Consider the following 62,692-nt stretch of genomic DNA (forward strand, 5'->3'; position numbering starts at 1 on the left):
GGGAAATAGCAGTGAAGACGAGCTATTTTTGCCAGAACACTACACACAGAAGGAGATATAGGACACAAGGAATAAGAACACTTTTGGTTGGAACGAACCTGTAAGGATGAGGATGGTGTAGAGCAATGGCAAACTGAACAAGAGATTAAATCAGAAATTGTGGCAGTTGACAAAATTCATTAATTTGGCACAAGTGCAGGACGAGTTTCCTGACGTGCCGTGGAAAGAGGTGATACGCAGGTGGTGGACACCAAAGACACTTGCACTAGTGTTGGAGCGGTTGTGCAATAACCCTAGTGCTACTGTAGCCATACCTTTAGGTCCAGCATTGGACTGCCCGCAGGGTATGGTATACCAGGGCGCAATAGAGTGACCTCAAATCCACGACTGAGCTTCACAATAGTCCCTAGGAGAGTTAACTGGGAAACAGGCAAATTTGGGTGTTTACAAAAACACCAGCAGGAGACGGAACGGATAGATTAGAATACAATCCCACAAGGGAAAGGAAATATAAGCAGGAGTTACAGTAGATAAGATATGGTAACATAAAACTAAAGACACAGACGAGGAACCAGAGATACGTAGAACAGCACATAGTGTAAGACAGGGCTATATGGGGGCAGGAATGGTGAAGGAACAAGGGAACGCAACTCCAATGGGAGTGGTGATAAACAATCACCAGATCAAAAAGAATTTATTGAAAAATGCATGAAAAAGTGGCATGGGAGAACAAAAGGAAAACTAAAGTGGCCTTTACAAGGCACCTTCATGGAAGCATACTGTGATGAAGTGGCAACAAATATAAAACACCATAAGTCCAGAGACACAAGTGAGAAAAGAGAAGGAAAGCGTGCAAGGGAAAGAGAGTGTTAGGTTGGTTTAAATTTGAAGGGTATCGACACATGCATAAAGATCACCCCCAAACCTCCACCAGCAATTAAGAAAGTAATGATAGAACAGGAAGTGAAAACAAACCAGGGACAGCAGAAGGCCACTGCACCTGAGTGGTCAGCCAAACCACCACCGCCTTATGCCCCAGATAGTCGCACACCTAGGACAGGTATTTATCCAGTACTAGAGACACTTGAAGAGGAGAGACAAGAAGTAGAGGGAGCTGCAGGGAAAGTTTACATGACCCTGACCAAGCAGACTCACAACAAAGAAAAAGACAGAGGATGGACTGCTAATGCTGAAGAAGATCAACAAGAGAGAATGACAGCAGAAGAGATGGAGAATGAAGAGGGAGGAGAGATGGACTGGTGCCAAAGAGAGCGCACGCCTAACCCTGCAACGCTTCATCTATTGGGCAAGGATCCCGAGGAACAAAACCTCAAGTTTCTCTGAGCATGAGCGGAGATTCACAAGGAAGAAGACAGAGAAAACTACTACCAAGAGGTGAGAAGAGAATTCAAGCCTGAAGTAATGAACAGAGTGGATTACTGGCTAAAGGAAGTAAGTGCTCAGACATCACCAAAGAAAGAAAGATGGGAACCAGATGACAGCAGCAGAAGACACACCAGCAGAGATACAGCTGGAGGAGAAGAATACACCCCACTCAAGCTGTCAGATTTGCCAATCACAACAAAGCAACAACAACAGGAAAGGCTGAAAAAACAAGAATGGGAACAGGCCAGCCCCAAGACACGAGAAGAACGCATGAAGGAAATGAAACACTGGATGAGACCATCCGTAGAGAGGAGGAGGAGCTACGCAGGCTGGAAGCAGAAGAAAAGAGGCTGCTAGCACAGTGGGACAAAATCCGCAAAGATTCAGACAGAGTACTAACAAGCACTCCACACACTGTGAGAATGGAGCTGAGTGGCATCATGACAACCGAGAGTCCGACACATGCAGAAGCACAAAAAGTGTTGGAGAACGTGGAAACCAGAGTGCATGAAATGACCAATCGACAACTGCAACAGATTAATGGCACTAATGATTATGTAAAAGTGCTAAGGAATGGAAGAAGAATTGTACCCACAGTTCCCAAGAAGAAGCGATCACGTGCTACACATATTCCTCTGCTAGAAGAAGAAGAGGAGGAAGAAGAATATGAGGAGGAAGAGGAGCATCATCGTGGACTCATGTGCCCACTGATAACAAAGGCTCAAGGACAAACGGCATATGTAGCCTGGGGATTCGCTGACATGGTGGGATTAGCCAGCAGACTGCCAGATCTAACTGAAGGTGCCAATAAGTGGATCACAGCACTGGAAGAGAGTACAGCAGGAGTGACACTGGCTTTGGAGACATCAAAGCCCTATTGATGCATATCGTGGGGAAACACGCCACGGAAGACATCATGATCGCAGCAAACTACCTTTGGTAGTGAAAGGAAACATGGCAGATGGCATAGGCTTTAGTGGACATCGGACTAGAGTGTGGGCTGAGCTGAGAAGACTGTATCCGGAGAAAATGGATCCATCCAAACTGGATGGTGAAAGGCTGAAGGACGATGAATGTCCAACTAAGTTCCTGATAAACTTCCAGAAGAAGTGGAGAGATGAAACCGGGAGTGCTTGGAACATCAATGACACCACGAAAAGCCTGTTTAAGATGATAAAGAAAACCATGCCTCCAGAGGTCCGGAAGCGACTGGACAATGTGGTTGGACTCATGAAGATGGAATGGCCATTGTTCTCTGAACACATTGTACATCATGTGGAGAATTGGAGAAAAGAAAAACAAAGAGAAGAAGAAGCTAACAAAAACTTGGCCACCAAATTGACCCAATTACAACTGAATGAATTAACTAAAGCAAAAAGGAGAAGAGCAAGACACAAGCTCCAGTGGTGACCGCAGAGTTATCTCAGCCAACTCCTCCTGTAGTTGTGGCACCGCAGGCACCTGCAACGACGCAACCAATGGCACTAGCACAGCCACCACAGGTACCCCCAATGATGACACAAGGAGGTGTGCACCCTGTGCCACCTCAACAAGGGTACACACCACAACAAGGCTACCCACAGCAGGGTTACCCACAACAGAGCTACCAGCAGCGAGGAAACTACCAGCCACAAGGAGGCTATCCACCCAAGGAAGCAGGAGGATACAACCGATACCAGACACAGCAGAGACCCAGAGGTGGCCCAAATAGACGTGGAGGATGGAGAGGCCCAATGGGACCATCACCAATGCGTCGCACACAATCCAATCCACAGCTGAACCAACCACAAGGGGCGTTGAACACTTGCTGGGGATGTGGAGAATCTGGACACCAGCGACGAGACTGCGAAACCCATCCTTGGGAAGGGCCGACGTATGGATGGCAATAGGGGAGCCCAGAGGAGCCTGAGGGGGAATTAATAGGAATAGCCATCTCATCACGACCACAAGAAGAGCCTACCATGACAGTTACGATTTATGATGAAGATCACCAATTTATGGTAGACTCTGGAGCCACATACTCTTGTATTGGAAAATCCGGCTCAAACCTCCCCCTCAGAGTCATCAGTAAAAACAGTAGGCTTCTCTGGGAAAACACAAATAATACCTTTAACACAGCCGGTACCAATGAAGATTGCAGGAAAAACTATTGTGTCACCATTATTATACTCCGACAACACTCCAATGTGCCTGATGGGACGAGATTTACTCTGTCAATTAAAGGCTCAAATAATGTGCACCCCAACTGGATTGCACATAGAGTTTCCAGAAGATCACACAACCTGCAGAGTGGCAGAACACACTGCAGGGATGATGCCCCTAACCAAATTACCAGAAGAACCACACCAAGAAGAAGTAAAAGAAAAATACAGAGTCATGCCCAAGGTATATTGGATTAAACTTCAGCTGCGTTCCCGGCTGCAGCAACTATGGGAAACACAGACGACAAAAGCACACCTAGGAGAAATTGGCAGAAAGCCCCAGCTGCCACTGCATTGCACCCTCCATTATGATGAAAGACAGCAACACCAAGATTATGAAACCTTATGGGATGAAGTGATCAACAAGACTCTGCACTATCTGACAGTCCAGAATGTGTACATAGGACCTCAAGGAGCAGCGGCAGCTGTCATCCTCCCACCAGAACTGCAAGATTGGTTCGCGGTTTCGGGCTCTGTCCCACATGTGACCTTGCTTGTGTCAGAAGGTTATGAGTCCCATGATTTAGGACCTATGGTTAAGGGAGCATTACAGATACCAAATTGGACACAAACACATGATGCAAACATACACATTTCCTCAGATAGACAATGCATGAGAATAACACTGACAGCAGTCGATGAGGGAATAGCAGAAAAAGTGATAGTTGATAGGGGACCACAGGATAAGAAACTGCCTCTATTAATGATGGTAACAGACAGGCACAGAGCATTATTGGATCAAGTACCTCAGGAACTGTGGTCAAAACACAAAACAGATGTAGGACTAGTCAAGTCAGCACAGCCAGTAAAAATAAAACTTAGAAAAGACATCACATTGCCATACCAAAGACAATATCCACTGAAACAGCATGCTTTGGAAGGAATCAGACCTACAATTGAGGGTCTGATGAAGGCAGGGGTCCTGGTCAAAACACAGAGTCCCTGTAACACGCCGATCTTCCCAATTAAAAAGCCACATTCAAATGATTACCGATTGGTTCATGACCTAAGACAAATAAATGCCATTGTAGATGCAGAAGTACCTGTCGTTCCGGACCCACATACCTTGCTCTCTAACATCCCACCAAACACACAATGGTACTCAGTGATAGATTTGTGCTCAGCATTTTCAGTGTGCCACTACACCCAGAGTCACAGTACTTGTTTGCTTTCACATTTGACGGTCACCAGATAACTTATAGCCGCCTACCACAGGGTTTTGTTTCGAGTCCGTCAATCTTCAACAGAGTACTGGCACAAGATTTACAACATCTAGAGGTAGAAAGCACTGTGATTCAATACGTGGACGACATTCTCATATGTAGTTCATCAGAACAACAATGTGAGGAGGATACCATGACGATATTGTCAGCATTGGCCAAAGGAGGGCACAAAGTTAGCAAGGACAAACTTCAATTCTGTCAGACGGAAGTAGAGTATTTAGGTAGAAAACTGAGTGGAGACAAGAGACTGATAGCCAACTCACAATAGAGGCTATAGCTAAGATACCAAAACCACAAACAGTAGGACAAATGCTCTCATTTCTAGGCATGGCAGGGTATAGTCGCTCGTGGATTTGCGATTACGCAATAAAAACAGCTCCATTACGAGCTATGATAAGAGCAGCAGGTCAGGCAGTCAAATCAGCCCAGTTATACTGGACTGAGGAAGCCGAAGGAGCCTTCCAAGCACTAAAACAGGATTTGCGTTCTGCTCCAGCACTGGGCAATCCAGACTATTCTAAACCATTCCATCTGTATGTAGCTGAGAGATCAGGGTTTGCGAGTGCCGTGCTAATGCAAGACACACCAACAGGTAAACAACCACTGGCATATTACAGTACAAAACTGGATAACATTGAGATGGGACTGCCACCGTGTTATCAGGGATTGGCAGCAGCAGTTTTTGCATTCCAAAAAGCTTCTTCCTTGACAATGGGACATCCAGTGATTTTGTATACGTCTCATCAATTGCATGCTCTGCTCACCAGTCCTCGATTTGTTCTAACCCAAGCTAGGAAAACAGGATACGAAGTCATCCTGTCTGCACCAGAACTCACTATCCAACGGTGCAACATAGTGAATCCAGCAACACGTATGGTGCTGCCAGTAGATGGAACACCACATGACTGCATACAGGTAACAGACACGTTCATGAGAATACGCGAGGATTTGCATAATCAACCAATCCCAGCTGATTTGACATTCTTTGTTGATGGCTCTTGTTTCAGAGACGCCACAGGTAATCATGCAGGATATGCAGTGGTACAGCTAAACAAAGATAATACCTTTACAGACGTTCAAACCACCAGTGTGCCTCAACCATGTTCAGCACAGTTAGCAGAAATCAAGGCTCTAACAGCAGCCTGTAAGCTGGCAAAGGGAAAGCGTTTGAATGTATACACAGACTCAGCTTATGCATATGGAGTGTGTCATGTACATGGCAACACTTGGAAACAGAGAGGGTTCTGCAGAGCAGATGGAACTCCGGTAATACATGGAGAAGCCGTCTCTGCATTATTAGAAGCAATCCATGAACCAACCGCAGTAGCAATTATAAAGTGTCCAGCACATCAAAAAACAGACACTCTGATAGCTCGAGGTAACAACCAGCAGATGAAGCTGCTAAACGAGCCGCAGTAGGAGAAGTTATGGGTCCAATGGTAGCAGTTGAGGATTGTGAACCACTTACAAATTTGTCATCTCTCATTGCAGCACAAGAAGCAGCTGACGTGTATGAGAAGTCCATGTGGCTAAAGAAAGGGGCCAGACAAGTAACTGAGGATGGACCCCAGAAAGGATTATGGAGGGGTCCACATGGCCATTTTGTGCTGCCTATTTGTTTAACACGCTTTGCTATAAGGAACGCTCACGGACCAGATCATTGTTCCAGGGGACAGGTACTTAGGCGCATACAGGCAGTATGGTGGTCACCTATCTGGCAGCCACCGTAGATAGGACATTGAACGAATGTCAGGGTTGCGCTCTTTTCAACACAAGAAAGTCATTCTCAGCCCCTCTGGCTCACATACCAGCGCCAGATGGTCCGTTTAGACATCTTATAATAGACTATGTAGACATGACAGAGAGGGTAACAGAATGAGGTATATCCTAGTAGTAGTTGACAGATTCAGTAGATGGATTGAAGCAACACCAACCGCCAGCCCGGACTATAAGTCAGTGGCAAAGTTCTTATGCAGGGAAGTTTTTCCACGATTCGGCTTACCAGACAAGATCAGTTCAGACAACGGACCACACTTTGTAGCACAGGTCATAAAGACAATGCTCCAAATGTTGGGCATTAAACAAAGATTTGGGTGTGTATATCATCCACAATCACAAGGGACAGTGGAACGAGCTAACGGAACTTTGAAAGCAAAACTAGCTAAGATAATAGAGGACAGCAGAGGTAAGTTAAAATGGGTAGATGCTCTTCCGCTAGCACTAATGGCAATGAGATCGCAAACTAACAGAATAACGCATCTAACACCGCATGAAATGTGCACTGGGAGGCCAATGCCTGTCCCATACTTGAGAGGTCCATATGAAGGGCCATCTCTTGAACAGTTAGAAAATGAGTTTTCAAGTTATGTCCAGCATTTAACTAGAATCCACAGAACTATCTTCCAACAGGTCAAAGGAGCCACTGAGGAAAGAGACGCTGCCATACCAGAGCGCCAACAAACAATACGCCCTGGTGAGTGGGTGTACGTCAAGGTGTTCAAAAGAAAGTGGAACCAACCCAGACGAGAAGGCCCATTTAAAGTTGTCCTTGCCACACCATCAGCCTTAAAAGTAGAAGGTAAGAACGTTTGGTTCCATCTAAACCACTGCTGCAGAGCAAATGAGCCAGAAGGAGCAACTGAGGCAGTCAGAGGAGGAAGGCACACGGGATCCGATGGGGACGGTGACACCGCCCCGCAGGGAGATAGACGATCCCAGAGCCCAGAGGGAGACAGACAAAGGAGCGGTGAGCCCGCCCTGCAGGGGGAGAGACGATCCGACAGACTGGCCGCCAGACGGACCAGCATTAGACGAACCAGTGACAGCGCAACCAGTAGTGGATCCTTACCTCCAAGAGAAGATGTCACAGATGCAGATAGTACACCCCTTGATTCAGCAGGACAGTCAGGATCAGATAGAGATATCCATGAATCAGAAGAATCAGGTGACTCAGGTTCAGAAGGAGATAGAGCAGAACAAGGAACTGCAGAAACCCAGCCAAGCTTACTACCAAGTCCCTACGCAGACACAATCCCAAGACCAACACCAAGCCCAATCACAGAGTCAGGACCAGGGTCAGATTCAGGTTCCAGTACAAGAGCAACCCCAAGGTCATGTACAGGTTCGGGTACATACGCAAGTCCGACAGAAAGCGGCCCAGAAGCAGGACATGAAACAGGATCAGAAGGAGAATCAGGTTCAGAGCGAGACAGTCCCTATGCGAGATCAGAAACAGAACCCGAAGAAACAGACCCAGAAGAGGGACAGACAGAAACTCCAGGACAGACAGCTGGTGATGTGGATAGCAGTGACAGCAGTCCTAGTACTACTAGCATGTCAGATTCCAGATATGATTCCTCAGAAAGAGAACGGTCCCCCGAGACAGGGACAGATGATTGAATGTGCACTAGCAGTAGCAACAGTAGCGGTGCAGGAAGGTAAATGGCCAAAAAGTGACAAACTAAATTTGACTTATGTAAGAACAACCACGCTAAAAAAGATTCTGACTCAAGGACCAGGAGGTCACATATTAGAAAACCAGCCAGCTGACAAACAATGCGAAGCTGAAGGAGTGGTGGCAATAACGGCAAGCTGTAGTTCCAACAGGTGTACAGATGAAGTACAGGAACAACTGTAGATAGGCAACTAGCCCGAAAGCTGATTAAGTCCCAGCCACGCCAGCAACGAAGGGGACTGACAGATGATCAGCCAAAAGCAACGTTGAGGCCTAACAGACGACAACCCAGGGTATTACAGAAGACCAAGTCCAGTATACAACAGACTAGAACCACACCGAGAGTAAAACCCATGATACAGGGAGAAAATATGTTTCGTCAATGGCTACAATATTCTGCTCAGCAGGTTAGCTCTCAGTCCTGCATAGCCTGTTACAATGGCAGGAGAGTCCCTCAAATATTGCCCATAAGTTTTGATGCGTGCCAACACCGCAATGATTGTTTTGCTTATTGCATGCTAAGAATGATGGCAAAGAAACTTGACGGATGGTCACAGAATAGAACTAATTGTCCATCCTACATGGACCCTTTATTGGAACATTGGGTACCACAGACGGCCGTCAGAAATGAAAGCACAGTATTCCCATTTTGCATAGTAGATACTAAGACTATGATGGTTAATGGACCAGACGCAAAGTACAATGTCACCGCAAGCGAAAAGTAGAGAATGGCAGATCAGTACTTGCACACGATAAATGCGATACAACTGCTAAAGCTAAGTTTCAATGCCAACAGGTGGTGACAGATTACGCTCCATTTAGAGTTCGCGAAATCAGAGTGATACCGACATCCCCATACCGTTCCTAGGTGGAGGCACGTATGCAATGGCAGACGTTTTCTGGTTATGTGATGACAGCGATCGCTTGAAAGTAAAGCTGCCACCACATTGGACTGGGATATGTGCTCCAGTCATGGTAACAGGACAGATAACAGTGCTCAGTCAAGAAAACATAGCAGAATCAAAACGTATAGCTAGGAGCTTGAAGCTTGAAAAAGAAGACAAGGTGTATATAGCTTGGAATCAGGAACCACGTGGTGTGCCGTCAGACCATCGAGCGATAGGAGAAGATTGGATTGTATCAGGACAAATAGCAGGGTCAGTTCCCCTACTTGGCCAAGCCATAAATGCACAATACATAGCGCGAAACAGTCGTTGGATATCCTATCTTTGGTGGAATCATCAAAGATACGTGAATTGGACAATCTCAGCCATAGAAACTGTCCGCGAGCAACTACATACTACATCACTGATGGCGATACAGAACAGGTTGTACTAGATACAATGTTAGCAGAAGAACAGGGTGTATGTAAATACTTTGGAGATGAGTGCTGCACAGTAATATCCATGAACACAGGACAAGAAGGGAATCTTACTAAGCTTTTGGAATCACTAAAACAAATGAGGGATGAACAGGTTAAACACTCAAATTGGAACACGAAACAGACATCCATATGGGAGTGGTTTCAGAACATGTCCTGGATCAAAATTCTCCAAACAATAGGAATGGTAGTTGGCTCATTGATTTTGATAGCTATGGTGATCATGTGCTGTGTATTCCCTTTGATCAGGATCATGATAGGCAGAATGATGTCATTAGTTGTAGGACAATATCCGCTCCACATCTACAATGATGTGGATGTAGGGATAGAGATGGGGCCCATAAAAGTCGGGAGGGAAGTTTCATCAGCATACGAAACCCGGCAATTCCATCCGCACCACCTAAACCACCTTTGAGTGAGAATGAGTACATCATCATGGATCAGGACATTTGGCAAATTCAGGAATAAATTGAATCAAAATGGCAGAAACCAAAAACCAAAACGAAGTAGAAATAGACCAGGTAGGAGAAACAGAGGGAAAGCCCAACAATATAATGAAAACTACAACCCCTTTTAGACATGTTACCATATGGACCGGTAACACTAGCAAACTCCAAAACAAAATTACAACACTATTACACGTCAGTTCAATCTAAAGATTACCCCTTGTTGCCTCCACCCTACAGATTTTGTTTAACTGCTGTTTGTTGTGAAAGATGGACAACAAGAGTATATCAGGAAGCTACAGGATTAGTTGTAAGATGTAGCAAGCTAAAGCTGTCATATACCTACGAGCTAGTAAATAAGACCTATTGCATGCCCCTAGTTACCACAACAGAGAAGGAAGTAATTAGCATTCAGGCAGGTACCACAACTTTGTTTACAACCTACCCAGCATTGACAAGACAGGGCAGTGATCATTTCAGGCAATTGTCAGAAAAATGTGAGTCAATGCATAGACGACACTTATGTCTACGCCTCCTACACACAGGAAAGAAACCCACTACTAAGTACCGAGCCTGCCCAAAACATAACGTTGTGCCAGTAGAGGACTAACTGTCTGTTATTCTTTTAATAGATACAAACATGGCTGAAGGACAAGGAAATGCCGGAGCAGGCAACCAACCGAATTATTCCCCTCAGTTAGGGCAGAGTCAGGAAAGTTGGGAGTACTGGAGAAGCCAGAATTATACACTAGGGCCACAACCTCAACCCAGGCCACCATTGCTCAGCAATTATCAGATTACTCTGGCCAGCACAGGATTCACCACACAGTCAGTGCAAGAGGAGCGTCCACCGCCACCTCCATACTCATGGTCTACCATGGAACCTAACAGTGCGCTGCCATCAACGTCAGGGTCATGGCCGCCAGTTATGCCGACCCAAGGAGGGTTTGGGCTGCAACCACCCCCAGGATCCATGCTAAGGCAACTACTCACTCAACCAACGCCACACTCTTCAGACCAGATGTGGACAGCGCCAGTTCCACCACACTCACAACCACCAAACCCACCGGTTAACTGGAATCAAGTTGCACCTCCACGTCGCATTGATGAACCAGGGGACGTGACATCCCAACCATGTCGTCATGTCAGAGAATGGCTTGCACAGCAGGAAGCTCATCAGAATCTCTTTATGACCTCAGAGGGATCACTTCAGCTCCTTGATGCACAAGAAACTCCACCCCCTGATTGGCATGCAATACCACGTTCTCTACCCAGTCTACAGCGTTTCGTGAAGTTTAGATGCCGAGACAGAGAGGGGGAAGATGCACCAAGTCAAGTTGCGGATCCATACAATCCATTGGTACCACTAGCCGACCTGGCAGCAGGACAAGCTGCAATGGGGATCACAGAGCAACAAGGGCCTCACGCCTCTACTGACGTACGTCCACGCTCAACCTCCCCACACACCTCAGACATGAGCTTCACTGATGGATATTCTACGGACTCCATACATCAATATAGTCCAACCACGCCGGATCCAAGACCACAGGCTCCAATGCCACTGCCATGGGAATCTCCCACAGTTCATTCTCCTCAACAGCCAAGCGATGACGACGCACCACGCGATGAGCAACACAACTTCCCGGAGGAGATACGACCCCTTAGACGAAGTGCACGAATTCTGGCCTATTCCCTTGCCACATCTACAACCCAACAAACACCTGAAGATTCCACATCTACAACACAACAAGCACCGGATGATTCTACATCTACAACACAACACACACCTAATGATTCTGCATCTCCAACACAACAAGCACCAGATGATTCCACTCCAGGGAACGTTTCCCCAGCCACCACTGATGGGGATCCTGATTATTGGGGTAAGATGCCTCTGCAAGAGTTCAACCAACTCCTGAGTGAGATGCAGCCTGCTCAAATCGCCGCCCGCAGGAAAGACAGACGCCGAGCTTTGGGCCGCATAGCAACAAGACTCCGTCAGCAGACGGGACAACTTCGCAGAGCACCCGCCAAGCAACATGACCTTCAACTCTTGAGAGAATGTTGTAACACCCTACAAAACCGCTGTGAGCAACTGGAGAAACGCTGTGAGCAACTGGAAACAGCAATGTACATCGTCCAAATTAAGTAACTGTTCCTCTAGGGATGGACATTTTTAGTCTCATCACTGGAAGTTTTTATATATATTTGTTTGTTATATGTAGTCAATTTATGCTTGCACAACATATTATAGCAAAAAAACAGCTCACGCACATAATCATTTCATGCACAGAAGTTTTGAGCTTGCTTAAACTTATGATAGCCAAAAAACAGCACACGCCAAAGTAACTAGTATGGATCCTTGTGCACACATGTACACATGTTGAACCGCTGAGTCTCGGGCGGTAGGCACTCTAATGTCAATGATTCCCCTTGACCAGAACGGACATATTTATTTACATTTTCCTTATTTCTCGTATTAAGATACAAGTGCTGTTTGGATCCGGATGCAGACATGTGTTGAACCAAAGATCATGGGTGGTACTTTTATTGTCACCTAATCCACACTTAACATGGCCTTGAAACTTAAGTTTCAGTGACACCCCATGATTCAAAAGCACTACTTCACTTAGTACATTGCCAAAATGCTGCACAACACAAGTCAAGTTGGAGGATCCACGTATTCAGCTCATTAGTGTGCTATCTACGTGTTGAACCAGTAATCACGGGATAGTAGGTCCCATTTATCTGTGCATTACAGTGTAGGTGATTGAATGTGCGGCCTCACAGCCGCAAAGGAGGGAAGTGTCGAATAAGGCCTAAAGATCATGTAGGCCTAAAGCCTAGATTGATTGCATAAGGCCTAAATCCTAGATTGATTGTTAGGTTCTTTTTCTATATTTATACACCTTATCAATGGTTTGCAATATGTTATAACTGCTGAGTGTTTAAACTACTGAGTGCTTACTACTGAGTGTATACCTACTGAGTGTTTAAAGAGTGAGTTCAAACTCATATTTTATTCTTATATTCTGTGTGTTTATCATACATTATTCCTATACTCTGTGTATTCATGAACGTGTGCTTTTTAATGAGCAGAGGAGCTGCTCAGGCCGCGCAGGCAAAACCTAGCCAACCGTAACCCGCTCATTAGAAGCAAGGCACATGCAGTAAGTCACGTACGCCAGGGCTGAGATCATCGCGAACTGAAGCCAAGAATGAGATCATGACATGTTGTGATTTATGGCGCCTGGTACGGCTAGGTACTGCATGCAACCAAGCTCTGCGCTGCTGAAAGTTAACTTGTATGAGACAAAGCACCCTCATGGTTGGCATTGCTAAATCATGTAATTGTTCATTGAATCACGTTATACATGTATGAAATATGTTATTCCTTATTAATTCTTTTAAAAATACGATTGTAAGTGTTTAAGTTTTAATGGTGTCAAACTATGCCTGTATAACTTTTAAAAAAATACAGTGGGACTGAAGTTGAAACATATTGGTGGATTTCTAAATCCAGTAGTGTAAAAAATATAAAGAGAGATAAATGGTAACAATAATTACACATAATAATAGTTAAAAAGTGGAAATTGTAACATTAATAAAAGGGTTAATTTTGTAAAACAGTACAAGAAAAAGGCCACTAGATGGCAGTAGAGGATAAGAAATCCACCAAAGGGGAGGAATGGTCAGCGAACACCATAGGTGGAGTTAAGGAGTAACGCCCACCTAGAAGGAGGAGATAAGGAGGAGTTAAGATGTAACGCCCACCTGAAGGGAGGGACAAGGTGGAGCTTAAGGTGAATATAAGGCGATGTTCGCTGACCACCAACTCGGTTCCATCCTGAGACCTGCAGGGATGTTGCTCGGGTTTATCTGTCCTTTATTGGAATAAACTCTTTTGCACCGACTCTTGACCGTCTCCAGTGAAGTTTTTGACTACGCCGTCTTTTGACTAAAGAAGAAATCTAATAGAGTAATTTTATTGAGTTTATTACGTTGGTTAGGGTAGGGACCAGGTCTTTTACTGGCCCGGCCGGTCCTTATTTCCGACCCGACAATTATTCCAGCTCTTGTGGCTATGCTGTGTGTGTGTGTGTGACTGTTTCTTGTTTTCATTTTTCTCTTAGTTGTTTTACTGCGTCAGCTGTTTATTGCTGCTGTTCATCTTTTACTATTATTATTATTTTTATTGTTTGTTTTTGTTTGTGTATGTTTGTTGTCATTTTTCTCCTCCCCAAGCCCCCTCTCTGTTCTATTGCAGCTTTTGTTGCTTTGTGTAATTGGTGTTTCCCTCTGCTATTCCCTGTTGTCCCCACCTTCCATCCCCCTTCTTTTGCAGGTGTTGTCCTTTGTCTGTGCTGTCTGTTTATGCCCCCCCATCCCCATGTCTGCCCCCCTGTCCGGTCTGGTAACAAATCAGTACATAATTAAATAAATAATAAAACAGACAAAGGAGTATATTAATACTCTCTTGTAAAAGTAAAATCTGTCTGGCACAATATGGTATCCAGCTCATCATACCAGGCTGCTGGGCACGACAGGTTTAAAAAAAAAAAAAAACGATGTGCGAGAAGCTAAAGGACTGTACTTCATCAATTCTCTGCAAATGACGCCATTTCTGTGTGGAGGGGGTTCAGACAGATCACTAACTACAAGATCCCCACTCCATCAACGACTCTCACTTGGCAAATGAGCTGAACCAGTACTACTGCCGCTTCGAGAGACAATCAGACACCATCCCCCGTGACTCTGCTCAGCTGTAGCCCCAGTCCACCATCTCATCCGCTCCCTCTTCAGAGATAGATGTCAGCAGACTATTTAGGAGACAGAAACCCCTCAAAGCACCTGGTCCGGACTCTGTCTCCCCATCCACCCTGAAGCACTGCGCCGATCAGCTGTCTTCGGTGTTCAAAGACATCACCTCACTGGAGACATGCCATGTGCCAGCCTGCTTCAAAGCCTCCTCCATCATCCCTGTCCCCAAAAAGGACCACAGGACTTAATGACTACAGACCTATCGCCCTGACCTCTGTGGTTATGAAGTCCTTTGAACGACTTGTGTTGTCCCACCTTAAATCCATCATAGACCCACTCCTGAACCTCCTACAGAGCCAACAGGACTGTAGATGATGCTGTAAACATGGCCCTTCACTTCATCCTTCAGCACCTGGACTCCCCAGGAACCTATGCCAGGATCCTGTTTGTGGATTTCAGCTCTGCTTTCAACACCATCATCCCAGCCCTGCTGCAAGACAAGCTCTCCCAGCTGAACGTGCCTGACTCCACCTGCAGGCGGATCAGACTTCCTGAAGGGACAGGAAGCAGCATGTGAAGAGGGGAAAACATGTCTCTGACTCCAGGACCATCAGCACCAGTTCACCTCAAGGCGGCATTCTTTCCCCTCTGCTCTCCTCCCAGTACACCAACAGCTGCACCTCCAGTCACCAGTCTGTCAAGCTCCTGAAGTTTGCGGACGACACTGCCCTCAGTGGGCTCATCTCTGGTGGGGATGAGTCCGCCTACAGGTGGGAGATCGACCATCTGGTGACCTGGTACAGCCAGAACCACCTGGAGCTCAACGCTCTAAAGACAGAGGCATTGGAAAGAGCCCAGCCCCGACCTCCCCCATCATCCTCTGTGACTCCCCAGTCACCACTGTGGACTCCTTCCGCTTCCTGGGCACCATCATCTCCCAGGACCTCAAGCAGGAGCTGAACATCACCTCCATCATCAAGAAGGCCAAGCAGAGGATGTAATTCCTGCAGCAGCTGAAGAAGTTGCCAAAGACAATGATGTTGCACTTCTACACCGCCATCATTGAGTCCATCCTCACCTCCTCCATCACCATCTGGTAAGCTGCTGCCACTGCCAGGGACAAGGGCAGGCTGCAGTGTATCATTCGTTCTGCAGGGTGATAGGCTGCAATCTTCCTTCTCTTCAGGACCTGTACGCCAGGACTCTGAGGCAAACAGGAAAGACTGAAGCTGACACCTCCCATCCTGGACACAAACTGTTTCCGACTCTCCCCTCTGGCAGGAGGCTGCAATACGTCTGCAAATAGAGGACACTTCCCATAACTATTTATTAATTTTTTTAACACAACTCTGACTTCCTTACAGATTTATTTTAATTCCCTTAAACTCACGCAATTATTTAATACTCAACATTTTTCTACAAAATAATCAGTTCACAGAGAGACCATGGTTTCTTCTGTATTTCTAGGTTTGTCACAGGAGCAGGCAACAGCAAAGGAAACTAGACTGCTGGCTGTTGAAGGCTGGCTATTGAAGACTGACGCTAAACTGGATTGCTAACCTTAAATCATTTTGAATGATTCAAAGTTTTCAAAATAAATTTCTGGGTTATAGCCCCAGAATGCAAGCTCTCATTTCAGCCTCTGTCTGAAACGAGCTGTAGATGCTCCTGTCTCTTCAAGACCCCCCACCCCTCCAAAAGCCCACTGTGTTCTGATCGACCAAGATCCTGAAGCAGGATGGTTATGCTGCCGAGTGGTACAGACAGACTGAGTGTAGGAGTTGCCAGGCTGAAAACGGTGCTGTCGTCAAGCTAAGCAACTAAACGCTATAGCTAGCGACCTAGTGTAGAGTGTTTGTTGGATACGTTGGTGCTCCACCTTGCAATTGACAACTCATTCTACTGAAATGTCGGATAATGGGGAGACAATGGAAGTGGAAGGTACGGTTGACAATCTTAAACGTGTGCATGACTATGCCAAACGACATCAGGCGGACCTGGAAGAAGGTCCAATGAAAACGGCGCAAGGAGCAGTCATGTTGGCCGCAATTAACAAGATTTCTGAGAAACTGGAAACCATAGAAAAGACAGTTTTCCAAAACTTGGAGAATATTCAAGCACTATCGATTTCTGTGAAAGCTACAGAGAAAACGGTTGGAGAGCTTTCATCAAGAGTGGACCCCCTGGAGCTCCAGCTTAATACTTTGACGGCTGAAAATAAGAAGTTGCTGGATAAAGTGAATGAGATGGATGCGTACTCTAGACACTGGAACATCTTCTCGTGTTTCTCCTGCTCTTGCTGACTTCCTGCAGAAGTCTATGGACATTGCTCACAGGCTGGGCCCACGCTCAAGGAAAGAAGGACCTCCACGCCGTATCATCGTCCGTTTCTCTCTCAGAGCATACAGGGATCAAGTCTGGGCAGACGCCAAAAACTGTGAGCATCTCAGGAGAATAAAAATATCGGAGGACTTGACGCAGCAGGTGAAGGATGCCAGAGCCAAGCTGTGGCCGCTGGTGGAGGAGGCTAGGAAGCAAAACAAGAGAGCAGGCTTTAGTGGTCATTGCTGGTAAGATGATCTCTGTAGAGGATCTCGCTTGAATTAACTGAGCAGAAGCACCTGTAATGGCAAAGTATGTAAGCTGTTTAATGAGCAAAATATGTTCATGTTGCCCTGGTATTATTCTTATGTGGAAAGAAAGATGTAGGGATATTTGTTTTGGGTTTTTTTTCCATTTCATAGAGGGATATCCTCGAGTCTTTAAGTATATTCATATTTCCTTATAAGCAGGTACTGTTTACATTACTACCATTAGGCTATTTATACTTGCATCACCATCCCTACTGATGAAAAGGTGAATCTATGGATATTCCTCATTGGTTACATTTGTTGACCTGTTACTTCTGGGTCAGTTCTTTAATGTTCACTTAGCGTAAAGGTTGGCCTTTTGAATTCAGGTCTTGCACATCTCTCTCAACCTAGTTCAAATCTAAAACTACTGTTCAAGTAGTATTACTCATATTTGTGTTGTTCTTTTGTGTGTTCATGTCTAGTCTTAATTTTTCTTGTTTTTCTCTTAATGTACAGGAAGTAAGAGACTTAACTAAAAGAAAGGCTTTATTCTTATTTCTCAGTTATCAAAATAAGGATGTCTAATTTTTACAAGAAACTCATTCTTCTTCAAAAGATGAATGTTTTCTGCATTGTGTCTGTCAGTGTATTAGTGTTTGTGCGTGTGTGTGCTGTGTCTGTCAGTGTATTAGTGTGTGTGCGTGTGTGTGCTGTGTCTGTCAGTGTATTAATGTGTGTGCTGTGTCTGTCAGTGTATTAATGTGTGTGCTGTGTCTGTCAGTGTATTAATGTGTGTGCTGTGTCTGTCAGTGTATTAGTGTGTGTGCGTGTGTGTGCTGTGTCTGTCAGTGTATTAGTGTGTGTGCGTGTGTACTGTGTCTGTCAGTGTATTAGTGTGTGTGCGTGTGTGCTGTGTTGTTGTGAATTATTTTGGAGCATTTTAGGCTAAATTGTTATCATTTATTACTAGAGCAATGGTGGTCTACATTGTCATCATTTAAAGTGTTATTTTATAGTGTAAAGTTAGGATCACAGTGTTAAACACAGACACATTATGATAATAAAGGAAATTTAGTTCAGAATAACAGGCTGAAGACACTTTTTGGTTGAGGAGAAGGAACAAAACTAGAAAAATGATGACATCTGATAAAGTTTGCAAATTTATTGAAACAATGAAGTACAGATTGATAAGCAGCAATGTGAGGTGTTATCTAGGAAGGATTTAAGTTAGAGAAGGGATTGAGAGCCATCAATTTTGTATTAGATGCGAGAAAATCAATTTGATATTTTAATAGTTGTTAGTTTCACTGAAGTTAGTTATTTTTAGTAAACTCTGCGTTGATGATTTTTCAGTTGAATAGCTCTTTGATATAAAAAGAAGGGGAGCTGCCTGAGTTTCTTTCAATGAATTGTTTCATTCTAGTTTCTTGGTTGTGTGGCTTGACAATTAACTGTCTTTTTCTTTTTCGAGGCATGAATGCCGTCCAAATTCCAAAGTTTCCAGAGAGTAAGTGTTTGCTCGCAGTGAGTGTGCGATGGCTGTCCTGGGAGGCAAACATCAGGTGAAATTAAATGGTAGTAGTAAGTAGTGTGGTGTCCGAACGATAATGCTGCGATGATGTGTTGAGAAGAAATCCGCTTGACACTGTTCTTGATTATAAAAGTTTATTACATCAAAGAATTCAGCATCAATTACAAGCTCTGCAGCAGCTTGGAGAGTGACCCAGCCCGATGGCCACTCTGTCTCTCTGTACATCGAACACAGCTTATATAGGACATGTTTAGGTCTCTGCTAAAAACCATATAAGGGCACAGTCCCTTCATACACACTAATCTCTACTCCCCCTACCACTGGGTCAGAGGTCAAATTCCATAGAAGGGTTCACTCTTTGCACACCCATCAATCATTACTTCCCCATAAGGGTTCACTGTTCCTCTCACCAGCTGCAGAGCATTATGTTAAACTGTAATGGTCAAATGCACATATGTTATACACCACAGTAGTTAAAGATAAAATAAAAGACGTCAGATAAGAGATAGAGAAAGCTCAGAATGAAGGGAAAATAGGGAGAAAAAACTGCAACATCTGCTGAAAAAGAACTGTTTGAAGACTGACCTCACAAGAGTTTGGGAGTAGGAGTGTTGATAATTTGTAGGAGAAGAACAGAATAAGGTTAGCTCAGGATCTATAAAATAGCAAGATATGTCATTAATAATTGATTCATTAACACAAATATACTGAGTTAATAACTTTGGTGTCCTGCTCTCCTCCAGCAGCCACCTGTTACTAAATTTCAGCAAAAAGGGATCAGAACATCAGGCATTCCTTGTGTTTTTAAACAGAGTTTTAGAAAAAGGGAATCTAGTGGGATTATTTTTATATTATAACTGTTAGAGATCACTGTCTGCTCTGGATTTGTGCAGAGGAACAGCCAGCGCAGAGCTCCTCGATGTAGCAAATACAATGACAGGCAACCTTTCAGGCTTGATTTTAAAGAGGCCGAAAGGAGAAGCCTCATTGAAGCCTTTATAAAGCAATTTCAGCAGCACATTGCTACTGCATGCTTAAATTGATGATTGTGAGTATCAAATCATGACTGACCGTTGTCATGTATTCCACAGGAACAACCAAGCAACTGTAATGATAACCTGAGACACATGTGTGATGCTGAAAACCTGAGTTAATGTATGTTTTCTTTCTGTTTTTGTTGAACATCTGTGTTAATCTATGTTTTCTTTCTGTTTTTGTAGGTATTATTAGTAAACTAATTTGAAGTATGGAAGAATTGTAGTGCACTAATGAATAATGGAGTGTTTCAAGATTTACTATTTGTACGTCCAATAGCAATGTAATTCAATACACAGATATACAGGATGTTAGAGGGGTTAAATTGCAAGCAAATATAATATCTAGGAAGCAAACTCATGTTGAAAAAGATTGATATTTTACTCACAGATAGAAACAATAGTTAAAGTCTCCAAACTACAAACAGTAGGATAAAGCTCACTTATTGGTAATAGTAACAAGTACAGTTGCAAGAAAGCTTAATAATCCTTCACAGCCAGTCAAAGACCAGAGGAGGCCACTCTCCTATGAGGCCTCGTGAGGCAGACACAGCAGCAGGCAAGATCAAGCGCGACCTGCACCACCACAGAGGCAACTTTGACTATCACCAGCTATGAGTCCAAGTGAACCAGCAAAAGGAAGAACAAGACTGAAACTACAAACGACTGAGCGCCCTCAAATTGGTACCCAGTCTGTTCCCCAAGAAACCTGAGTGCCAAAAAAGAGTTCCACAGTACCATGGACTAAACTTTCAAAATGGACATCATACATGTTTATTGGACATTTTGCACCATTCTGAAGTGTCACATGAATGATTGTTGAAACACTGTTATGTCTGGAAAGTTCACTATGTACCATGTGATTGTTTTGATGATGTGTGCCTTTCAACACATTAGGTGTTGTTATAATTGTTAGCTTGCTAAAGTATATAAGAAAAGAACAGCTCACTGCATAAGATATTATTTGTTTCACGAGTGTAAACCATTTACAAGGTATATCTCACTATATTATAGCACGTATAGGTAGTTTAATATGTTAAGCTCATTTAAAGGGAAACTCATTTAAAGGGTAATAAGGAGAGAGGAGTAATGGAAATCCTTGTCATTATAACTTGCTCAAATGTGTTAGAAACAGGAACATCCCACCGCATGATTATTGATTATTTCACAATGTGTAAACACTAATTTGGGTATTTTCTTGAAGGTCTACAAGTCTGAGAAATAGGTTTCATATGCCAAATGCAATAGGCCGCCTATTTTCAGTGGTCACAGTGTTGGTGTATGAAGTGTGAGGCTTTACAGCCTCAGAGGAGGGAGTGTTGTGAATTAATTTGGAGCATTATAGCCTAAATTGTTATCATTAATTACTAGAGCAATGGTGGTCTACATTGTCATCATGTAAAGTGTTATTTTATAGTGTAAAGTTAGGATCACAGTGTGAAAACTCTACAACTCTGAGTGTGTGTGCTCCTTTCTGTACTGCCCAGGCACACGTTTGTGTGAGCAAGCTCATGTGCTTTGGGAGAAAAGGGAGGGAGCACAGTGAGGCAGCATCAAAAGCCTGCAAAGGAAAATATAGAAGCAGATTTTGTGCAAATTGTATTACAAAACATACATCAATATAGTCCATCACAGTAAGAATGTCCTGTTTCTAGCACGGAGCACAAACAACACCAGTTTATTCCACAAAAGTCAGGTTATGGATGAAATGGCATGATCAAGTGCATGCAAAAGACACAGAGAGGAGGAGCAGGCAGTCAGGGACTTTCCAAGACTCAGGTGCAGTAGGAAAGAGAGCCAAGAGATGATGTGAAGCCAAGAAACAGAGCTATAAAAGGAGGTCCAAAAGGAGGTTAAAGTCAGTCGTTACATGGTTTTCATGTCGACTCGGGTCTCTGTTCTGGTAACAGAATGGGGCTCTATTTTGCACAGATCTCTGACACACTCCGGTGGAACTTTTGTATTCTAATTGGTGTCTGTTTTTGTTGATAATAAAAATGTTGGTAAAGGTTCAAGCTTTCTTATCTGGCCAAGTCTTGAATTTTTACACGACATTAGTGTCTGTCAGTGTATTAGTGTGTGTGCGTGTGTGCTGTTTCTGTCAGTGTATTAGTGTGTGTGTGTGTGTGCATCTGCATTGTGTCTGTCAGTGTATTAGTGTGTTTGCGTGTGTGTGCTGTGTCTGTCAGTGTATTAGTGTGTGTGTGTGTGTGCGTCTGCATTGTGTCTGTCGGTGTATTAGTGTGTGTGCATGTGTGTGCTGTGTCTGTCAGTGTATTAGTGTGTGTGCGTGTGTGTGCTGTGTCTGTCGGTGTATTAGTGTGTGTGTGTGTGTGCGTCTGCATTGTGTCTGTCGGTGTATTAGTGTGTGTGCGTGTGTGTGCTGTGTCTGTCAGTGTATTAGTGTGTGTGTGTGTGTCTGTCAGTGTATTAGTGTGTGTGTGTGTCTGTCAGTGTATTAGTGTGTGTGTGTGTGCGTCTGCATTGTGTCTGTCAGTGTATTAGTGTGTGTGCGTGTGTGTGCTGTGTCTGTCAGTGTATTAGTGTGTGTGTGTCTGTCAGTGTATTAGTGTGTGTGTGTGTCTGCATTGTGTCTGTCAGTGTATTAGTGTGTGTGTGTGCGTCTGCATTGTGTCTGTCAGTGTATTAGTGTGTGTGCGTGTGTGTGCTGTGTCTGTCAGTGTATTAGTGTGTGTGTGTGCGTCTGCATTGTGTCTGTCAGTGTATTAGTGTGTGTGCGTGTGTGTGCTGTGTCTGTCAGTGTATTAGTGTGTGTGTGTGTGTGTGTGTGCGTGTGCTTTGTGTCTGTCAGTGTGTTCATGTGTGTGCGTGTGTTCAGTGAAGAGGACACAGACAAGGTGTTCAGAAAATAGCTTAACTTCCGTCCACCAATCAGAACAGAGGACCCAGTCCTTTGTTCTTTAATCATCTACGTCACCAAGGTAACCAGCTCTACAATAGAGACAGATAGGAAAACTTTCTGTCAAACAAACCTCACCAGAGATTAAACTATAGGTTGTATCGGCAAAATGACCTGACCAGCAGCAACAGAAGGCATTTGTGAACGATGTGATATATTTTTTGTGTGGATAAAGTAAAAAACAAAAGTGAGCTCTTCTGCGAGTTAAAAAACTGGTATGTTCTGCTCAGCTCCAGACATTTTGACACAAATTTATAATACATAACACAATATTAAAAAAATCTTCACATTAAACTAAGATTCTAAAGTTTCTAAGTTTCTAAAGAGTTGTGCACAGAAGGAGTCATGTGCATTGTGTTAGTTTCCTTTGCTGTACAAGGCAGGAGACTTTTTCATATTGTGGCCAACATGGACGTCGTTAACATGGTCCTAAGCCCCCCCAAATTATAATAACAAAATAATTATTAGATTTAGATTTAGATTTTTTCTGAGGGAGGCTGCCTTTCATCGCTGCTCTGCGGAGCTGCCAAGCAATGTTACTACACAGAGAGAGAGACACAACAACACACGGACATGGTTAAGGACGATTCAATGTGGTGAGTGATACAGAGTGAAACTGTAAGTTGCTGTAATGACTGTTACTTGCTGAACTTAAGATACGTTTACTTGAGATAAAAGAAAGGGTATAATTTAGTTGGCTATGGAAAACACTAGCTAGTGTGAAGCCATTAATATTAACTATCTGTAGTAGCCTATTTCAAAAAGTAGACTTGGAGCCAGAGCGTTCAGCTATCAAGCTCCTCTCCTGTGGAACCAGGTTCCAGTTTGGGTTCAGGGGGCAGACACCATCTCCACATTTAAGAGTAGGCTTAAGACTTTCCTCTTTGATAAAGCTTATAGTTAGGGCTGGCTCAGGTGAGTCCTGAACCATCCCTTAGTTATGCTGCTATAGGCCTAGACTGCCGGGGGATTTCCCATGATGCACTGAGCTCCTCTCTCCTCTACTTTCTCTCCCTCTGTATGCAACCTCATCCCATTATTGCATGTTACTAACACAACTTCTCCCCTTTCCGGTAGTCTTGTGCTTTCTCGTCCCTCTCCTCTCTCCTATCACTTCCTGCAGGTGTTTCTGGCTCTGGAGCTGTGGAGTCTGGATCTGTGGTTGCGGGTCACCTGCTGCCCCCGTGTTCCTGCTCGACACCCTCTGCTACAACAACTATTGTTACTAGTCCTATTATTATTATTGTTATTATAATCATTAACATTACTATAAATATCTCTACCATTTTTCATTCAGTCTATAGCAACATTGAATTGAAAAAAATCTCCTTTCCTAACCACCTTTCCTTGACCTCGATGGAAAACGCCATGAGGTCAAGGAAAGATGTGAAGGAGAATGTTGCGGTGGCAGCCCGGCTGACGGTGAGTGCCCTGTGCTCTTTTGTTCCTTTTTTACTTCGTCTCGCATTTCTGTTTTCTCCCCCGTGTCTCCTCGCCTCTCCCTCTGTGTGTGCTCTCTCCCTCTCCGCCCTGGAGCCTGGCTGATGACCCGCACCTGTGTCTCATCAACCTCCACCTCCGCCCGCCACACCTGCCTGCCATCAGCCTCATCTTCAACAGTATTTCTACCCCGGTTCTCCACTCCATCTTCGCTTGATCGTCGTCGCTCCAGTCCTGGTGCCACTTCTATGTTCCAAGCTCTCAGATACCTTGTTCCCTAACTTGTTGTCTCCCGAGACTAACCCTGTCTTTTCTTTCTCCCTGCCAGGTCCACTCACCTCCGCCATCCAGTTAGTCAGCCGGGCTTGCCTACCTGCCTTCTCCCCTCGCCTCGGCCTCCAGCCCCCTCTCAGTCGCCTTGCTCGAGCCTTGCCAGCCCCGCCTGCTCCTCGGCCCTCTGTGCCCACGTCTGCCGGCGTCCTGTTCACCTCATCTCACCTCCCGACTCCCCTTTTTCCCTCAATAAACCTCTTTTGTAAACTGACAAGCGTTGTGTTTGGGTCTGTTCTGTCCGCAACCATAACAGAGAATCCGTAAAGGTCTAAGAGAATCCGACTTTTCTCTTTTCTAAGCGACGTAATTAGGCGACGGCGGATTTTACTTACGTGACCTGCCGTGATGAAACAAAAATGATCTGAAAATGGACTACAAAAAGCGCATCTTTGACACTGCGCCCCATGTTGTTGTAATGCAGGCCATCTAAAGGTGGACAACACGGTGAAATATATTACTTAATAACCAAGATAGCAAAAAGGCAGATAAGGTAGCCTACTAGTCACTAAATAAAGGACAGAGTTGTCACATTGAGAATGCTTGCTCACACTAATCCTCCTGCCCACCCATAGTCGTATTTATCAACATGAATCCCAACTGCCACAGAATGACAGCGTAACTGTGCCGAGAGAGAGAGAGAGAGAGAGAGAGAGAGAGAGAGAGAGAGGGAGGGAGCGACGGAGCGAGAGGAGATACTGAGAGAATATGGGCTGTGCAGCGCTCTGTCATCAAATACAATTTTACCCATTTTAAATAGTAACAAAGTCAATCGAAAATCAGTGTTGATAATGTGGCAGGCCGCCACAAATAAATCAGTGTGTGAGAAACGCCTACTGTAGAGGTTATCCAGCTTGATTTTTGCCTTTATGAAGGCGAGTGTGTCAGCATCTGTGACTGAAGTAAAATTAATTTGCTGAAGGCTGCAGTACATAACGTGAGGCTACACGCTGCAACATTATCCTGACTTTGATCAGGTTACAAGACCAGTAACAGCTCGCATGGGTCTCAGTTACTGTTGACAGTTTAAGATATATGCATATTAGCAAGTTATGGCATAAGAGAGAAAAGGCTTAATAGCCAATGGTAACTTACATGGTGATCAGCCTCCTTTATCCATCATGGTTGGTGAATTATTTTTTTTTATTGTAGAAAACACTTAATGGCTTATTTCAACAACCCAAAACATAAAACGGTGTTGAAACAGTATCAGATTACAAAAAAAGCCAAAAGAAAGAAGGTAAGTGTGAGTCTTATTAAAGTATCATCATGTGCATCTGTATTGCAAGGATCTTGCTAAATGTGGTTGATGGATTTTATCATTTGAGTTTGAGAACGTGCACCGCTTTAAATGTTGCCGCCGCAAGGAATTGTGGGACGGCATTCTCTCCTTTCCTTTCGTAAAGGATGGTCAGGTTTACCCTATGCTAAAGGAGATATGAAAGGAAGCATTGAGGCACCTTTCCTTAGCTGTTAGAGAATTCAAACAGCTCTTATCATGGCTGCCACTGAAATACTTCTGGTTCACTTCACTCAATTAGGAACCTTCCTAAGCAAAAAAGACTTTTCGAACGCAGCCGAAATGGGCCCGGTGGCGCTGTGTGTCCGTAGTCGGCTATTGTAGAAATGACACAATACTGCGACGTCCATAGAAGGGGGTGCCCGCGGTTATGTAGATATAAATGGCTCATTCTAAGGTAATAAAAACTTTATTATTATTACACACCACTGAAAACATAGTTATGGATATTATATTGCATTTCTGTCAATATCCAACAAAGGTTGAGGTTAAGGGCAACTGGACTTGGTGGAAGAAAAACTAGAATACGTTTTGTCCCTCATCCAAGAGACTTCTTCAGTTCTGACTGACTGGTATGGAAACTCAGCTATTTAAGCTCTGTGGGATCGTTTGCTAGGATCGACCTGGTTTGTTAGTGTTCCTGGCTGTGGTAACAACAGTCGTCATGGTCATTAGAACCACAAACAATGAATGACCATTGTTGGTATCTTCACCTGAGGCCAAGACAAAGTGCTTGTTCAATTTCCTGGGAAGTGATGAAAACATTGTAAGTGGGTGATAAGTGGTGGCGTGGTGTAAATGGCTTACTTGACACCTCATTCAAACCATCCATCTTCTCTGTCTAAAATGTGCACCTGGTGGTCCTCAAACGAGTGTCCTTTATCCTTCAGATGTAAGTAAACTTCTGAGTCTTGACCTGAGGAGTTAGCCCTTCTGTGTTGAGCCATGCGTTTGTGTAGTGGTTGTTTAGTTTCCCCAATGTACAGTTCTGTGCATTCCTCACTGCATTGGATCACATATACTAGATTCCTTTTCTTGTGTTTGGGTGTGCAGTCTTTGGGGTGTATCAGTATCTGTCTTAGTGTGTTCTTGGGTTTAAAAAAAACAGAGATGTGGCGTTTGTTGAAAATCCTCCCTGAGTTTCTCTGATACTCCAGACACGTATGGAATCACAATATTCTTGCATTTGACCTTCTTGTCCTCATCCCCTGTAGTCTTGGTCTTCTTCCTGGATTTGGCTGTTTTCACAAAGGTCCATTTAAGGTATCCACAGGCTGTAAGTGCCCGCTTCAGGTGGTTCTGTTCCTTCTCTCTGGCTTCTGCATTTGTTGGTATGTGGTCCTCTCTATGTTGCAGGGTTCTGATGACTAGCTTGTGTTCCAGTGGGTGGTGGGAATCAAAAAGCAAGTATTGGTCCGTGTGTGTGGGTTTCCTGTAAAACCCAATTTGCAGGCTCCTGTCCTCTTCAATGTGTACAGCACAGTCCAGGAATGCCATACTGTTGTTGTGGACATCTCGTGTGAACTTGATGTTACTATCCACGGAGTTGCACTTCCTGGGTTTTAATTTTGACCCAAGTGTCATCCACATATCTGTACCAGTGGCTCGGTGCTGTACCTTTGAAGCAGTTGAGGGCTTTTCCCTTCACATCTTTCATGTAGATGTTAGCCACAATGGGTGACGCTGGTGAGCCCATGGCACAGCATACTTTTGTCTGTAGAATCCTCCATTGTACTGGAAATAGGTGTTGGTCGGGTAATTTATAGATCTGGTCAGGGCTGACACTGGTTCTGCTGTCCAGGGTGTTGTCTTTTAGTAGGATTCTACTGCCTCCATGGCGGGGATGCACAGGTGAACAAAGAGGTCACATTATAGGACACCATGATTTATCTGGGTCCAGTTTCAGTCCTCGAACTTTGTTTACAAAGTCAATGGAGTTTTGGATATGGTGGGGCGTGTTACCAACCAAAGGGGCTAAGATGGTAGAATGTGTTTGGCAATGTTGTAGGTGACCGAGTTGATGCTGCTGATAATCGGCCTGAGTGGGGCTCCTTCTTTGTGTATTTTGGGTAGTCCATATATGCAAGGATTGGCTTCTCCAGGATGCAAATGGTAATACTGTACCTGGGTGATGGAGTTTTCTTTCTGAAGTTAGGTAAGATGGTGATGTTTTGATCCTTGCTCAGTGATGATACGGCTTTTCTTTCTTGTATGGTGAGGTTTGAAGGGGGGCCTTTGCATTAGAAAGGGCTGCCGATACCTTTAGCCTGAGCTGTTCTGCTTCTGTTTCGGTTAATTTGTTTTTCCTAATGGCCGATTCTGTAGCTGTGATGAGGTCCACTATAGGTAGTTGCTGTGGTGTGATGGCAAAGTTTAATCCTTTGGCTAAAACTTCTTACTCTGGTTTGGTGAGTTCCCTATCTGACAAGTTTTTCACCCATCTGTTATCTGTTTCCCATGTTGTAGGGTAGTCATCCTTATCCTCCAAGACAATTCTCCTGTTTTGTTTGCATTTGCATTGCTGACTCTTGCCTGTAGGTTTTGGAATTTTTGGGTCTGTCTTTTCTTGCTCGTGTTGTGTTGAGATAACTGTGCTTTCTTGAAGAAATGCATGGCCTTTTCCAGTACTGTACTGGGCGGATGTGTTTCAAGTTTTTGGTGTAAGTTGCCTGATTCCTTGTTCAGGGCTTCAATGGTGAAATGGATCTGTCTCACTCTCTCTTTCAGTAGCTGGTGTTGCCTTCTCTAAGATTATATCTGCTCTCTGTCCTTTCACCGTGGAGCTTAAGTGTAAGCTGTTGGGTAGGATTTTGTATTGTCGGCATCTCAGGTTAAATCTTAGGTGGTTTCTGTTGTTTGAATTTCCCCTGGCTATCCTTTCCTGGCTAGCTATTTACACTTGGGGTGAGAAGCTGTCGCTGAACAGAGAAGGAGGTCTACGCCACCACTTATCACCCACTTACAATGTTGTCCTTTCATCACTTCCCAGGAAACTGAACAAGCATTTCCTCTTTGCCTCAGGTGAAGATGCCAACGATGGTTGTTCAGACTTGGCCACGGGTGGTTCTAATGACCATGACAACTGTTGTTACCACAGCCAGGAGCACTAACAAACCAGCAGTATCGATGATCCTAGCTAACAATCCCACAGAGGTTAAATAGCTGAGTTTCCCTACCAGTCAGTCAGAACTGAAGAAGTCTCTTGGATGAGGGACGAAACATCTTCTAGTTTTTCTTCAACCAAGTCCAGTTGTCCTTGACCTCAACCTTCGTTGGATAACTATGACCTGGATGACAGAGAACCTTCACAGACATTTCTGTCAATAAATCCTCAGAAATATAACACACTGAACCTTTAAAGCTATTCCAATGTTTGGGTGTGTGTGTGTGTGTGTGTGTGTATTGTTCTATTTTTTTGCAGTTTATGACATGTAAACAGGCTGGTTGTCCATGGACTGCGCAAAAAAAAAGACCAAACAGCTGGCAAAGTACTATTCCATTTCAGCAGTCACATGGAGCAGGGGCCAATTGGTCATCGAGCATTTCTGGCACATGTCAGATTATAGTAACATCAGTGTTTCTAACACATAGGCTTTACTTGGGCGGGCCAATCAGGTACAAAACGGCCGGCCAAGTTTATTTGGCAACCCCTTTATGCACTTTGCAGAGAAACACAATAGATGCTATGTATTAGCCCTACGTCATAAGATGCAGACACGGTGGATATTTCCCAAGCACGGGAATTTTGATTTAACTGGGTTTCAGTTTCGATAGGCTTCCTTATTAACAACAAGCCTCCTCTGCACACCTGTAGCTGAAAACGGTATCACAGGTGGAAATCGCAAGTGCTGTGTCATTTCATCCACTTTATAAAACAGCCCACTGAAGATTGGAAAAGTCAACAGGGCCGACACATACTGGGAGAGAGAAAGAAAGAGGTAGGGCAAGCTGCTGTGTTTATAGCACAGGTGTGTTGTGTGGGAATATTAAAAGGCAAAGAGAGCAGATTCAAGTAGGCTAGTGAGTAAACCCTAAAATAAAGGTGGAGAATTAAGTACAATTAAAGCTGCAAGCAGCGTTGGGCGGGCCCTCGCACTTGTAGCGCGTCCGGGTGCGACTGTGAATTTGCTACACGGTTCAGACGCCGCATGTACTTGTTATATGTCACTTCCTGTGTCCCCTATGTGGAGCTACATAGCACTTGCCGCTATGTATATAAATGGGTATTAGTGTGTAGATGTCTGCGGGGTGGGAGATTTATCAAGCACGTAAAGTTTGGTTCAGATGTGAGCATGTACATGTAAGTTACAACAACTTCCTGTGTCATGGCGAAGAGTTGATCTTTGACGCCACGCCACGGACACAGCCATTGACAAAAACTCACAGATAGCACAACTTTTCATCTTCAATGCCTTTAGAAGGCACAGCACAAATTTGAAGTCGGTCGGACTAAATCCCTAGGAGGAGTTCGTTAAAGTACGAAGTGTGTAAATCATCCAAAATTTGACGTAAAATTCAAAATGGCCGACTTCCTGTTGGTTTTAGGGCATCACTCCAAGAGGCTTTTTTGTGCGTCTGGACAAGATACACGTACTACAGAAAATTCGTGCACGTACGGCGGGGGCTGCTTCGTTAAAAGTCAATTCCTGTTGCCAGCAGGTGGCGCTATGACTGTGGGTGAATGTCAGCATGTACATGTGTTCAGGGCGGGACTCTCATCCTACATGTACAGTTTGGTGCAGATGTGAGCATATACACTGAAGTTACAACAACTTCCTGTGTCATGGCGAAGAGTTGAGCTATAGTATAGAGTATGTTGTCTCGTATACTGTAGTAATATGTAATATGTGTCTTGTCCTGTAAGTTGATTATTGTAATCTTGTATTGAGCACCATGGGCCTTGAGAAACAGCAATTTGTTCATTTGTGTACTCGATATGTGGATGAATGACAACAAACTAACTTTACAGCAGCCAAATATCCTGCTCAGCTTCCAGACCGCAGTCTGAAGATGAGATGTTTGCTATCACTAACTGCCTTTCTAGCAGTTGGAAAACAACAGACAGACTTTAATTAATGGACACACTGTGACCTACACTGTACATTTACAGCCAGGCTGAAACGTAGCGCTCATGTTTTCCTCCTCATTTTCACCGTCTCCTACTGCTGCCTGTCACGTAGCTGTCATTTGAAGAATGACCAGAGGACGCTCGCTAAGCGCTACCGTGCTTCACAGTGTGCGGATGAAAATTATTAATGTGAGTTATTTGATTAATTTTATTCATCATGTGAAATTTTAGTAGCAGCTGTCACTCAATCAACAACTGCCTGTCATTGGCTAAACAGGAAGAACCACACGTCTCCGTTGTGTGCACCGCACAGACGGTCCGGAGCTGCACTTCCGCTGAGTTCCGCCTTTTTGTTCTGTCAATATTATGTTATCAATTAACCTCTAGATAATCAATTATTGACATTTGTGAATCGATTCATAATCGTTCAAGTCCGCATCGCAATGCATCTAAAAATCAATTATTTTCCACACCCTTAATGTTTTTCCATCTATTGTCAACCGCTTATCCTGTGTACAGGGTCGCTGGAGGACTGGAGCCTATCCCAGCTGACATTGGGCGAAAAGCGGGGTACACCCCGGACAGGTCGCCAGTCCATTGCAGGGCCACACATAGACAGACAACCACTCACACTCACACCTAAGGACAATTTAGAGACACCAATTAACCTAGCTTGCATGTCTTTTGGATGGTGGGAGGAAGCCGGAGCACCTGGAGAGAACCCACGTGGACACAGGGAGAACATGCAAACTCCACAAAGAAAGGCCGGGGCAACCAGGGTTTGAACCCACGACATTCTTGCTGTGAGGCGACAGTGCTAACCACTGCACCACCGCGCCGCCCCCCCAAATGTTTTTAAGGAAGAGAATTGCTTTCTTTTCCCTTGAAAACTGTACACCCATGATGAAGTGTGATCAGCTTGAATATGCTGGACTGTTTCGATTCCTGATGAAATTTGACTGTATTGTGGAATCAAATAAAATGTGTGTGTGTGTGTGTGTGTGTGTGTCTGTGTGACTCACCCACAGGCATTAGCTCCACCACTAGTTTAGGGTAGGCGATGTTGGAGCAACCAACTGAAGCTCCACACACACTCTGGCACTCTGCTGGAGCCACACAACCTACCTCATCTACAAACACACACAACCACAAAGAAGAGAATAAAACATGTAAAACCTTAGGGGCATATAAAGGGGCAATCACTAAGACTTTTCTCTGTCAAAATACACAACAACCAGAATTTATCTTCATTTCACCCACAGGCATTAGCTTCACCACTACTTAAGGGTAAGCAATGTTGGAGCAATCAACTGAAGCTCCACACACTCTGCTTCAGCCACACAACCTATATCATCTGTACATACTGTACAAGACCAGGGTTGGGGAGTAACAGATTACATGTAACGGCGTTATGTAATCAGGATACAAAAATAAAGTAACTGTATTCCGTTACATTACAGTAAATAAAGACGTAATCAGATTACAGGTACATTTTGTAAAAACAGGGACTACTCACAGGGATTACTTTAAGCAGAAAGTTTCCATGAAACAGAAAACGGAGTGCTATTTGCTATTTCCATGTATGTTTCCTGTAAAAACACAAAGCTAGGGAGGGATTTGTTGCAGTGTGTGCGGACTGGTTCCAGTTCCCAGTGAGTGAAAACAGCCTGAGACCGTACACAGGCTCCGAGACCGACGGAGGCCAGTCTGACCACTGGGAATGCAGTACGAAGGTGGTTTTCTTGCCGGTTTGTCTCTTGTCATCTCAGGGCTGAGTCAACTAATGAGACTGTGTTTGGTCCTGTTCATGCCGTGTTCACTTGGAGGCTGCTGAGCGCAGTTTCGTTGCCCAGCAATCATTCCAAACCTCCAGTGCTTGAATAAAGGTGTAAACCTAAACACACACTCCAGTGTTCTGAGCTCCCAGTACAGGCAGAGTAAGCTAATTTGACCTGTAGCTGCAGGTAAACTGAGCTAATTACATAATGGCAGCTAGTTAACTGACTTGCTACACCAACAAGTAAAGCTATCTGTCCATCAGGGGAGACAGTAAATCACAGGGTTGAGGCAGAGCAGCCGGGAAACATCTGGAAAAACCAGAAAATATTTTCCATCAAATATGATCCAGTTTCAGTAAAATCTGTGAATAAAGTTGTGCTTTTGTTCAGTAATCAGTGATGCCCATCCCAGAAACACTATTTTTCCCCAATGCAGGTTGATCATACTTTTCATGTTCATACTTTTCACTTGGCCAACATTTCTAAAAATCCTTTTTTTGTATTGGTCTTAAGTAATATTCTAATTATCCGAGATACTGATTTTGGGGTTTTCATTAGTTGTCAGTTACAATCATCAAAATTAAAAGGAATGAACACTTGAAATATATCAGTCTGTGTGGAATGAGTGTATACATTATACAAGTTTCACTTTTTGAATGGAATTACTGAAATAAATCAACTTTTTGATGATATTCTAATATATGACCAGCACCTGTATATTGTCATTAAGAATACCTACAAAACAACAGGGGGCCAGATCCTGCCATATGACGTAGAAGAAGAAGAAGAAGAAGAAGAAGAAGACATACTTTATTAATCCCACAAGGGGAAATTCAATGTTCTCACTCTGGTGTTATTATTGTTATTAGTATACACACAGGTCTGAAATACTCACACATACACATGCAACAACACACAGAGAGATGTCAGAGTGACGGGTCTGCTACTGGGGTGCGCAGTGCCCAGGAGGTGAACTGTCACCTCTCCAGCTACCACGCCACGCTCCAGAACTCTGGTCCGAGCTGGACTCGAATATGGCCTAATCCTTACGGACTGAGCTACTGTCGCCCCAAAAGGGAGGGGGAAGGGGATATTTGTTCTCTGCATTTAACCCCTTAACGCCTGAATTTTTTTATGATCAAAAAATAAAAAAAATTATTTGTGTTTTCATTTGCTTTCAAGCTGATGTTAAATTAAGTGAAGATTATTAATTTGTCTTCAGAACATAGAAAAGATATAAATTCAGGTATGTGTAGGTATGATGCAAATTAGTGACAACAGGCATAAATGAGAAACCAGAGCTTGCAAAAGGTTCCTAGGTTCATATTCTTTGATGGTGTGCACTGTTATAGTCACCCGAAATGAGCATATAGCTGACGACAGGGAGGAGAGGGTTGAGTGTGCTATGCTGGTGATGACTTGAAACTGACAATTAGGGGTATTAGGGTAGGAGAGAGGGGAGGGGCAGACCAACAAAAGATCCACACAGAAATACAACAATAAAAATATTGGCGGTAGCGGTACAGACAGAAAACTATAAGCTTTATCAAAGAGGAAAGTCTTAAGCCTACTCTTAAATGTAGAGATGGTGTCTGCCTCCTGAACCCAAACTGGAACCTGGTTCCACAGGAGAGGAGCTTGATAGCTGAATGCTCTGGCTCCTAGTCTACTTTTGGAGACTCTAGGAACCACAAGTAACCCTGCTGTGCAACGAGGAGCTCTGCTTTTTAAGAAGAGATGTAATTACAGCTACTTTAAAGGATAACCTGTTAATGAAGACAGATTGTTCATACAATCTGTCTTTATTAAGAGGCTATGTCGGTGGTGAAGCGTGGGCTTATGCTTAGGGCTATTCCTCTTTCAGACAGTCACTCAGCCAACAGAAGCTACTTGGTCCGCACTGTCTATTGGCAGCTGGCTAATGACTAACAACAAATGTTACATGAACCATTATCACAAAAGAGAAAGAGGCAGAGAGAATAACTAAACATTTGAGAAACAGAGCAACAGAAAACAGGAGAATGAGAGGGAGAGAATGAAGCCATCGCTAGATACTAAGCTAAAGTACGATAGCTAGCAAAACTGAATAGTGTGAAAACAACTGTGAGATTAAGTGAGAGTTGCTAAAAGAATGATAAGTGCTTGAACAGAACTACTGAAGATTAAATGTATAGCGGATAATTAGCTATAATGAAGAATCTAACACATTTCATATGCCAAGTCAAATATGCCAGAGTATCCTCATCGAACTGCTGAAGACGGGCTGTGGCTTTTGAAGGCAACGAAGGATGTTGTTTCGGTAGAAACCACTGAATCCATATTCAGAATGATGTCCATATAATTGTTCATTACCTGCCAGCAGGTGGGAAGTTGTGAATGGAGAGAAAGCATATACAAACTCTGTGGGAGTAAGCTCTCTGGAATGGGTGGATGTTCTCCCTTTGAGGTGAAAGAGTTCGAAAGACAAATGGGAGGATTAGCTGTGGACGAGGGGGATGTTGGCTGGAATGAGTTGAGAGGTAAGACTGGAGTTAATCCGGAAAGAACTTGCTGCTGCAAGGCTGTGGAGGAAAGCTGAGAGCCAGCATCCTAGTGCAGAAGGTTCAAACTGACATGAGTTGCTTGGACTAGTAAAGATTAGTGTGCTGAAGATGCTGAAGATTCTGACATCCCAGTGCCAGCCTGGAGATGGGCTGCAGGGGGTGCTGGTACCCTGGTGCCTAAAGCACCGACTGAAGCAGGCTGCTGTGGTTGCTGGAAGTGGACTGCTGGGAGTGCGCCATCACAGTGCTTTTCATAAAAGAGCAGGTCTAGACCATACTTTATGATGCTATTTACAGAAGCCCAACAGTTCCCACCAAGAGCAGCACTAGGAGACAGAGGCAAGGAAAAACTTCCTTTTAAGAGGCAGAAACCTCGAGCAGAACCATGGCTCAGGGTGGGCGGCCATCGGCCTCGACCGGTTGGGGTGAAGGAGAGAGAGGGAGAGAGAGAGAGAGAGAGGGCAGGAGAGGAACAAAAAAAATAGAGAGGGATGGAAGGAGAGAGAGGGGAGGGAGGCAGCCTACACAATATACACACAGAGGTACAGACTAAATGAAAAATGGTACAGATATTTATAGTAGTGTTAATGATAACAATTGTAAAGATAATGATTATAATAACAATAATAACAATAGGACACATGCTGGGATTGGCATGATTGAGGTGTGGTCATGCTCCTGAGAACTGCTTCAGTATATTTTGGTAAATGAAAATCTTTTGGCTGGTGTAAGGGTAATGATCAAATATGCACAACCTTTCAACATTTGACATGATAATCCAACAGACAAAGGAAGACAGACTGACCTGGGAATAGTGCTCGGCTGATCATGCCTGGCATGACAATGAAGAACATGGGCAGCAGTTTGAGGTAGCCTCCCAACACACTGCCTGCTTTGGCATGAGACAAAGACTTGGCTGACAGAGACCTCTGGACTATAACCTGCACACACACACACACACACACACACACACACACACACATTTTTGTCACTGACCAAATGCATTACTTAGACCCTACCCCTAACCATCACAATTTAATACCTAAGAGATGAGTTTTCAAGACCCTCTCTAACTTCAAGAAGCCCTTGAAAACTCATCTCTTCCGAGAACACTTCCTCTTATAACACCTCTAACTCCTAACCTCTAACATGCACTTCCTGTGCTCTTCTTCTTCTATCCCCTACAATGATCTTGTATAGATTGCACTTTTTGTTTTGATTGCACTCTTACTTCCTTCCCTAGGTATCTACCCCATTGATGTGATATGTACTGTGAGCTCTTACTAGTATTTATTGCTGCTCTTACTAGTATGTATTGTCAGTTGTAGATCTGTAGTTGATGCTCTGTTGATGCTTGTATGTTGTTCCTCAAATGTAAGTCGCTTTGGATAAAAGCGTCTGCCAAATGAGTAAATGTAAATGTAATCCCAACCCTACCCCTAATGTAAAACTAGTCAGTGATTGTAAGCAATATCATTTTATTATTATCATTATTGCATTGCAGACTTTTGTACTTCTATAATCAGCAGAATATATTTTTTACTTTAATGTGGTACAGAACTACTGAAGATTAAAGTATTGGTAAAATGATTTGTTGGGCGGGGATTGGGGATTTAATTATTACTAAGCCGTTTAGCTGTATCAGCTACTAACAGGCTACTTACACTGAATGTCAAACAAAAGATACAGGGCTTAATCTTGCGTCGCTAATTGTGCACAAAGATCACAGTTGGATCGAATTAATCTAGAATGACATCCCCACAGAAACTAAACCAAAATGCTAACTTTTAACTTCTAACTAATCAACTGGCTCAGCACCCCCCTGGCTGCGTGGGCTGTCCCTCTCTCTCTGCTCCTGAGCCAAGGTGACAGTCCACACCTACACCTCATCAGTCACCTCCTCTGCCTTCTACACCTGCCAGCAATCAACTCCTGCCCAATCTCCTCTGCTCCACCTGTTCTTTGGTCCTCTGGGCCTGCGTCCACCTCTCCCTCAACAGCACTCCCTCAGCCCCTTTTCCCTAATAATAAGCATTTATCATGCTGTCGCCTCTCAGGGAGCATTGCTCGGCCAGTACGCTTATCCGATCTGTGTCGGACACGCTTTGTTCCCTGACTGAAGAGGTGCAGCGCTTGGTGCGCGTTCCCCGACCCCTGCAACGTGAAACCTTTGTCTCCGTCTCATTCTCTACCATGCTCTCTGTCGGCTGACGTCGCCCCGTTTCTCATCGCTTCCGCACTTTCCCCTCAGGAGTCTCAGCGTTCTGGGAACTTGCAACGGCGTATTGGTACAGTATACAGTCATTCGCTGAGCCCAGCCCACCAACCCTGACCCTAGCACTGTTCCCCAGAACCGCCTCTATGTCCCATCAAGTGTCCGCAACCAGGTCCTCTAATGGGTGCACGCCTCCAGGTTCAGCTGACACCCCGGGATGTCTCGCACCCTCTTCCTGCTGCGCCAACGGTTCTGGTGGCCCTTTATGGACAAGGACTGTCGGGCCTTCATGGCGGCCTGCGAGATGTGCGCCCACACCAAATCTTCCTATAAACCGCCCGCTGGTCTGCTCCGCCCGCTTCCAGTGCCCAGTTGTCCCTGGTCCCATATCACCCTGGACTCCCCTGCTCAGACAGTCATCCTTACCATCATTGACCGCTTTTCTAAATCTGCCCACTTCATCCCCTTGCCAAAACTGCCCCCAAACTGCAGATGGGCAGTTTCCCTCTGTAAACTGATCATCAATCATCAATCATGTCTTTCGCCTCCATGGAATCCCTTTTGACATTGTTTCTGACCAGGGACCCCAGTTCACATCTCAGGTCTGGAAAGCATTCTGCCGCACCTTCGGTACCACTGCCAGTCTCTCCTCCGGTTATCAATCCCAGACCAACGGGCAGACCGAGCTGGCCAACCAGGACCTGGGGGCGGCACTCAGGTGTGTGGCCTACCGTAGACCCTCCTCTTGGAGCTCCCACATCCCCTGGATAGAGTACGCACACAACTCCCAGGTCAGTGCTGCCACTGGTAAGTCTCCGTTCATGTGTGCTATGCCTTCCTTAATCCCGTCACCTCCTGGACGTGCGACGTAGAGGTCGGGGCTTCTGGTACCTGGTGGACTGGGCCGGTTATGGCCCGGAGGAGCGATCCTGGATCCCCGCCAGCCAGATACTCGACAAATCCCTCCTAACGGACCCATCTTGACAAGACAGGAGGTCCGCCTGGAGGCGTCCGTTGAGGGGGGGGGGCCTGTTGTGGTGGCAGTGGTTTCCTCTGTGTATTGCCTGCCTCTCTGTCCCCATGTAGTCCACATGTAGGGGCGGCTGTCTGCTCCTCCAGTCTGCATGGCGTTGCCCAAGTGTCCATGGGCAAGATACTTAATCCTGAATTGTCCTTGATAGCTGTTCCACCAGTGTATGAATGTGTGTGAATGTTAGTTTCTGTTTGAGCACTTTGGGTGGTCGGAAGATTAGAAAGGCACTATACAAATACAGAGCATGTATTAGTGTAGGTCACCTGATCTGTGCACCAGACCCATGTGGCCAGGACAGTGAGCCCAAACACCAGGCCGGGCCACGGTAAATCCCTAGACAAGGGGTCTCTAAACAAGTGGAAGGCGTCATTACGAGGTAGGTGGCAGGTGGTGTTAGGGACTGTCACCAAGGGAACAGCTGACATATAGCGGTCCACAAGGCCCTCATACCAGCCAACTTTGGAGAATGCTGGAAAATGTACAAACAGACAAACACACTTTACTGTGACACAGGAAAATGGGCAGAATCAATTAATAGTTATTTTCTGTGAGATATTTGATATGAAAATGTTTATTCAACAGTATCTATTATTATTAAATATCGGTAATCATAGGCCAATTTGTAGTTTTAATTTCTAACTAAAAGTCCACACAGAGGACTGAAAATCCTTCAATAGGGTGGTGTGCATCCTACCTATGAACATTAGTGCAAAGGCTCCCCCGACCATGATGAAAGTCTGAAATGCATCAGTGTAGATCACTGCTGCTAAACCACCTACACAAACAGACACACAAACACATACATTTATATTGTTGTGCATATTGTGTGTGAGTATTACGACAATCACACACACACACAGACTTTCATACACTGTAAAATTATCTAGGTGGTTCAACTTAAAAACTTAAGTTCAATTGCTGCCTTAAAAATGTGAGTAAACTTAACTTTAAGAAAAGCTTTGTTTCAACGCATGATGTTACGTTAGACAATTTATTGTTTGAACTTAATACTGTGAGTTAAAACTACTATCTGTATTACATTGTCCATTCACGGAAATTTGCTTTCTCTTGTCAAACAAACATACAATTCTCTACCCTTTCAACTCACATTTTAAGTTCAGATAACTAAATATAAGACATTTCAAGTTAGTTTAACTTGGAAATGCAAGTTAACTTTAAATTCTAAACTCCAAATTTTTGTCAGTTTACATCTATAAAGGGCTTTGAAGACAGACCACGACAACAGCGCTATTATCTTCAGTGACTTGTGACAGGGCAGGGCAGTTTGTTGGTGCGCCTGTGCATGCTGCAGTCAAAGTCAAAACAGTCAAAACAGCATGAGATATCTCCTCCTTTCTGAAAGGGCCTTAAGGCCGTTGTCAGGAACCCTTTCCACCGGTGGCACTAGTCTTGTTTACCACAGAAGTGTCTATATTTTGATTGGAATTTCAATACATGACTTATCTGCAGTGTATAATTTGCAGGGGTGAGCAAGATCTCTATCTGTATCTGTTAAACAAATTAAATTTTCTGTGCTCAGAATGGGTGGGGCTTAATCTTTAAGTGGGCATGATTAACTCTTTGTTTTATTATTTTTCTTTATGGGGCGGCTGTGGCTCAGGAGGTAGAGCGGGTTGGCCGTTAATCGGAAGGTCGGCGGTTCAATCCCTGGCTCCCCCTGGTTGCGTGTCGAAGTGTCCTTGGGCAAGATACTGAACCCCGAATTGCCTGGCGGCTATTCCGCCAGTGTATGAGTGAGTGTGAATGTTAGTTTCCGTTTGAGCACTTAGGCTCAGTGTATGAATGTGTGTGACTGGTGAATGCAGATGTAGTGTAAAAGCGCTTTGAGTGGTCGAAAAGACTAGAAAGGCGCTATACAAGTAATGATTAGTCATTCACGTAAGTCATGTGTGGACCGCACCACATGCTGTATGTGAGCAGCTAACATTTCTGACATTCCCCGTTTGTTTGGGTGAAGTCCGTCTGTCTTAAAAAGAGACATTCTTTGCCAGAAAATATTAAAATTATCCACATAACACACGGTCCAGTTTTAATCCACTCTTTTTCATTACATTTTTTATATCCTTTTTATTTAACTTAAGTTTTTAACTTAAGGCTTGGATGGGGCTGCCTCTCCTCCGCACATCGGCCTCTCCAACCGCTATGCAGCCTTGTCTGACGACACTCTGGTCCATCCAGCGGATGCACCTGTGGCTTCAAGTCTCCCTGATACGGATCTCTTTCGGCGGACAGTGCCTGCCGACATTGTTGCATCTCCTTCACCGGCTACAACTCCCACACTGGGCCGCTGGTCTGCCGCTGGGCCTGATCGGCGGCCTTCATCCTGGTCAAAAACCTTCGCTTCCCGACGTAGGATCCTGAAGGAGGCTGTGCTCAGACGCTCCGGAGGCCGTCTCTACCCTGCACCGTCAGGTAGCCCTTCTCTCAGGTATGTTACTGCTACTCCAACACAACACTCGGCAGCTCACACACTCCATCCTCAGTCCGCACGCAGTGTTGAAGCAGATTCTGCTCAGTCCTGCTCTGGAACCCCACAACCGGCATCTCCTCGTCCCCTTTTCTCCCCAACCACACTAATAATTGGTGACTCCATAACCAGAAACATCCGTTTCTTTAACGCTACCACTCACTGCTTCCCCGGTGCCACCACGGCTGACATTTAAAAAAAACTCCAGGACCTAATGCCATCGCTCCCGTCCTCCATCACAAGAGTGATAGTCCATGTCGAAACAAATGACACAGCTCTTCAGCAGTCTGAGCTGACAAAATCAGATTTTAACCGTCTTTTTAAAGCAGTGTGTTTTTATCTCTGGTCCCATTCAGTTGGTTGCAGCCACTTCAGTAGACTCCTTGGCCTCCACGACTGGCTCCAGTCCGCCTGCAGGGCTCACCGTGTGTTATGTGGATAATTTTAATATTTTCTGGCAAAGAATGTCTCTTTTTAAGACAGACGCTCAAACAGAAACTAGCATTCACACTCATGGAATAGCCGCCAGGGGCAAATCGGGGTTCAGTATCTTGCCCAAGGACACTTCGACACGCAACCAGGGGGAGCCTGGGATTGAACCACCGACCTTCCGATTAACGGCCAACCCGCTCTACCTCCTGAGCCACAGCCGCCCCATAACTCGATTCAGGCAAAGCCTTTAAACATTTAAGTTGACGTTTACTAACTGGCTATATTAGAAGATTAGTGTATAGAGATAATGCATGAAATTGCATGCAATTCATGCAGCACACCTGGACACACCGCTCACTGAACAGATCTCTGCCTCACTGCCACAAACAACTGTCTCCACCTGCTGGCATGTAAAGCCATCTGCTCCCAGCGTTGTTCCAAAGACTTCTATTCCTGTCATCATCACGCATAGACCAGTAAACTGAAATGTGCACATCCCACACAGCAATCATAGTAATCTCTTAAGGATTAGAACAACTGCACCAACTCCAGCACCTAGAACAAACACTTTTAAAATGGCTCTCTTCAATGTGAGAGACAGTCAAGTAAGACTTTTATCTTAAATGATTTTATCTTGTCTGCAAATCTAGATTTTATGTTTTTAACTGAATCCTGGTTGCAGATGAATGACTATAGCCAGCTAGCTGAACTGTGTCCGCCTCAATATGATTGTTTTAGTCAACCAAGGGTCAGTGGTCGTGGTGGTGGGCTAGTGAGCGTGTATAGGAAATATTTAAAATGTCATCAAGTACGCTGTGATGAATTTAACTCCTTGGAAGTTCTCACTCTTAAAGTTGGAGGGCTGCAACCTATCATATTTGTTATAATTTATCGCCCCCCTAAACCGCCTGGAGGATTTTTATCTACTCTGGTTTTAAATTATGACAGAATTGTTCTTTGTGGCGATTTTAATATTCATGTTGATGACCCCACCAATGTTAATGCAACTGACTTTTTAAATATGGCCACTTCTTTTAACTTCAAACAATATGGGCAAACCCATAACCGTGGTCATACACTGGACTTGACTGGGTGTCAGCGTCTCCTCTGTGGAATTGGTGGACATGACCGTATCTGACCACAGATGTATTGTTTTTAGCTGCGATTCGCCTGTTACTCATGCTGCCTCACCAAGCTCTGTGTGTCTGAAGGAAAAGTCTGAAGGATTTATTAATTAACTACAATAACATGGTTAAGGATGCGAGAACACACTATTTTTCTGAACTCATTACTACACATAAACACAATCCCAGGTTTCTGTTTAAGACTGTGGATCAGCTGGTAAACCCAACCCCTCCTTGTGCCTCAGCTGGAAGTAATGATGGCTGTGAATAGTTTTTATCTTATTTTACCAATAAGGTGGTGTCAATCAGAGCCTCTATTACCCCTGCGGCCTCTTACTCAGAGGTTCCTCACCAGCAACAAGAGAGTTTTAACCAGTTTTATCCCATTGACTTGTCTGAGCTTTTAAAAACAGTATCACAAATGAGAGTGTCCTCCAGCCCACTTGATGTAATACCTACAAAGTTTTTACTGAAAGTAATAGATTCTGTTGGGCCCCAAGTACATCTACAAGACTCTCCTATCAAAGTATGTTTTAAGAAGGGACTTAAAAGAGCTCAGTGACTCAGCTGACCTGATTTCCTCGGGCAGGCTGTTCCAGAGCCTCGTGCTGGTTTGTATGGGACTAAAAGTTCAGAAATATAACAAGGCGAGAGGCCATGAAGAGCTTTAAAAGTGGTCAATAAAATTTTAAAGTCAATTCTAAAACATACTGGGAGCCAGTGTAATGAAGCTAAAACAGGGGTAATGTGGTCATATTTCTTTGTTCTGGTTAAAAGCCTGGCAGCTGAGTTCTGGACAGTCTGGAGTCGATCAATAGATTTTTGGGTTAAACAGGTGAAAAGGCTGTTGCAATAATCCGGCGTGATGAGATGAAGGTGTGTAAAATGGTCCCGGTGTCCTTAAAAGTTTACATAGATCGAATTTTTGCTATATTTCTAAATTGATAAAAACATGATTGAACAAGCTTTGTGGGTGCTCCTCAAAATTTAAATTACTATCAAACCAAACACCAAGGTTTTTTGCAACAGGCTTCCTCTGTATGAAGGTAAGCCTTGTATTCACTTACCAACTGGAGCATATGCTTCTTGGAAGATCTCTTAGTACAATTAACTGCATAGTAAGACATCATCTGTCAGGTATTTGCATGAAAAATCTCCTAAAGGCACAACAGGGTGGTGGCCAAGTTCCGTGACTGGAATTAGCAGAGGGAGGCTGCCTTGAACACTTCTATGATTGATTAGTTGGACTTAGTGGGCAGGCCAAAACACATTGATTGACAGGTTGGGCTCGCAAATGCAAATGTAATGTAAATGCTCTGTATTTGTATAGCGCCTTTCTAGTCTTTTCGACCACTCAAAGCACTTTTACACTACATCTGCATTCACCATTCACACACATTCATACACTGGTGGAGCAGCCGCCAGGGGCAATTCGGGGTTCATTATCTTGCCCAAGGACACTTCGACATGCAGCCTGGAGGAGCTGGGGATTGAACCGCCGACCTTAACGGGCAACCCTCTCTACCTTCTGAGTCACAGCCGCCCCAAAGGAAAGGCAATGACAATAAGTCTCTTAAGGGAATGGCAATGACAACAGGTTTTGTGAGGAAGAGGCAAAAACAAATGTATGTATTTAGTCTTTAATTAATTTATTCTTTCTTTCTGATATTTCCACATTTATTTATTTATTCTTTTATTCATTCATTCTTTCTTATATTTCTGCATTTATTTATTTATTATTTTATTCATTCATTCTTTCTTTCTTATATTTCTGCATTTATTTATTAATTATTTTATTAATTCAATCTTTCTTGCATATAGTCCAGCATTTATTTATTCTTTCAGTCATTCATTCATTCTTTCTTATATTTCTGCATTTATTTTTTTATTTTTTTATTCATTCATTCTTTCTTGAATATATTTCCGCATTTAGTTATTTATTCTTTTATTCATTTATTGATTCTTCTGGCACTTTCGGAATTCCATAAGCAAGACCCTTGGTTATGACTTTTTGTAAGAAAAAGAACTCCATAGGAGAAGGAAAGGGGAGGAAATGAAACCGCATGCTTGATGCTTTTCATGAAAAATACATTTATTATAATTAAAAAAAACATTTTCAGTCTTTATTAAAAAAAACTATAAAAAAATAAAAGCGCAAAATAATATATACAATATAAAGCACAGTGCAAAATGGGCAAAACAATTATGTCTTATACCGTATTAGTTATATTGTACAATATTAGTTTTGTAAACTGGTGCAAATGGAAGCCAACTGTACTCTAAATTACTACAACTAACTAGTCTCCATAAGACTAATCTCTTAAACTCCCTGAAAAATCAAACCTGTTTCTGTAAACTTCTTTGAGACTCTTCTTCAGGCCTCTGTTCCTTACAAAATCTCTCATGTTTCAAACAGTTATATCTCTCAAAACAGGGTCCTCTGCAAGTTTACACTGCTCACACTCCACTTCTGCAAGGCGTCCCTTTGAAATGTATTTTTCATGATAGCATTAACTTCATTTTTGCTCCACAGTGTTTTCACACATCTTCTGGGGTTGACCTCTACTGATCACAAGAACATAATTGTTTAAATGTGATTTAGGTGTAATGACAACCATTGAAAGCTTACAGTGGAGTGAAAAAGTGTTTGCCCCCTTCCTGATTTCTTTTTTGCATGTTTGTCACACTGAAATGTTTCAGATCATCAAACAAATTGAAATATTAGACAAAGATAACACAAGTAAACTCAAAATGCAGTTTTTAAATTAAGGTTTTTATTATTAACCCCTTGACGCAGATTGTTGCGAATTCACATCATACCTCTTCCTTGCAGATTGCAAGCCAAAATAGCACATGGATTCCCCCAATGCCTGTTGGTGCATATTTGATACGAACCTAGGAACCTTTTGCAAGCCCTGGTTTCTCATTTATGCCTGTTGTCGCTAATTTGCATCATACCTACACATTCCTGAATTTATATCTTTTCTATGTTCTAAAGACAAATTAACAATCTTCACTTAATTTAACATCAGCTTGAAAGCAAATGAAAACACAAATAATATTTTTTATTTTTTGATCATAAAAAAATTCAGGCGTTAAGGGGTTAAGGGAACGCAGCATGATGTCTAGCTTTTGAGGATTTTTTGGTCTACTTCACTTTGTCAGGCAGGTCCTATTTAAGTGATTTTTTTGACTTTGTGACTTTGTGTTTACTTGTGTTATCTTGATGATCTGAAACATTTCAGTGTGACAAACATGCAAAAAATAAGAAATCAGGAAGATAATTGCAGTAAATATAGCTGCTTCTGGTGTCCCATTCAAACTGGTTGACAGCGCTGAGTTGTTTGGAACTATGGAGAGCTACATGAACCATGTGACCGCTCAGCGGTGAGATCAAAGAGTGTTGTAACTCTCTTATTTAATGGCCCTGAGTCTGACTGATGTGTTCAGCCAATGAATGGCACTCATTCAGTGCAAAAACACAACGAAATGTCTATGGAGCTGTAATACCGCAAACTATCTGTAGCAGGAGATTATACAGTACAGCTGATGGCAAACAACAGCAGCGCTCCAGGTGAATGGACTCGGAAGAAATACTGGTTTATGGCCGGTTGTTGCTGCAACCGCTAGTTTCCATTATAATCTACTGGGACATTTTGCATATATTCCTCTGTCCTGTGACATGGGCAAGCTAAGATACCAGAGTACACCCATCTGGCAGATCAGATATCTGTCACTTTGTTTTGGAGAACAGTGGGTCTACTTCTCACGTAGCTCCTGCTCTCCGGAGATGTTCAATTAAATCCTGGCCCAGTGACTCCTGGAATGCTGCAGAGTGCCGCCGCCGGTACTGAATTACGACTGTGTGTTCGTGGAATTCCTCCGGTACCGGTGGTGAGTTGGCCAAATCGTGAACCTTCTGATTCGAGCTTCTTCATTAACACCAGGCATGATGTAATTGATGATCTGTTGCTGCCAAATCATGTAAACTTTTACGGGTTCTTTGTTCCACCTACAAAATATTCTACTGAAGCCACTACAATCCTGCAGCGAGGAGGCAGAGATTATTCAAAACTTTTCAAACTGTTAATCATGCCAAAGTCTTATGGGATCTGAAACCGAAGGGGATTATTTGGAGGACATTTAAACATCCGAAGCATCAAGGCTAAAAGTGATCAAATTAAATCATCTTCTCTCCGACTCAAATCTTGACTTTCTTTGTCTTACTGAAACTTGGTTGAAACAAACAACTCCCATGAGTGTATTTACGGTCCCTGGATACCAATGTTTTAGACGAGACAGAGCTGATGGTAGAGGAGGAGGGGTTCTTTTTTATGTGAAAGACGACATTAAATGTGAACGTGTGGTATACAATGCGGGTAACACACTAGAATATGTTGGGTTAAAAATAATCTAGTCCCAACAAATGTCTTTTAGCATTATTGGTGCGTATAGGCCCCCTTCTGCAGATGAAACTTTGATCAACTCAAAGGAGTATTGAACGAGTGTAATCCCGACAAAGAATTTTTATTGTTGGGCGATTTTAATGTTAATTGGGAAGATAAATTTAAAAGGAGGAAATTGAAGATGATCACAGAGAAATTTCACCCTGAACAATAAAATAAAGGCCCAATTACTATTGCAAAATATTCCAGTACACAAATTGATCTGATATTTACTAACAAACCTGAACGAATAATTAAAAGCTATAATTTAATAACTGGGTTGCCTGAGCCTAACTTAACCCTTTGTGCCAGAAAGTTGACTAAAAATGGATTTAGAAATAAGGCAAGTAAGACAAAGATTTTTCAATGCATACCCAGATCTACGCAAGTTCGTTAGTGAAATTAACACCTTGAACTGGGATTAAATATTTTCATCTGATGATCTGAATATGGGCTGTAAAACTTTCAATCAACAAATCAATTTAGTGAGGGAAAGATTTAATGTGAGAGTCCACAAAAAATGTAAAACGTAATAATTTAGCATTGTTTAATGAAAAAGAGAGATACTGCGCTTAGGAAGGCACTAATATGTTGGTCTATAAAGGACTAAGAAACAACGTTATCCAAGAGCTAAGATTAGCTAAATCTAATTTTTATGTCAATATTTTGAATGAGGCAAGAGGCAATAGTAAATTGATCTGGGAAAACATCAATAATATCACTAAGAAGGACCTGAAGTTTACAGGATGCTTCCCAATGCGATACCGTGTTTGTTAAATCTTGCAAAGATATTTTAACTCCCCCTATCACCCATTTGATAAACTTATCTTTCAGACATAGTGTCTTTCATGATGACTGGAAATGTGACATTGTTACACCTGTTTTTAAATCTGAAGACCGCCATGATGCCAGGAACTATAGACCTATAGGCATACTGCCAGTACTTTCCAAAATTGCAAAGTTGCAATTGAGCAACAAACATCGTTTCTAAATACAAGCAAGTTTGGTCTACATTGTATGCAGTCAACAGAAACTGCTACCTTGCACTTGATAGAGCAAATTAAATCAAGGCACGACAAAGGAGCAGTAGTTGGTTCTGTATTTTTAGACCTAAGTAAAGCATTTGATACAGTTGATCATGACGTGTTAATATCAAAGCTCTCCAAATTAAATTTTTCATCAGCACTGGCACGGATGTCTTCATATTTATCTAACAGGATGCAATGTGTTAATCTTTGTGATGCTCTGTCCACTTACATGAAGTGCACAACGGGTGTTCCACAAGGGTCAGTTTTACGTCAGTTATTGTTCAGTTTATATATTAATGACCTTGCTGAACAGTGTCAGGATGTAGACCTGCAAATGTATGCAGATGACACATGCAAAAACAGCTGAACAAGTGCATTGAAAAAGATCTCACAGTGGCTTGATCAATCATGTCTTAGTTTAAATGTAAATAAGACAAAAGGTATCTTTTTTTTCTAATTTCTTGGCACAACCTACTCCCACTGATATTTTTGTTAATGATGAAAGGATTGATATAGTCACTGATTTGAAATATCTTGGTGTGAACTTGGATCCAAATTTGAATTTTAAGAAACATGTTAAAAATATGGATAAAACCATTAAGAAAAATTTAGTTACATTTAGATATATTAGAAACTGTCTATCATTTCACACGTCTTATTATGTTATTATGTGTTGGGGGCAGGCTGGTGAAACAACTATTAAACCTCTGGAGTCTTTGTATAAACGAAATTTTGGATAAAAAAAATTAAACACTATCCTCATTGTAGAATACTTCAGAAATATTATTTGTTTAGTTTTGATCATTTTATAATATTTTCTAATTTGTGCTTAGTATATAAAACTTTAAATGGCTTGGCTCATCCTCCACTTTGTGATTTTGTGTTTACTCGCTCAGTGAAATCAATTAGGTCCTTCAGAATCTCCTCTATTCGAGACTGTGGCATACCATTCCATCGTACTACATCTGGCCAGTCTGCTTTTTCTGTAAAAGCCACAAACCAGTGGAACACCCTGCCTGATGATGTGAGGAGCAGCAACTCCATCAGGATGTTTAAAGCAAAGTTGAAATGGCAGTTAAAAGCTACTCAGCAATCACTGATCCAGATATTTTATCAGAGATTTTTGACCTGCTTTTAATTTAATTGACTGGTAAATGTTTTTATGTTTCATTGTGAGTAGTTCACATTGCACATCTTGTGTCTTTTTCTATGTAACCTTGTGTGTTTGTGTAACTTTGTGTGCTGTTGATTTGTGCTGGGGCTGAGCGAGCCCAGGGTCGTGTTGCGATTGTTTTGGTGGACGTCGCGATATGACTGGGATGCTGTTTGGCGATGTTGTGATCTTGGCATTCTAATGAACTAGTCAGCCTTAGCAAATGTATTTATAATTGTATTGTTATTAACAATGACCTGCCAAGGGACTGCAGATGCGAATTAGCTTGAAGCTATAATCTGATACAGTGCATAAAATGGTAACGTTTATGTTTTATTGTACGCTGTCCCTTTTAAATAAAATAAATACATTTTTTAAAAAAGCACACACTGGAATAATTTTGAATTCCAGTATAACCGGTTTATAGGAACATACGGAGAAAAGGCGCGAGTGACCTAAATGCATGTTGATTGTCTTGTAAGGACTTGAGAGGACTTTTCAAAAACAAGTTACAAAGTGCTTTAACAAGTGTAAAGACAATAAAGAGACAATAATACAAAAACAATACAAGATAAAAGCAATAAAAGACTAAAATACACGTTTAAGATAAATATAAAATTAGTAAAATACAATAAAATAAAAGGGATAAAATAAAGTCAAATAAAATCAGGAAATGCTCTCCTATAAAAGTATGTTTTAAGAAGGGACTTAAAAGAGTTCACTGACTCAGCTGACCTGATTTCCTCGGGCAGGCTGTTCCAGAGCCTCGGGGCCCTGACAGCAAACACTCTGTCCCCTTACAAGTACGGTATGTCCTTACAGAGTAAGTGCGTATTCAGATAAAATGTGCTTATATACAGGTGAAACCAACGCACGCACACACACTCAGTCAGTTGGATTGTGGGCCTTTCTCATTTCCCAAATTTGTGCCTCCTCTATCCTCGATCCTTGAGCCTCAAGCCTCAAGCCATCTTGAAGGACATCTCAATTCCTAGGATCGAGGAGGCTTGCTGGAGGAGTTATAAGTGAGGATACACGGGAGTCTTTTCAGCCTCTGTGACGTTTAAGAGGTTTGACATGCAGCTAGACCAACACATGGCCGGAACAGGACTCTATAGTGTTTCTGTTGTATTCATAAGTTGTATTAGTTATTTCAAATGATCGAATGCCTGATCAAACTTTCTACCCCTAACCATTTGTGTAGAGCTGTTCGCATTTGTTCATGTCATTTCACTTTGATATCACTGATGTTGATGTTGTTGAATGTGATGTGTGGATAAGCAGCAGGACCGTAAAAATGAACACTGAATAGCGGCTGGCAGGATGAATCTCCCCAGAGACGCTGTGGCATTTACGTGTGAGCCACAGCAACAAAAACTAATATTTAAATCCCTCAACACGCCAACAGGATGGGTCAAGATCTTCTTCTAATTCATGTTCTGTTTTCTACTACACATCTACACATTTCTTCTCACACACAGTCCAGGTTTGTACAGTGAAACTTTTTAAAGCAGCCGTCCTCCTGATAAATCCTGAGCTCCATCAGAGAATCTAAACATTTCAGAGGCTAAAAGTTGAATTCTGTTTCCTCTGCAGAGTTTTCTCTGTCTGTCCTGTCAAGTTTATTACTGCAGTTTTTTATTTTGTCCCACTCCTCAAACTAAATCGTGAACGACACAATAAAGAAATCACATGGAAAGCTATAGTGACCAGTGGAGGTGGGTAAAAGTCCCATACAGGTGTGGCTCTAAATCTATCTATTCAGATAATGTCCAAGCCTATCCGCGCATCACACCAATTTAGCTGTTAATCGTGACAAAACAAGTTCAAACAGCTGCTGAAGTCAAATTATTAGGCTGTAATATCAACCAGAGCATTCAGCACTGATCTGCTGTGTTTCATGTTGTAATGATAGTGCCCATTATGTAGTCTGCACATTTCATAACAGTTGTTATTGGGGCTATATGAGATACATTTTACTGTGTCATTTCATAAAGGGACTGATGATGAATGAACGCTGATCTGCTCATCTGACCGAGATCACAGCGACCGATGATATAGCCGTGCAACAGGTCAGATTGACGTCACATTAAAATGACGGAACCGAGGCAAGGACATCTCATTTCATTAAAAGCCTGTTTCCTTGACTCCTCCAGCTCACATCTCGGGTGGGAGGGAGTAGAACGCGATGCGAGGAGTCGAGGATCGAGGAGGCACAATGAGAAAGGCCCACTGAATAACCGCTATCAGCCACAGCCCCCATGGTCCAGACACAATCCAGCTGCAGCCTGCAGACAAAGGTGAAGGAAGTTGAATTTCCAAATATGGTTCGTCCCAGAAGCCACCGCGCACAAGAAGTGATGATGTTTATCTCGGCTGCTCAACCCACACAGAGCCGTTAAATCAGATAATGTGTCATCAATGTAAATTATGCATTAATATGTACCTTACTATAATTATGTGCTATATTATAGTATAGTATACTAATACTGTAATTCCTTGTTATTGTTATTGCTGCCTTTGAACCACAACAACAGTCTGACTTTCAAAAGGTGGCTTAGGAAAACAAAGTAAAAAGGCAGCTGGAGTTTTTTTTTTCTATGTTGAATCTTGAAAGAATCTCTTACATCTTACATCTTACATTAAGATCTTTAGCCAAAACCAGAGCGGTTAAATAAGATTTTATTATATGTTATTAACAGCTCTGGCCAAAATTAAAACAGTTAAAATGTAAACCTTGTTACGTGATACCCAGGCCGGACATGACACAGGAATTATGGACAGGGGGACAACATTTTTCCAACTGGGCACCTCATCGACACCCACTCCAACACCACCTCCATCCACTATGTGCGGATTGATACTAAATATGGTATCGATATTTCTGATACCAACATTTCCTGCTCTAGGATTGATACTCATATAAAAGGATTGATGTCTAACAGAGTCATTTGGAGTGAGTGTGTGTATTATTATTTTTATTATTAAGTATCTTACTGTCACCAGGATGGTCTAATTATACTCGGTTGGAACTACTTCTCCTTCCGCCTGTCAAAGTCATGCATGCGTTACGGCTCTGTGACAGAGCTTCTCTGAAGTCAGCCCTTTTACATTACATTATAAGTTGCTCATTTTTAGAATTTCACTGTAACTAACTTGTGAAAAATTAGCTTTGGTTTCTCATCAAAGGCTGATTTACGATAAACATCTGCTGGCATGTAGGTGAGAGTTTTAACATAGACCAATCAAGAGACAGAGAAACATCTTTGATGCCTTATACATTTGCATTTCCTTTCTCAGTTCACGAAGATTTTCTTTTGAGTGTATGCTAATACTCTGCCATTTGTTTTTCTTCGTCTACCATTTGTTGACTGTTGTTTTTTGTACTTGTTCTGTATTTAAGCAGAGGAAATACTGAGTTCGAGAGAGTAACCGTGCGTTCTCTCCGTGGCCACGTTACATAAAGAATGATTCATCACATCTATTGGACTCCATATTCTTTGGGAAGGAATTATTTTCCCTGACAGTAATAATGATGCTGTGTGTGATGTGTGTGCAAAGACAGTGAAATACTTTGGCAACACTGCAAACTTCACTAAACATCTGAGATTAAGTCAAAATAATAGGATGATGTTATGAAGCGGCAGTTCTGAGCAGAAGATTTTTATTATAATTTTTAGAATATGACAGTAGTTTGATGTCTTGTCATTATGCAGCTATTATTTGGAATTAGTAAGCCTACAGCCTACTCTTTATTTCCCTCATGACTACAGAAACAGGGGGGGTGACATTATCTTAGAAATAAAATATGTTAAAAGTATTGGTATCGGTATCTGCAATACCAGCCTGGGTATTACTTGGTATTGGATCATATAGGAATTAAGTGGTATCGCACATCACTACCACCCGCCCTAAGTTCTAATACAAACGCGGGAAATTTCAGTGAAGCTCTTGGCCATTAGCCTTATAGTGGCACAGATGGAGTCCAAATTCAGTGTTGTAGACTCATCCAGGCCATGCTCACATACATATTCAATTAGCCTTCTCAATATGATTATAAAGCACAAAAGGTCAATACAGTTTTTTTTAAATTAGACTGTGACAGTTATATTCCTCCTTTTAACTTAAACAAGACAAAGACAGAAAAATGTCCTTCAATGCTTCACTGATTAGAGAAAAGTAAAATCAACCATTAAGCATTAAATCATAAAATCAAATTATGAGCATAAATATACTTCATCTATCTAATTCAATCTTGAGGACATTAATCAAATTATGTGCAAAACTAAAATACTGTATAGAGTATGTGGCTGTGTCAGCTGAAATGATGATAATAATATAAACAGAGGCTTTGTTATGTATAGCTTATTGTATTTTAACTGTATTTGCAGCTGTGATGTGTGATGTGCTGCTGACTAGTGTTTACTGTAGGTCAGTTTTCTTGAGGCTGTAACAGGGGAACTTGTGGGTGTTACTAATCTTTATTAATATAAATGGAAACACAAAATTCAGGTGGCAGGTGACAATATAATGGAATATAATGCAGTAAAGCTCCCAGGCACTCTGTGTTGCTTTTAGATATGTTTCTCCTGTAGATAAACCTTGACAAGGTTACAAGGTTGTTTATTTGTCATCATACAACACAAGGTTGTTGTATAATGAAACAAAAGTTTGAAGTCCCTTCATGCTGCACACACAGAACTTAACTGATTAATATATTAATATTTGAATACACATTAAATGTGTATTCAAATATTTTCTAATGTGATCATCCATTCTGAGTCAGCACACATGGATGATGTAGTCTTTCCTCCTCTTTTGTCTTTGCCTGTTTGGGGAAGTAACCTCTTTAAATATGACTAGCACCTTTTCTCACCTCAGTGAGAAATGAATTCATTTTAATTCAGTTAGAAACACCTGGACTTTAATAGCTCCTGTGTTTCAGTAGGTTTTCTGCTCATGTTCAAAATTTTATGTACATTCATAATCTCTCCCACATGGTCTATCTGTGTTCTCTGACATGTTCTGAAAAAAATGTCGTAATATTTCAGGAATAACATCATAATTTAATGAGAATTCATACTAATTTTGAATTCATACCTGCCCTATAGTCTGCTGGGCATTAGCCTGCATTGTTGCTCTGCCGGTTTGGCCCCTTAAGACCATATGCAGACACAGAACCATTTGGTACTGTACTACTGGATGAGAGGAAGAGGGGGATAAATTTATAAACTTACAGTCCCAGAGCAAGTTTGTGCCTCAGATTTTAGATGGTTATTTTGCAAAACTCTTTCACTCAGTTAACGTAACTGCAACTCACAGCGCGACACACCGGTGTCACATCAGCTGGTGGAGTTACTCGCCTCGAATCATTAGTAGTTGTTTATTTGTTTTTCACTGCGGGAGAATATTGATGTGTAGCGTGAGAGCGTGTGAAAAATGTCAATTGCGTGAGTGCCATGCTCGATGCCGGAGAGTTGGCAGCTCTGGTGTTACATTACTTGAGGTTAAGATAGCTAAAGCTTTGCTAGTCTGCCTGACTTTTAGCTCCTCACCTTCGCCTGTCATAGGCTACAAGGTGCTTCTTAATACTTTTTGTTTGGCCAGAAATTTGGCCATTGCCTCCCTATGATTTAGTTTTCTCTATGTGTTTAGGCTTTTCTTTTTTTGGGCTCTGAGAAGTCTTCAGTGTTCGCTTAAAGCGACAGATGACAAGGATGAAATCAGAATCAGCTTTATTGCCAGGTGTGTGTACACATACGAGGAATTTGACTCAGGATTGTACATTGCTTACGATGTGCTTACTTATACAATAATAAAATAATAATATAATAATAAAATCAGACATAAACTACAGTATAGACAACACTAATATACACACTATGAACAACACAATATAGACATATTGACAAATAGTGCAGTGATCAGAGTGCAAAGGATGCAAGAGTAAACTATTATTCTCATTATGTACATGTTGAAGGTGGATATGATATACAGGTACACATACATGTACACATGTACACAGTGTGATGGAATATAGTGCAAAGGATGCTGGAAAAAATAAATAAGACTTATGACCTTATGACCTGAGGGAGGTGTATTGGTATACAGTATATACAATATGACATAGTATGAACAGCACTGAAATAGAGAATGGTGAATAAATAAATAACAGTAAGTGGTAACCAGTAAACAGGTGGCTGATTAGAGACAGAGTTACTGGGTTATTGCACAGGAATTGTTCCTGACACTGTGAGTCAGAAATCAGCTGTTCATCAGAGTGATGGCTTGTGGGAAGAAACTGTTCCCAAGTCTGTTGGTTTGGTTTGGTCTGTTTGGCTAACAGAGGGGAGGAGCTGGAACAGGTTGTGTCCAGGGTGAGATGGATCTGCAGTGATGTTTTCTGCCCGTTTCCTGACTCTGGAAATGTATAAGTCCTGAATGGAGGGCAGGCTGTCCCTGTCCTTTTTGGTGGCAGATCCAAACCAGACAGTGATGGAGGTGCAGAGAACAGACTGGATGATGGCTGTGTAGAACTGGATCAGCAGCTCCTTAGGCAGGTTGAGCTTCCTGAGCTGACACAGGAAGTACATCCTCTGCTGGGCCTTCTTGATGATCGTGTCAGTGTTGGGCTCCCACTTCAGGTCCTGGGATATAGTGGATCCCAGAAACCTGAAGGATTCCACAGCAGACACAGGGCTGTTGAGTATGGTGATGGGGGGCAGAGTGGGGGGGCTCCTCCTGAAGTCCACGATCATCTCCACAGTTTTGAGCGTGTTAAGCTCCAGGTTGTTCTGACCGCACCAGAGAGTCAGCTGATCAACCTCCCGTCTGTAGGCCGACTCATCACCGTCCCGGATGAGGCCGATGACCGTTGTGTCGTCAGCTTCAGGCGTTTGACAGATGGGTCTCCTGAGGTGCAGTCGTCAGGTCCAGGAGCCTTTCTGATCTTCTGCCTTTGGAAGAGGTGGCTCACGTCCTCTTCACAGATCTTGAGTGCAGGTGAGAGGTCAGAGGGGGAAGGTGACTGTTTGAAGATGGCATTGGAGTTGGGGAGAGGTGTGACTCTGGGCTTTTCAAACCTACATTAGAAACCATTCAGCTCGTCTGCCAAGCGTTGAGTACCAGCAGTGTTGGGGGATGGTCTCTTGTAGTTTGTGAGTGTCCGTAGGCTTCTCCACACTGACACAGGGTCGGCTGCAAAGCTGTTATAAGCTTTTCAGCATAGCACCTCTTTGCAGCTTTGACCTCTTTAGTCAGAGTGTTCCTGGCACTGGTTGTACCTGTCCCCACTTCTGAAGGCCTCCTCCTTGGTCTGACGAAGCTGCCTGAGTTTCGCTGTGAACCAGGGTTTTTAGTTGTTGTATGTGCGGAAGGTTTTAGTCGGCACACACATGTCCTCACAAAAACTGATGTAAGATGTCACAGTGTCAGTTAGTTCGTCCAGGTCAGTGGCTGCAGCTTCAAAAACACTCCAGTCAGTGCAGTCAAAGCAGGCCTGTAACTCCAGCTTTGACTCGTTGGTCCATCTTTTCACAGTCTTTACAACAGGTTTAGCAGATTTCAGTTTTTGCCTGTGTGTCGGGATAAGATGAACCAGACAGTGATCAGAGAGTCCCAAGGCTGCACGGGGAACAGAGCGATAGGCGTCCTTTAATGTTGTATAGCAGTGGTCCAGTGTGTTAGTGTCCCTGGTGGGACACTTAATATGCTGTCTGGACTTTGGAAGTTCATGACTGAGGTTAAAGTCCCCAAGAACAATGAGCAGGGAGTCTGGGTGTTTTTTCTCCACGTTAGTTATCTGGTCGGTCAGGTGTAGTAACGCCTCACTAACACAGGCCTGAGGTGGAATGTAAACAGCGACCAGAACAAACGAGGAAAACTAAACGGTTTACAGTTTATAAATAATGTCTCTAAATGAGGGCTGCATGATATTTCCAACACTGTGACATCTGTGCACCAACCTTCGTTTATATAGAAACAGAGTCCGCCTCCCCGTGTTTTTCCTGTGTGCTCCATTTCGCGATCTGCGTGGATGAGATTAAATCCCGGGAGGTAAATGCAAATGCTCCGTACTTGTATAGCGCCTTTCTAGTCTTTTCGACCACTCAAAGCGCTTTTTACACTACATCAGTCACACACATTCCTACACTGAGCCTAAGTGCTCCAACGGAAACTAACATTCACACTCACTCATACACTGGCGGAATAGCCGCCTATACACATACACTCTATCTTGTCCTTGGGCAAGATACTGAACCCCGAATTGCCCCTGGCGGGAGCCAGGGATTGTACCACCGACCTTCCGATTAACGGCCAACCCGCTCAACCTCCTGAGCCACAGCCGCCCCGAGGTGAAGTGCACTGTCCGGGATGCGCTCGGTGAGCCAGGATTCAGTGAAACAGAGGGCAGCAGATCTGCAGAAGTCCGAGTTAGTTCTGTTGAGGAGCAGCAGTTCGTCCTTTTTGTTGGCCAGAGAGCGGACGTTCGCCAGGTGGATTGAAGGGAGCGCAGTGCGAAATCCCCGCTGTCTCAGTTTAACCAGCGCGCCTGCTCGTTTTCCCCTGCGCCGTTTCCGAAGGATCCCAAACAGAGCTGCCGCTCCTCCAACTAGTAACTCCGGGAAAGTTCCAGGGTCAATAAAGAGCAGTGGAATAGTATGAGCTGTAGAAAGTCCAATGTTTAAGAGCTCTTCTCTGGTAAAAGTTACCAAAGAGGGACGGCAGAAAACAGCGTTATTAACAAAAACACAAAAAGCACTACGGAGCGTAATCCCAAGGGGGCTGTCTGCGGCGCCATCTTGTATAGTATAGAAATATGTTGTAATGATAATAATAGATTTATTTATCATGTAAATACATCTAAAAAGGTTTGTTATTCTTATAAGACAGTAAGTAAAGTGTTGTACTTGATCCCATTTAAGGGTCAACCATAGATCTTTGCATGGGCCCCCCCTAGGCCTTGGGCCGAGGTCATCTATACCTTTTGACCCTCCTGACGGCGGGCCTGGTGATACCCCTGTGTATCTAGTTGTGTCGTTCTTTATTATCTTGTCATTTTGTGTACTTTGCTTTGGCCAAAGCTGTTAAATAACAGTATATAATAAAATAATGTTATTAATGTTTTTACTAAATATAATACTTTACTATAATTATTACTTATATATTATTAATAATTAATTATAATTAATAAATATTTAACTCATAATGTGAAAAGTTGATCTACAGTAGAAACATATTCAAAAGCAACACAGAATTCCTGAGATCCCCAGAATGCAGGAAATTAAGTGTTAAATGCTCAACACTTTGTGGGATAGGGCCACCATACCCCCCGCTTGGTATGTGTCCCCTGTCTGTTTGCCACAATGACATTCTCAGTGTTAGTAAGTATGGTGAAACTACTTCTGAACCAGCCCCGGTACAACCTCCCCTCTGCTACCCTAACCTCTGTTAGGTGTAGTCTATTCATTGGCCTAAAGTCCTGGCTCTGAGTCAACTCAGATCCTGATTCGGGTACAGCCCTAAGAAGATCACATGATGACAAGTAAGCTACCTATATTACAACTGAGCATTCAGAAATTCCAAGGTCGTGGATTAACTTTTACGCTCATTGATTTGATTTTTACAATCATTATTTGCAAAATGCAAGTGGAAATAAACAGCATGCTAATAAAATACTAATGAGAGGTCTGTAAAACAGAAATAAGCTGTCTGAATCAGACAGAATGAACAAAATGGACAAGTTTTCTCTATTTATGTTAATGATAATGGATTATTATAGACAAAAAAATGCTGTTGTGTGTGTGTGTTTACCTGCCACAGTGTAAACAGCAGTGACAAGCAGCAGTATCCCTGTAGACACATAGAGATCCCAGCCTAACGACACCTGGATGAACAACGCCCCCGAAAAGATATCTGTCTGGGTAACACACACACAAACAGACAAATGTTTCTACTGTATCTTAGATTATACCTCATTTGTATGTCTGCCAAATGAATGAATGTAAATGTAAGAGTGTGTCTTACAGATATTTTGGTGAAGATGTAGAGGATGAGTGACAAAACAGACATGTATATGCGTATCCTCTGGCCTCCAAAGCGTTTGGCCAGGTATTCAGGCATGGTCACCACACCAGCAGAGATGTAGACAGGGATAAAGATCCAACCCAGAGCCACCAGGACCCACACTGCCTATACACATACACTCAAGTTAAAAAAAAACACTGTGTGTATATTAACTTTTATATATTTATATATATATATATGTGTGTGTGTATATTTAAAAAACAATCCCCCTCTCACCCCTTGCGGGGTGGTATGTGTCATCCTCATGCTCGGGTCCTCTATCAGAGGCCTGGGAGTTTGAGGGTTCTGCGCAGTATCTTAGCTGTTCCTAGGACTGCACTCTTCTGGACAGAGACCAGAAGTCAGTCTCTGACCTACCAAGCAGTGAGCAGGTGTCAGTGGCTGTGGCTCATCCACATCATTGTGCACATAAGTAAGCGGCCTCGAGTTGATGGTGGCTCATGGTCAGAATGGTGCACATTTCTTCAAATTTGAGTTTAGCACTGCCAAGTACCTTTCTGAGAATAATCTTGACGAGGCTTACAAGCCTTTCCCAGAATGCGCCCCACCAGGCTGCTCTTTCAGCGATGAACCGCCGGTGATGCCCTTCTCTGAGAAGAACTCTCCTAGCTGTGAATCCTTGATGCCTTTCCAGAGCTCCTTCAAATCCTGATCAGCTTTCCTGAACGTCTTGGCGTTATCTGAGTAGATCACCTTGTACAATCCTCTTCTTGAGATGAATCTTTTCAGGGCTAGCAGGAAGTTTTCAGTGGACAGATCTGAGATCAGCTCTAAGTGCACTGCTCTGGTTACAAGTGAACAGTGCTATGTATGATTTTGTCATGGAGCTCTGTGTCTTCACATGGAGTGGCCCTGCGAAGTCTACACCTGTGATCTCGAATGGCGGTGACTGTTATTCTGTCCTTTGGCAGCGGTGCGGTAGTTTGTTGTCCAGCCTTTGCTTTGAACCTTCTGCAACGTACACATCTTGACACAACCTTCTTAACTAGCTGTCGTGCCCTCAAAATCCAATATTTCTCTCGAGTTTGCACTCAAGTGTCTTGTACACATGTATGCATTATCGTCTCATGTTGATACTGCACCAACATTTCTGTATATCTGTGGTCGTTGGGCAAAATCAATGCGTGCCTTTCTCTGTAAGACAGGTCAGAATGCTGGAACCTCCTTCCCACACTGAGCAGCCCATCCTCATCCAGAAATGGTTTTAACTTGGATTCTGGAGTCAGTGTTAGGGCATTTACCTGGTTTCAGCAGATCAATTTCTAAGTTGAAACTGGATCTGAGTCACCTTTATCCAATGTTTTCCTGCTTCATTCAGCTCTTCTGCTGTCAGTTCACCCCTCATTTTTTGTGCTTGAGCGGGTGTTGGTGATGAACCTCTTCATTCAGGCTGTCACTCCGAGCACTGTCCTTAGTTTACTGTACTTCTCCAGACATAACACAGGTTTTAAGAGCTCTGTGTCTTGATTAACAAACTGTACAGCAATCTGGTATTTGGATCTGAGTTCAGAGTTTACCTCATCTTCCTGAACATCATCCTGAGTGCTTTCCGACTGATCAGGTGACATCAGACCACAATGATCCGACCTTCTGTCAAGGTGAGTGGTGTGGTGGAGAGGCACAGGCAGGGAGAGAGCGAGCAGGGGAAGACAGAGACAGACATGCAGACATGGGGCAGAGCTAAACAGAACCAGTAAGAGAACAAGGGAATACACAAGACTAAACAGGGAACACAAGACCAGGAGTAAACACAAAAAATATTAACTAACGTACAGGACTACACAGAGAAACACAGAACCTAAAACAGACTTAAACAGGAAAGACATGAAGACAAAAACCAGACTCCTAACACATGCAGTCTAAACTTGATCAAAACACTCATCAGATCTGGATTCAGATAGGGACCTGTTAGGAGACATCAACACAACCCAGTTTTGTTGTCACCTTATCCTCCCTCAGTACAGCGTGGTGAGGTAAGTAATATTTCTCACTGCTTGTGATGGTGGTGATGTATGCTCCCTCGGCACATCCTCAGCCATTCCTTGCTTTAAGTAGTCCTCCACTACTTCATTGTATCTGCTGTAGAATGTACATCCTTTTTTAGTTTTCTTTTCAAACTCTCCAGCCTCTTTTTTGCAATGCGGAAATTGTCTTGGAGTGGAGGATGGTTTTGCCGCCATGGCAACTCCACTTGATAACGTCCATCCTTGAAGATGGAGGTTTCCTCGAACCGCTGCAACGCCTCCACATCCTCTGGGCTGTCAGACTTCTCGCTTGTAATGCCCAGAGACTCAAGTTCCCAGAATGCATGCAGTTGTTTGTCAATCTGTGCCTCCTCATGAGCTGAATGTGCATGCATGTTGTCCCTGTCATGCTGTACACTGCTACTGGCCCTGTACTGCCCATCCAAAGGTGCTCTCCAGTGCCACAAGGGTCTCTGTGAGTCTTTCTACTCGGCCTGATACTATCTGCCAGTAGTAATCTTAGCCAGTTAGCACAGAAAGCTCAGATTTGTCATCTCCAGCAAAGTCTGCGAGTTGGAGACCTCTCCTTTCCATCTCTTTCTGTATATGTTCACCAGGGACCTTCATCAACGCTGTACACACCTTGGGGGTCACAACTGCCTCTATTTCAATGCTCTGCCGTTTATCCCAGACATTGTCCAAGCTGAGCCTCACTATGCTGCGCTTCACTGTTGTTGAAGAGGAGAAAATGTGCGAAGGGTAAATGTCCCTTGTCTAATGACAGGTAGATGCAGTGCCCTCACCACATTCTCATGCACAAAACTCCCTTGGCTGCCCCATCTAGCAAGCAACGGACCATCTTCCTGCTTGTGGGCCCTACAATCCATGCCTTGGCGGTTTGTAGCAGCCAGTATTCTCATTATCAGGCTTGCTCCTTTCTGCTTGAGGAATTACTCAGGAAATTAATTAGGAATAACAGTGTCCATGTCGGCAGAACAGCAGGTAGGGGTGCCTCAATTTTCTCACAAATGGCTGCATGATTCCTGCCCACATGCACATGACCTGCCCTTCGACCTGCAGAACCTCGCAATATGTTTGGGTCCCAAACCACATAGCACCTGCCAAGCTTCTTCAGTTTTCTTTACATGCTGACACCTGGTGGTCTGGACAGTTTCAGATTTGTGTTCAGCACCATCACAGAACAGCAGTTTTGTCTCAGCCCTGGTTGGATCTGATCTTGTGTTATTACCCTGCCACTGAGAGTACCTTTGGATGGTTCAGTGGAGAAAATTATTCTCCTGGCTTCTGCTTCTCCCTTATATCTCTTTAGATGGGTAGCCAGAGCAGTAAGTCTT

General features: G+C 43.2%; 1 protein-coding gene and 1 long non-coding RNA gene across 3 annotated transcripts; one reads left to right on the forward strand and one right to left on the reverse strand.

Moving 5' to 3' along the window:
- Positions 1 to 16,463: 16,463 nt before the first annotated feature.
- On the reverse strand, positions 16,464 to 59,512 carry LOC119884654 (sodium/glucose cotransporter 4-like). Of its 2 annotated transcripts, XM_038695027.1 has the most exons (7): positions 59,314 to 59,505; positions 59,101 to 59,206; positions 39,312 to 39,392; positions 38,881 to 39,086; positions 36,175 to 36,310; positions 32,071 to 32,178; positions 16,470 to 17,379 (listed from the first exon to the last, which is right to left on the reverse strand). In XM_038695027.1, the coding sequence occupies exons 1-7, from the start codon at positions 59,407 to 59,409 to the stop codon at positions 17,264 to 17,266; spliced, it is 849 nt and encodes a 282-aa protein (XP_038550955.1). In that variant the 5' UTR covers positions 59,410 to 59,505; the 3' UTR covers positions 16,470 to 17,263. The 2 variants fall into 2 exon arrangements, with proteins under 2 accessions (XP_038550956.1, XP_038550955.1); XM_038695028.1 differs by lacking the exon at positions 39,312 to 39,392 and having other exon boundaries at positions 16,464 to 17,379; positions 59,314 to 59,512.
- On the forward strand, positions 24,405 to 24,894 carry LOC119884656. Its single transcript, XR_005441059.1, has 2 exons — positions 24,405 to 24,587; positions 24,679 to 24,894. It is a non-coding gene; the product is annotated as an uncharacterized LOC119884656 (long non-coding RNA).
- Positions 59,513 to 62,692: the final 3,180 nt, after the last annotated feature.

This window comes from Micropterus salmoides, unplaced genomic scaffold, assembly GCF_014851395.1.
Source record: "Micropterus salmoides isolate LMB-PRFRI ecotype aquatic unplaced genomic scaffold, ASM1485139v1 Ms_hic_scaffold_361, whole genome shotgun sequence".
NCBI lineage: Eukaryota > Metazoa > Chordata > Actinopteri > Centrarchiformes > Centrarchidae > Micropterus > Micropterus salmoides.

Coding starts and splice junctions, on each gene's coding strand:
- LOC119884654 (XM_038695027.1), bottom strand. CDS start 59,409: ATGCCTGAATACCTGGCCAAACGCTTTGGAGGCCAGAGGATACGCATA. Junction 59,207..59,313: donor ACATCTTCACCAAAATATCT/GTAAGACACACT, acceptor TGTGTTACCCAG/ACAGATATCTTTTCGGGGGC. Junction 36,311..38,880: donor GGGTCTGGTGCACAGATCAG/GTGACCTACACT, acceptor GTGTGTGTGCAG/GTTATAGTCCAGAGGTCTCT.